At 40.8% G+C, this 72,089-nt stretch overlaps 2 protein-coding genes across 3 annotated transcripts in view; both read right to left on the bottom strand.

Annotated features, from left to right (window-relative positions):
* Positions 1-20,117, bottom strand: part of LOC118788567 (vesicular glutamate transporter 2.1) — a 24,452-nt gene extending 4,335 nt beyond the window's left edge. The window contains exons 1-10 of the mRNA XM_036544606.1: positions 19,277-20,117; positions 16,937-17,192; positions 15,781-15,899; positions 13,079-13,193; positions 9,601-9,688; positions 8,729-8,815; positions 6,497-6,639; positions 4,605-4,754; positions 2,369-2,501; positions 1,269-1,379 (exon numbers count right to left, since the gene is read on the bottom strand). Coding sequence (XP_036400499.1) covers positions 1,269-1,379; positions 2,369-2,501; positions 4,605-4,754; positions 6,497-6,639; positions 8,729-8,815; positions 9,601-9,688; positions 13,079-13,193; positions 15,781-15,899; positions 16,937-17,192; positions 19,277-19,362 — 1,288 coding nt within the window. The 5' untranslated portion in view covers positions 19,363-20,117. The remainder of the gene's footprint in view (positions 1-1,268; positions 1,380-2,368; positions 2,502-4,604; positions 4,755-6,496; positions 6,640-8,728; positions 8,816-9,600; positions 9,689-13,078; positions 13,194-15,780; positions 15,900-16,936; positions 17,193-19,276) is intronic.
* A 7,322-nt stretch (positions 20,118-27,439) lies between these two features.
* On the bottom strand, positions 27,440-70,191 carry LOC118788566 (anoctamin-5-like). Of its 2 annotated transcripts, XM_036544603.1 has the most exons (21): positions 69,987-70,191; positions 53,971-54,041; positions 50,724-50,771; positions 43,495-43,602; positions 40,274-40,342; positions 39,548-39,832; positions 39,026-39,145; positions 38,357-38,472; positions 38,082-38,216; positions 37,557-37,662; positions 36,487-36,547; positions 36,205-36,356; positions 35,165-35,239; positions 34,229-34,457; positions 33,419-33,588; positions 33,032-33,129; positions 32,614-32,744; positions 31,680-31,885; positions 30,845-31,041; positions 30,628-30,733; positions 27,440-29,969 (listed from the first exon to the last, which is right to left on the bottom strand). In XM_036544603.1, the coding sequence occupies exons 1-21, from the start codon at positions 70,054-70,056 to the stop codon at positions 29,736-29,738; spliced, it is 2,787 nt and encodes a 928-aa protein (XP_036400496.1). In that variant the 5' UTR covers positions 70,057-70,191; the 3' UTR covers positions 27,440-29,735. The 2 variants fall into 2 exon arrangements, with proteins under 2 accessions (XP_036400496.1, XP_036400497.1); XM_036544604.1 differs by lacking the exon at positions 50,724-50,771.
* Between the last annotated feature and the right edge of the window lie 1,898 nt (positions 70,192-72,089).

The following is a 72,089-nucleotide window of genomic DNA, read 5'->3' as shown; positions in this document are numbered from 1 at the left end:
GTTTTTTTCTTTTACAGAAATTTCAGATTTTATCATTTGGAATTTCTGTAAAGGAAAAACAAAAACACTATCTTGCCAAGCCAAATACATTTGCCTCAGCCATGTTGAAGGAGAAATCGCCCTACTCTCCCCCACAAAGCCCTTCTCAGCTGCTGTTCGCTCGGCCTCCTGGGAGTCTCACTAAATTATTAAAGACTCCGAGAGAGGACCGAGCAAAAAAAAAAAAAAGCCTCTTTCGCCCGTAGCCCAATGCGCTGACCGGAATGGAATCCTCTCTCAGGGGTGTGAAAGATCGAACAGGGCGCTCTGGCTGAAGAGCGCTGAAGGGCAGGGCTTGTTGTCAGAGAATACTGTAGTGCAGCACAGTGCCGGCTCTGGAGCTTCCCCAGGCTGGTCTGCTCCACAGCGGGCCTCTAATCGCTGAGAGGATGGAGATGCCAGGCGCTCGCCCAAATCCTCAGCCTTCATGTTGTGAGGGTACAGGGGGGCCTATTTGCCATTGTTTGGTAGGGGGAAACTCTCCCCTGTACCTGTATCTGAGCGGTGGTGTGTCCCTGTGTGTCCAACATAACACACACACAGGTTGCACATTGAATGGATTTGGTGTGGCTCACTTGAGCACAGTGAGTACTGCTCCGTCAATAAAACATTGACTTGTGAATTATAAAATTTTGATTATCGTCCAGACTCAGTTTCATTGCAATGTGCACAGCCCTTAAATCTGAGTATAGAACAGATTTTTTTAAAAATGTTCACACAACATAGGCATCAACACAACAAGTGAGAAGGCACATTACATTGAGCAGATGGCCACCTCTGCTCACACACACATCAAACTGATGTGATGACAGAATACTTCCAGCACATCATCATATTTCTCAATACCACTAAATGAAAGGCAGCCATTTTTGGCACATGAATCAATTATAAATAGTTCTTTAGCAGGAGACATAGAATATCACGTGAGTGTATCTCAAAATTCAGGTACAAATACAGTTTATTTGATTAAAATATCTATCCATGTCTTCCCACATTTGGATCATATAAAAAGTTGCTTTAATAAGCATATCCACATATACCTCTAACTGATCACTTCAATCATTCTCTGTTAACAGTTATTAGAGATAAGACCATATGTTTTGATTGAAATGTATGTCTCTGTCAAATCTGAGCCAGAACTATTTTCATCAGATCTCTTAAGCCAAACCAGGAAAGGAACGCAGTAAATCATCTTTGGAATGAACAGGCTCTGGCTCTGCAGAACTCACCTGATATGGCGAAGCCGCTGAAGCCCACCGCGAGGACTAAGAAGGATATGGCCACGCCTTTACTGTGGGAGTACCCCACCACCAAGAGCAGCGTGGCCTCCATCCCAAAACCTGCGAAGACAGGCACACACTGTCATGGCTCCACCATGGCAGTGTCACGTGACCAATCGCAAACCTTGTTTACAAGGTAATGCTCCATATACAGGAAGCCTCAGTGGAATGGGCTCCCAAAATGGTGTACTTGGGTAGCTTGGGTACCCCAGGGGAAGACATAAAGGCGGCTTCAGGAGTTCCTCAGCAAACATGTAGTTGTCTTTTTTATGTGCTATTGAAACAGTAGAATGTAAAAGTTAACAAATTCAGAAATCTTACAGTTAGCTCTCACTTGCTCAATATATAATTTTGCTACACTAGCGTAGAATAGTGTAGTATTTTTGCTAGCCTTTTTCTGCTAACCTATTTTTGCCAGTTAGTGAGCTAATAACCTTTCAGGCTAAATAAAGAGCAGTCTGAAATCGATCCATGACAATACAATGTTATGTCATTGATAGGGTGGGACGTACCCCCCCCCCCCCCCCAAACAGATGTTGTTAGCAATCTTGTTAGCATTTTTTTCACTGAAGAATGCACACAGTGTTGCTTATTGCTCTTCCACTAGATCCACTACATCTATCATTCCATCTCCTTGATTGACCTATCTCAGTAACCAATCAACTCCCCGCCACATAATCTGGGTAAAAGACATTGCTTATGACTTGACTCCACAATAACAGGGCTTGTACCTGTTCTTAAAAAGTTTGAAATCTTTCCCCCTTTTATATCCTGCCTCTGAAGTACTACAAAGAACTCATTAAATGAAAAGTATTAATAAAATGGATCATTATGATTGCCACGGTAGAAATATGTTATTTTAATGGATAATTAATCTTTTCCTGGTTTTTTTCTGCTGTGCTGACTCCATACTTTTATTTCCTTACTTCTCATTCACACTAGAAATTTATTAGCTGAAAAAGACCTTTTTCATTGGTTTCATTCATGATTCATTCGTTCATCGAGGTCCATTCGTGATGTGTCAGTTAAGTGCAGTAAAAGTCCCTCACCTCCACAGTTCATTATCTTCCTGACCGTGGTAGTGGACAGGATGTTCTTGCTGCGCAGGAAATCGGCGATCTGGCCTCCAATGGGGACAATAATGGTCATGACTAGATGGGGGAGGGCCGACAGCATGCCAACCTGGGGACAGGAAGTAAGTCAAGTGTCCATCATACCACTGGGGGAGAAAAACCCTACACCAAAGGCAAGTGCAACCATGCCGACATTTACAAATGTTTGCTCACCTTTTCCAACATTTTCCTGCAAGTGAATATTTGCTAACAGAGATATAAAAAGCTTGTGAAGATAGTATGCACCTAAAACCAATAGTGACACACTGTACAATTTATGGGAAAAAGACTCCTTCAGTGAGTATTGCTTCAAGATAATAAAGTTTGCTTTGACTATTTGTCGAGCTGAACACAGTACAGAAACAGTCATCATTTTTTCCCCTTGATTGGATCAGAAGTTACTGTGACTAGTTAAAATGTTCTTATTCAGGCAGGTATTCACTCTTGGATCAACAACAAGAAAGAAATGATGGATTCTGGCTCTCCTGAAACATAGTTTGGAAAACTGGATAATATGACAAATATTTTGCAGTTCGCACAGCTTCCGTTTATTACCAGAGGTCATTAATAGCATTATTCAATGTGTAAGAAGTAGGGATCATCTGGCATGATATGACAAAAAAAACTTCTCCTAAAATCATCTCCTTTTACTGTAAGTTCTAGAGGGGAAGATGTTTTCAAAGTTGAATCCTCTCCTCTGTGATAAATGGAGCTTGGTGACATAACAGACACTGCTGGAGCCTGGTATGAAAACCTTTCATTTTTCCCTGACCTTCACCATGCACACAGCAATCTTTACCTCAAGTTTCATATCCAGCCTGAAATTTGCTTCCAGTAATCACCTGCAGCAAAGAATCAATCCTGTTACCAAATAATACCAGTCAGCCAGGAAGACTCAGATTGCTTACTTTCCCAGTGCACCATATATCAACTGTTCTGCTGAGACTTATTTTTCTCTTCCTCTATGATGTCCCTAATGTAATCACAGTCAGTCAGGAGGGTCAATGCACAGGTTTACTCCAGTGATGACCCCACAGACACCTGAGGATCAATTCATTTGCACATTGATTTATCTGCATTGTCAGTGCATACAACAATATGGAGGATAAAATGGTAACGTTACAGCTGCTTGTTGGCAAAAATCTTTAACAGAAATCCACATGTGGATTTGAAAACAGCCACACATATGTAAATTCACTAAAAAATATGGGGCCCTGTTAAGAAAGAATATGTCATTAGGTGAATTAAAGGCATCAAATGATTTCTTTAAAATGGTCCTTAAAAGCTGACCAGCTTTCGGTACCGTGGAATGTGAATTAACGAATGGAAACTGATTTTCAGAATATGGTGGCGTGAAACCAAAATTAAATCATCACAATACCTCCTCTGTGCTCAATAGTACAGGGCTTAGTAATGAGACAGACAACACAGGATCCATACCCAACACAGGATCCATACCCTCGGTGGGAACTGTTGGCATTTCATACACTGACATGGAATGATCTGTCTAGGGGTCACCTTGCCTAGGGGCGAAAGTGCAGCACACTGCATGGGGTGTGACGTGTAGACAGGAGAGGGGTGGGGGGAAGAGAGCCACTCTGACCCGCAGATGTGACCCCCAGATTAACCCAGACGCGTAAATGTAATGCTCGTGCACTTTTATATGCTGTTTTATACAACAGTTTTATAAATACTTTTATACATTGGTTTACACAACCAGTAGTATTTAATGATATTATTAGTTCATATAGAAATTATATTTTAATAGATTTTTAAATAGTTGTCCAGCTAAGAAAGCAGGAAATAATGGTATATTAATGCCACTTTGACATTTAAAAGCTTGAGAATAGACTACAATGCAATTTTCTAAATGAAGTTAGTCCATCCTTGCTTTGTGAAAAAGTGCTTCCAGTATGGTAAACACATTTAATTTAAATTACACTTTAAACTACAAGGTACACGTGTTTTCTTCTTCACACTGTGACCTTAAGGTAATTTCCAGAGAGATCAGGAGCACAACATTGATGTAGCATCAATAAAGCTAACAAATCATCCATATAAATTTAGTTAGCCACCAAAATAATCACACAAATGAATTAAGAAGCCCAGAAACCTAGAGAGCTTGAATGTCTGAGTTGGGACATACAGGGATTGGGGGTGTGTGTTGTCTTACCTTACTGATCTCAAACCCAAACACCTCCTCAAAGTAGGCGGGTTGGCTGATTAGCAGCAGATAGAAGGTCCAGCTCCTGCAGAAGTTGGCCACGATGATTGCATAGACAGGCATGGAGGTGAAGAACTTCCTCCAGGGGGTCTTGTATTTCTGCAGAGCCAAAAGGACAGCTTATTTCAACAGGAGGCAAACACTCAAATGTGTTATATTTGGCACAGTGAAATTCATCCCAAAATTGTCTAGTATCCTGAGCTTAAAATGGTAGCCAGTCATCCCCAAAGACTTTCCAGCAGTCAAACGTAAAAAAATGGACCCTGCTGAGAACAATCACCTCAGTGTGTTCACATTTAATGTTACAATCATATATAACACCTTTTTGAAAAGGCAAGGAATATGGCCTCCAGAGAAAAAGACTACAAAATCTATTCATTTTTGCTGTTGAACCAGAATTATGTAAGATTTTTGTGTAACTTGATTCTTTTAATTGTGCACAGATAATAAAAAGTAAATATTGCTGCAGATAGCAATTAGCTAAGAATCATTTTGAACATGTCAGTTTCCATTGGCTCCTCTGGTTAACACTTCCTGAAATTTGTGGATCTGTCACCATATTCACCCTAAATTTACATGTGGGAAGAACTCTAAAACTTAAATACAGCACTTTCTGCAGAGGGGAAAGGACATGCTTAAACAGCTTAGTGAGGTCATGCATTATATTTCCAGGGTGGCCATATAACATTTAATAATTTAGAGAAGAATCATTCATAGTTCTAATTGTTTTAGCAATATTTGTTGTTTTTCAGCAATATTCAGGTTCAAAGGTAGTGTATAAAATATGCTCTCTTAGATTTGTCTGGTTCCATCCAAAATGTTATACATTTTTGAAATCCTATCCTTATGGTTCCAAAGAGTAACTTGGCTTTGTTTCAATAAATATGGAATTACCCATATCAGCTGTCATCATTGTGTGGAAAAACAATGCACCCACTAATTCTCACAATATCATACTGCCAGATCAGGCAGGGCCAAAGTGACACAAAGAGTTTCTGTTCTACATTTTCATTTTGTTACATAGCAGATGCTTTTATCCAGAGTGATGTACATAGCACATATATGTTCTATGGTCTGAGATGTGTAATACAATGGAAATGGTAATAGCAGTGAAATGTATATGTTATTCCTAACCTTCTCTTTTTATCAGTGCAACTTCAATCAACCTATTAACATCTATCTTTAATGCCGTCAGGATGGCTTTTACATCCTGGGGCTCAGACCATGCCATTGCTACTGCACCATTATTCCATTCCCTTACCGCCAGCAACAATGAAAAGACTGGAGATTAAATAAGAAATGAGGGCAATCCATCACATTCACTAAAATAACCTAGGAGGAAATAAGTCTTGCTCATACAAAGAAGAAGCAATTTTGCATTTGAATATTCAATTATGAGCAAAAGCTCTCCCGTCTGCATTTTACAGAGCAATACCGAACTGCAGGAGTGGGCGAAAGCTATCTAGCAGGTTTAAATTTCATTAGGCTGATCTGCATTAACACATAATACAATGCATGTGAAAAGTAAGCAAATAAAATACTACCAAGGATGACAGATTAAAGACTTCAGCCTGTGTCCATCAACTTCCGCTTAGTTAACCTTGGTTATACAGTGTTAGGAGTTTGTTTGGGTTGTGGGTTTTGATAAGGGAAATGAAAAAAGGCTGGCCATAGGCAGAAAAGGCCATAGCAGCAAGCAAGGGAACTGAATGTGGGAGGTAAGAGAAAAGTAGTTAGATGGAAACTGAGACAGGATGCATTGGGAAATGGGACCTGCATAGGATAGAGATGAGGGTAGAATGGGACCTGCATAGGATAGAGATGAGGGTGAGATCACTCACTTCGGCAGGGCCCAGTAGCTTGGCACTCTCTCCAATGCTCTCCTCGATGTAGCTGCGCTCCTCATCGGTAATGGTGGGGTGAACAGCCGGGCTTTCATACGAAACCAGGATCCAGAACATGTACCAGATCATCCCGAAGGATCCTGTGAGTTCAAATCAGGACTGGTGTTCATATACATTGCAAAAAGGAACGTAGGTGTGGAAAATTCTATGAATAAGACATAAGTGTGGGAAATTTAAGAAAAAGTAAACCTAGTGCTATGTGTAAGAATCTGTCAAAATGGCATTCATAAAGGCTTTTACATTTTAGGACTACTGGCAGTACACTGATTTGAGCATTGATAATGATTCCTAATAACTTCAGTTTCAGAAAGATTTCAGCAAGATTCAGAAAGATAAGAGTTAGAAAGAAATGAATGTAATTTTTGTCTGCCACATATGATCTTCAAGGTCTATGATGAAAATGTATTATTTTGAAGATACAAACTATATTACACAGAGACTTTGTTAATGACATTCAGCTGAAGTCAATCAAATCACAAATGTGAAGAAATAATGCCATTCCCAGCTTAAAAATGAGATAATGCTGTAAAACCTGACAAATACGTAGCTACATACATATATATATATATATATATATATATATATATATATATATATATGTAATATGCACACATAAAATGCATTGCATACTAAATACAAAATGCAACATCAGTATGCAGATTAGTGCACATCAAATGGCTGTCGTTGTAAGTGTTTCCCAGTTTTTTTTTTTTTGTTTTTTTTTTGCTTTAAGCCACATACAGCACCTTCATGATTACCATTAGATGCGTCTCTGAGGTAAAAATGAATTGCAAGGCTTAAACTTGTTCTCTGACACTGAATTTTTACACCCAAGCATCGACACACGACCAACAGGCATGAGCAAACAAAGACATGTGTCTACACAGATGGAAGAAGTGTAGCTCTGCCACTGCTACTTATAGAGCATGAGATGAGGCATGAAGGGGTATAAAATTTTGGATAACTGTTTACTTATTCTTACTCTATTGATAAAAATTTCAACTGAATTTCAAATAATGCAAATAAAATCTTTTCCTGATTTATCATAATCACTTAATATATCTGATAATTTATTTATCATTTAGAATCTTTTCTCTGGTTTTGAGCACATGTGATAAATATAGTTAAATAATATATATTATGGCACACATAAAATTTATGTTAATATTATCATACCTACAAAGCTGTTGGTGAGATGTAATCACAAACTATCAGGCACACATGCAGACATGCACAGATATGTCAGGAAGAGGATCAACAACATGCCTCTGATGATTCCAGATCAACCTTCAGCAAGGAAGAAGTGGTACATCAGAATTACACGTTAACAAATGGCTGATGGACACACACAAGATCAGATGGAAGTAGGCATTCTCAATGGCGTCAGTGCATGCAAAGAGGCAAATCCATAAGAATTTCGTGTAGGAATGTGACAGTCTCCCGCCCACATTCCATTCGATAAATTGACACACTTCAGAGCATCACTGGTGAAAACAGACAGATAAGAGGACGGGGTGAGAAATGCACAGATAAATCTGTCAGCCGGGGCGAGACAGACTGGGAAGTAAGAAGGGTGGCGTGGCCACCGCGTGCCTATTCATGTGCGCAGACTTGAGAGGCGAGACAAGTAGGCCATGCAGTGTGTGGTTCAGACACAACCTGGGGCAAACCAGTGTGCTATAACGTAGAGGAATGACTGGGGCCTTGTGCTTGCCAGTGTAGGGTTGTGCATTTAAATCCCAGGTAGAGTGCATACCCTGGTATACCCCTTAATCAGCTGTTTCATCTGAACAAAAATCTGATGTGAATCCCAGCTGTATGATGGGTTAGCAAACATAATGGTTTGCCAATTAACTCTGTGAGAAGGATATTGCTAGAGCATCCTGTTGCTTCAGAGAAGCACTGGTGTCAAACTCTGAAGCAGATGGAGGCCTGGCGTGCTATCAATACACTTAGGAGCGGTGATTTGGCATACACTGTCCGCTTAAATTCCCGTCCATTTTAGCCAAAGCAGTCAAATGTCCCATAACATAAAATGCTGCCATCTGCCAATAGCTTTGAACGGTGAAGAAAAAAAGGGATAAGGTTTTGGGCAATAAGGGTCACTACATGTAAGGATGTCTGCTATGTAACTGGGCTGTGCTAGGAATAATGGCTCTGCTGACGCACCATACAAGTAGAAGACAGAGGACCAGCCGGAGTATTGCACCAAGATCCCTGCCAGAGGCATGGCAATGACAGCACCAGCATAGGAACCTGCCAGAGAAAGAGACGATGTGAGGGAATGCTGAAACCAGGCAGTTTGTGTCCACAGTTTTGGTTTTTTTAATGGGAACAGTCATTAAGATGTGATGCTATCTTGGCAGGACTGCCACACATTGTTCCAGACACATACGAAAGTTTGTATTTTGTAATTAGCGCTCTACCATACTTATTCAAAATGTGAGACACATCTTTGTGTCTGTCTGTTCATAAAAGTGGAACTTTGGACAAGAATAACTACCAATCCGTTTCTGATGGATAACCAAATGACAGTCATTTTCAAATAAAATGAATCATTTATCTCATAGTTACTGCAGACAAATGATAATAACAGAATCAGACAGTACTATTCCATGTATTAATACACTATTCAGTACTATTCTATGAGCTCAAATCTAAAGAGATGAAGAGGATGAAAATTTTGCTTATCAATCTTTGTTATTACCAGGACTCTAATACTGGGTGGACTCTAATAATAGGGTGTCCTGGCTGTGACTAAATATGCCCATTGTTTTTCTGGATCACAAAATAATAAATTCATATTGAGGAAAGCAGTGAATTGTCAAATAATGTTTGAAGTGATCTTTTCCATTATTTGTCAAGCTAATTCCTACTCAAAGGCAAATCACTGTCTACCTCCAGTCACCATAACCGTATACATGTTCTTCAGTTTATATTAATCATTTTCAGAATTTTGATGCTATTTGAAATTATTTGAATTACAACAGAACTGGTATACAGTACTACTGATAATAATTAATTAAATAACTCATAATTACCACAGAAGGAGGTGGTGGCCAGGCGACTCCTCTCCAATGGTGGGGCCCATTTGCTCCATATTCCGTGGCAGGCTGGGTAGGTCACTCCCTGGGTACAAAGGCAAACATTAACACATGGTGCTCACAGTATGACATCATACAAGTCTTTAATAAAAGGCTGGTAACAACCTATAGGTTTACTCATTGGCAGAAAATACCATGTTACATAAACTAGTGATTATTCTTCATTAAACTGTGAACCATACTATGTTACAATTACCCAGTGGGAGTCAAGTGGGTTGATGGCCATTGGCTACCCAATCAGAGCTCATTAAATCAAAGTGTCCACCATTAACTTAGACAAAAAAAGCATTCAGTCCATTTCAAATGATGTAACCAGCATGTTTCCTAATTCAGTCCTTTTTTGATTCTATAAAAAGCACAGAGCAGTTTACTACCACGTTGGATTATGTAATTTTGCAACACTTAGCTGGTTGATCAAAATGTGTCCATTCTCTAAAATTCTAGCTAACTGTAAAGAATTTACAATTATAATGGCAATGTTGCTCTTCTGTAAATCATGAGAGTGGGGCAAATTATAACCCCACAGAGACAGAGAGGGGCCGTGAATTCAGTGCTACAATTGACCGTAAAGGAAGAACAATTCCCCAAACAGAACCGCCTGGCCACAGCGACAAATTGCATCTAACCACAAACAAAAACCAACATTCCTCTTTAATCAACTTTTTAATATAAATTAATGACGAATGCAATGCTCAGGGCAAATCCAAGCTGGTGAGCTACTTATTACACAGACAGATTTTTTTTCCATTAAATCTTCATTACCCATTAATTGGCAGACAATCAGCTACTGGTAGACGCAAATTGCTGGGGCTTGCTAGGGGAGAGATCTGAAATCTAATGTTTAATTTGTGGTAATCAGCCCATATACATGGAACACATGTGCCTGTGTCCCTACCTCTAGCATATGCTTCCATCCCTAATACATGAGCCCTCATGGAAAGAAAGGATAATGTAACCCTTGTCTTTTCCTGGATGGCTCATTGGTTCAGAGCACAGCTTGATGTACAAGTACGCCCCCTGGACTGGGCACCACCCTATCACAGTGCCATCACAACAGTCCATATCTGCAGTACCGAGCGCAGAGCAAAGGGGGGTGGTGCACACCCCCTTTTGTAGAGGTGACACCACATCCTTTCAGGATGAGCGAATGCATTAACCACAATGCCTACGAACCAGGTTGATGTTTATTTAACCAAGACCAGCTTGGCCGCGGCTTTTTTGTCTTGCGCCCTTTTTGCTTTTTTTTTTTTTTTGTGGTCACTCGTCAGGTGTCCGTTCTACTTTCACTTCACTTTAGAGTGAGGAACAACAAATGCAGATCCATTGTGCCTTGCCTGCTCCATCTACCCCAGCCGCGTTGACAGAGGTACAGGTTCCTGACAGGCATCAGACAAAACAGGCTTTTAGGGTGTTTACAGAGGACTTCAGAGCTGCATTAAAGCAATAACACTAATGCTTCAGTATTAGCCAAGCCGCTTTGCTGAATCCCAGGTGTGCTAGAGAGTTCTAATGCAGGAGAGTGGGGGGAAGGGAGGTGTTTTTCAAAGGAAAGAGGCACTGCAGTTTTTCAACATCTTTTAAGAGTCCAGCGGAGTAATGTCACAGGCCATTATTAGATTATGGAAAAGGGATTGATGAAGCAAGGTGTCACCAGTGTCAGCAGAGAAGCCCACCACTCGAAAGGAATCAGAACCAGGGTGCATGGCTGGGTGGAACCAGTGGAGCCATGGACCTTAACTGGAGCTAGCATTAACAAAACCCCTCACACACACAGACAGGACCTCTGAATGCTTAACCAGCCAGCATGCAGGATGATCCTGGGCAGACACAAGGGTGAAGGGACACCCAAAGATTCAAGATGGAAGGTTATATCAGCTCAATCCATATTTTCAATAATCAGCAAATCTGTCAGTTTCACTGCCTGGAGTTCTTTTAAGTGAACAAGAGGAAAATCGTCACAGCTGCACAGGAGTCCACCTTGGTTAGGACAATGCTGTAGGTTAATTCTGCTTTGATTTTGGCTCGTAAAAATGAAAGAAGGATATGTTTAAAATAACAATCAATGCCATATAGGTCAAACAACCCCACATTTTCCAATCCATTAATCATCGTACAATGATTACTGTATGATGAGCCACAACATCAAGAATTTACAGTCGATTGCACACTCTTGCATAATGGCAAAACTTGATGCGTACTGGTAGAGGAAACACAATCTGTTATTGGAGAGAAACTACCAAGAAGCAAGAAACCGCAGCAAATCTGAGAGTGAGCCTTTTGAAGTGGCTGGATTTCATTTCACTCTTGAACATGGAGGTGTAAACATGTAGTTATGTGAGAGTTACCGTCTCCTTCTGCCGTAAATAGCCATACAAGTGATCAATGAGGAGGCGGAACTGACAGAGCCATGGCAAAGGTGTTTGACATTCCCTCTGGGTATGCCAGGTTCTGGAGTTTTGGAGCTTTTGTTGTCCTCTGAGAGAATTCCTTTAAAGCATGCCATTGAGGTTCAGAGGAGACATGAAAAACCTTTCATGGTTTGTGTAAGAAGGGGCTGTCTAAAACAGTCCTTCCAACATCAGCCATTTTCCTACAGCTATGTTCCATATTGTAAAGAAGGTTTCATGTAGGCATCATCAATCCTACTCTTCTGAGCCTCCTGTCTGCATTTGAAAAGCTCATTAATATCAAAATATATTCAAATTTTCACTCAGTTTCAGTGTTAAGTGTATTTAGGGCCAGATTTAATCTTACCACAATGTTCTCAGTATGTAAATATCTGTAAATATAAGCAGGTCTCACTATTTTTGAATAGGCCCTACTTACAAAGTAGGCAACTGCCATTCACACTATATATTATGTATCGTGTAAAGACTTGCTGAAATTCGTTTCTGAATCTTAAAGAGAAATTGCACACCAGTTTGATCTGGCTTTCATTATTTTTTTTCTGGTGCAGAACATGGCACATGCTTCATATGCGACACCTTACTTCACCTATAACTTCTTCTTCTTCGACTAGCATTAGAAGCCCGAACGTATCGTTTCAACATATTCATAAGAATTTCACCATGTTTTATTCAAATATACCAAAGCGTATCAAAAGCCAGTAAAATCGTGATGTAAATTATATAATGTATTCCGGGTTTCCATTTCGACTTTTGAGGTAATGATCACGTGTGTGTCAGGTTCAACCCCTTAACCGCAATAAATTCTTAAAAAGAAGAAGAAGAAGCCTAAAACACACATTACAACAGCTAACATCTCCGTTGATCATCACGCGGGAACGGATTAAATAAAAAGCCTTCAATTTTCTATTACACTGTATATAGCAACATCAGATGCGTTGGCACGTTTTGAAATGTTTCGGGGTTTTTTCAAGCAGTGGCCGTTCAGCGTATTTTGCGCAAGCCCTTACCTCAACGAGACCTTGCAGTATCCTCACGAACATGACGCAGCCGTAGTGCACACGTGCGGCGGAGGGGATCAGCATATTGAGCGTTGAGGTGAGGAGAATAGCTGCGCCGAAAACCCTGCAATCCAAAGCAATACGTGTGCACATATGTAAACGTTATAACAGTAATAATGATAGCAATGTGCAATTCGTCGGATGCTGTCATCTGACGTCATTCTTGAGGGCACTTTATTGATGAACCAGTTACCCAAATAGCCAAAAGCTTAAGTTTAATAAAACTTGCTGACTTAATATGTTAACGATGACAAATGTCACATGCATCAGACTTAGGGCTCTTTTACTTAAACAGCTGTAAAATAATGTGTTGGTTAATCATCAGCTTTGGTTGTTATTGATCGTTCTTACCGTCACATGTGTAACGTCGGTTTATTACCCTTTACTAAAATTAAATCAAATAATCAGCAGAAACAAAGAACCTTTGGTACACACGAATATTAACACGATAAAGGTAGTTTACCGAATCTAGGCTTTGTTGGCGTCAGCACACAGCAAATACACTAAACTTACAGCTGCACTTAATTCATTTTTAATGTATTAGCGGTACATTTCGAGAAAATTAAATACGAAATTAAATATGAAACAAAGCATATAAATCTAGAGTATTTAAATAGGAAAAATATTCAACTCTTGTTAATATGGTAGCTTTAAGCTATAGATTTTTATTTATTTATTTATTTATTTATTTATTTATTCATAGCTCTGCAGGATTGCAACAGAGAATTGCATATGACAATTGCGCATTTGCACATAAACACCTTTTCGGCCTATGGCAGTAAAACGCAGAATATGATTTTTAGAATGTTAAATAGCATTGAAGAATTATATATAGTCTAGCATTATAATTCCAACACGAATTTTAAAATACTAGTCCCTTGAGCTGCAAGAAAATGCCATTTGAAATTATTAATTATTTAAGCTTTTCGGGTAGAGCCAGTAATAAGTAACTGCAAAAATCCATGTCATTTTCAATGAAAGTATATGAATAATTCAGGACCAATGAATTAATATCGTTGAAATTGGAAGCTATCGCATATGGCTCTAATATTATTTAGCTAAGAACAGTTTTTAAGAAGAAAAAAATACCTGCATCATATTACACAAATGCTCAATAATGAAAGATGACTTTTGTTATTTATGCATTATTATTGTTATTATTGTTATTTTTATTGTTATTATTATTATTATTATTATTATGTTATTGGTGTCTTTTTATTAAATATATTTCCTTAATGCTAACTATAATGTTAACTAATAAACAAATCGAAATATGAACAAAACATTTAAATGGGGGGCAATCGTTTCAAAATAATCCAATTCATCCAGTTCTAATGAGCAAATTGTCATAATAAAGGAGGAAAATCAACAGGGAGTTGAGGACAGCGGGTGTTGACGGCGGGCCGTATTGCTTTGTGTATTCAGCTGAGTGGGAGTTGAAGCAATCCCTAATGAATTACGTAGGCCTACGATACTCGCAGCAATTTATTTTTGCATGCATGTCGTGTCATTGTACACCCGGAACACCCTGGCAGCCCCTCCCCTCGGACACGCAGGGGAACAACTGTAATCCGATTGTGAAAGGTCTCGTACACGAGAACGGGTGATTCGATTAACTCTATATGGCGATTAAGACCGGAATATGAACTGACTCTTCCTTGTAAAATAATACAATGCGGGGGGAAAACAATCTTACAAAAACACAAATCGTTTTTAAACTTTAATTAAGATGTGCATTTACCTGAAATGAAATATCGGATAGAATGATCGAGCACATTGAATAATAAACTTAGACGATATCATCACTCTGTACTCCATATAATGCACAAATATGTTTGTGAATTTTTGAACTTACACTCCGAGTCCTTGCTTTATTTGTTTCAAGGTTATTTCGAAGATATATAAATAAATACCGTTGAATGTGTATATTCCAGTTTCCTAGTTTCTATTTTCTTTTATATAGATTAATTTCTGTTTATTTTTCTTTTTTTTTCAATCCCGACACTGTCGTTTCGTTTGCTGCATTGACGGAAGGTGAATGTGAATATTTAAGAATATGCTTTCTCTATAATACATGTGAGCCTATTCTGAGACACCTCTGACGTTAAGACTCAGTCTGAACTCCATGCCCCTAAACATAAAAGATTAGACACGGTTCTCCTTTGGGACCTCATTAACAGGTGGAGGAAACCCCAGCGGACAAATATTGCCAAACCTCCCCGTCACTGCAAGGGTCATCGGCTCAATCTGCATTTCCTTCCCCATTAGCACCACGCGGTCTGTCAGTCGCCGTGTCACCGTGTCTGGTGTGTTAGGCTCTGGCCTACATTTCAGTGATCGTGCACACATTTGGAAAGAAATTTAAATGCAAACGCAGATAGACTGTAAACTGTATTCTTTATCAAATAGAAGCCATGAAATGCAGCCTGCCACAGGACCGCAAAACAATAACGGAACAATGGAATCTTTTTACAAGAATATCACATTGTGTATTCATAGAATGCTTCAATATCTCGTATTATTTCTCTGAAATCTCCAAGTGGAAGCACCTTAACCCAGATTTCAATTACAGGCAACCTTCACCTTTCTTACACCTCTACTTTGGCCTTTTGACCACACATACAGCACACAGAATTGTGCAACGGATTTACCTGTTGGCTGCCAGTCTTGAGGATATATAACCTCCCGGGATCTGCGTGACAATGTAGCCCCAGAAAAACGAGCCATGGATCATTCCCACTGTTTCCGGGTCCCAGTTAAACTTTGCTTTCTTCGGAGGAAAAACAAAAATAATCAATTGGAATCCCTTTTGTATTTTCGTTTCATTAATATATTGACTTTTCCTCTGCGTGAAAAAAGAAACATTTTCAATAGGTTTTCGTATTGAAAACACACTTTATAATTTCTTTTTTTTTTTCAACGCTTGACACTAAATTTGAAAATAATGCATGCATTTTAGTAAGCAGCTTTGTTAGGAATAGAATGTCCTTCGATTAAAACTGTAGAGAAAAATGTAGTATTGGCAAGCACCGTGAGACCGAATGAAATATTATTTAAGCAAAGGCGATACATTAAATATGAGACAAGGGAATTGGGTGTTGTAATTCTTTTATATATGGATAGGGCGGAATTAATTTCATTTTACGGGTCACACATCAAAAGAGATCGTTCAAACAGCATCTGCAGTTCCCGTTTTAATCTACATCTATTTTCATTCCGTCATGGCATCTTGTAGCATTTTATTTAATGCTTAAAAATTTCTGGGAAAAAAAAATGATATAACAGCAAATTTTAATCGTCTGGCTTCTTTATTTATCAATGACATTAACGAAGTCATTGTAAAACACAACGATTATTTTATATATAATTGTCGATTATCTGTTTCTGTTTTAAAGGAATAATATTGCCTGAAACATTGTGCTGTGTTGGTGGCGTTTTGGTTTTCAACCACTAGGCACGAGAAACGTCCTGACTTTACACAGTCAATGTCACATAGTTTGTCACCAAGGTCACAGCTGAGCGCCATGAATTGCTCTTCACATTTGTGCCATTACCTCTCAACCCTCAATCCGTTGCGGATTCTAAGGACAGGACACAAAGCGACGAAAAACGGAACCCATACCACAGCGACTTGCGTTTGAAAATCAGTGTGTGTCGACGCGATATATGTGACGTGTTCATCTATAATCGAGTAACGCGCTTTGCTTTACAGTAATATGAGGTCGGCCATGACAAGGAAAAAGTCGGTGGGTGTGTCGTGGGGGCGGGGCATGTCTCCTGAGCACAACTGTATGCTGTATCCCGCACCTCTTTGATGATTATTTTGCCGCCTTGGTGGTACGTGCTGTTGTTGACCATGCCCACGATGGCCACGCCCAGGTTGCAGCGGATGCCGAAGGAGATGCAGAAGCCGAGGCCGCTCATGATTGCGATGATGTAGCGGCGGGGCAGCCCGAAGCAGGTGCAATCGCAGAGCGGGGGTTTTTTCTCTTTGGTCTCCGAAGGTCGCCCATCCTCCGTCAGCTCGATCACCTCGCTAGTTTTCTGCCTCTTCTCCAGCACCCTGCGCCAGCGGAGTTGAACGACCATGTTTCATCCGTTTCCCACACATTTGGTAGGAATAGTAGGGCTTAGTGTTGGTGTAAATTGTAGACACCCAATTAAAACACTGTTTTTGTGCTGTTGACAATTGTATTTTAAACATATTGCCATATATGTCAAGTTCAACGCTTTTCGGTAGAAAACTAATATTTTTCCTTGTTTCCCTCTTTCCTCTTCCCAACTTTCAGTTCATGCATCAAAAAGGTTGAAAATGGGTATAGCTCAAAAACATTTACTTATGTTTTCGGTCAGTGTATGACTTTTAAATCCGTTAATATTGCAATCAAATGCAACAGTGCGTATGACTTATGTTTCACATGTTAAATTACCATGCTTAATAGCTAGTATGTCTTGTATTTGGTATCGAGTTTACCTTTTGTTTCAATTTCTGATATGAAAAATAAGGGTAAACCCCGATCATAGGGGGGCGCTGTGTTAATATGGAATGGATATGCATAATAATAAATGCAGGCCAACATATGCGAAAGGGTGCAAAAACTAAGCCCCCTTTACAGCAGTAAATAATTATCGAGTGAGAATATACCTCACGATGATCCTGACCTGCATTCATGATATCTTTTGTAAAGCAAGCTAAATTTCAAACAGCATTCTTAGGAGCACCAAGCCAACAAAGATTAACTCCATACCGCATTGCAGTAAGATGCTCACCTTCATCTTAATTTACATTTACATGACCATACACTCACGATTTACCGTCCTACGTTGTTCTCAGAATCCAATCCCACCATTGCATTTCACACGCACAGGACTGAAATATTACAATGAATATTGTTTCCTTTTCGCCTTTTGTTTTCACAGTGTACATTCTATACATAAAATATGACTTCGTCTATTTTTCCCCAAACATAACAAAATCGAACATGATAGAAAAAAAACTGCACAGCGTTGTATTAAAGGTATTTATGATATATGTTGCATATAAATGCAAATATCCATCAACAGGAATTCAGTTTAAAATGGAAAGGAATCCTTAGAATGAATCAAACAAAATACACCAATAATAGTGTAAATATAAACTATAAATTGCATTCCATTTGAAAATATAAAAATAGGCAATGGAAACTGTAAGAAAGGGAGGATACGGTATTAAGTGATTATAATTGGAAAAGAATCTATTTACCCTTATTAAATGTATATTAATATGTGTATTACGTGCAACTGAATAGATATTACACTAATGGAGATAGCACCTAATATTATTGGAAAGTAATTGCATTTTAAAAAACTAAACGATGCAAACGAATAAAACAATTAAATTATTCTATCCAAATAAAAGAATGCATTGCACATCAGATCAGCATGCTGAGGTATGAAATTATTCTAGAGATAAAATATGTTTAAATTTAAAAAAAAAAAAACGGTGATGAGCACTAGAGACAAAAAGCCATGCAGATGTTCAGGAATTCGTCAATGGATACAAAACCTTTGTGGCCATTAATTTCACAGATTCCAATCAAGTCTTTCCCACCAAATAAAACATACTGTGACATTTAATAGTAAAATATATCGATCTGTGTTCATACAGGTGAATAAATAATGTAAGAGATATTCTCAGACCCGATATCAGAATCAGCTTTTTTTTACATTAATTATTTAAGTCCACGACTGTTTTCCAAAGGGGATTATACTCAAGGGAATGCTCTGATCGAACATTTAATATTCCATTGTAGCAACCCCGTTATGTAATTATCAGTTTGGGTTTTAAAAAAATGTCTACGTACTTCTTAAGTTTCATCTAGAGTTACATAATATTCTCTGTGTATTGTGCCTACGTGAAGCGTGACAAAGAGATGCAAGGTAACCATTTGCATAGATCGAAACGGGGATGCAAGAAACTGTCCACACTGTTATCTTAATAACTGATAATCGTGATAACTATCACATGTATCTCGACATAAATTGCTTAGATTTGATTTTAAGATGCATGGTGCCATGATGCGAGCTTTCCAAAGGAATTAGCCAAGCCAGTGTCACATACACGTTAATTGTTGCTTTAAATGTGTCAAATAATAAACGAACTCGTACCTGTACATATGCCCCAGCGCCTTCCCTGCAAAATTCTTCAACCCTTCCTTGCCGGGGGCAAAAACTCGCTCCTTCATGGTATCCATTTCCAAAGACGATGCTCCACTCAATTGTATTAATGTTAAAGTATCATATTACGGTGCAAGATTGACGAACATACTGCTGAAATAAAGATATATACAAGGTATCTCGTTCTTCGATGAGGAAAAAGCGATGCTCGATGAGTTATCCCAAGAATCTACGGAGCGAGCTGTAAAAACGCCTACATATGCGAGAAATCAGATGTGGTCTGACTCCACATTCAGAATTATAAAGTCTCCTCTCGCCTCGCGCGCAGTAAACGCGTACAGTGCCATCGCATTAAGACTGAGCTTATGATTTGCGAAGCAAAAAAAAATGAAAGAAAAAGGTCCCAAATTGTAAAACAATTCAATCCTTTGCCCCTTATTGATGCAAAAAAAAATAAGATTCGTTAAAAGGAAACAACTGGATGCCCAAACAGAAGACGGACAGTAAGCAAGTTTGTTCACTTAAGCAAAGGCTAAGCTTTAACGACTCCGAGGAGCGTCCAGGTTTATCTGACGTCAGGAACACCTTTGGTTCAACGACGATAGCAGCAGACCATTCAGCACCAAGGACAGCGAAAGCCCGAGACCCAGCCCAGCTGTGAGTGGTGTCCGCCGTCAGCCCTTTTCCACGGTACACATTCAATATGCAGACGGCTCCTCTCGTCTCTCTGTCACCATCTGACTCGCTTTTTTAGGGAGGGGTGAGGGGGCACGTATGAGATGTGAATGATATTTTGTGGTATTCATTTTTCTCAGTTAATCACCAATACCTGTTTGACTGCACAACCCGGCCGCAGCCCAGTGAACTCCCCCACTGTGTATTGAAATATAGAGATTGCTCCAGCTTCTCAACTTTTTCCAATCTTTTTTTTTCCTTTGGTGGATATCAGTGTTACATTAAAGGCCTCTTACAAGCCTCTCGGGGGCGGTACTATGGAAACCGAATGAAGGATGGGACCAAGTCTCTCCAGGCTCTCAAATCTGAAGCAGCCGGGTGCGAGAGCAGGAGTTTATTTTTAGTAATTTGTTTCTCTCAATCTTTCAGGCATCCACACATGTACTGAAGCATTCTTTTTTTTACCATTATACAAAAAATAAAATAGCGCCATTATTTTGCGTAATTCTTCTGCGTGAGAAACATACATATTACTATCTCTTTAAAAGATAGACCAGATAAAATTTTAAATATACTTGTTCTTAGTGTTTATACACTAGCCGCAGATAAACGACTGAGGAGATGTATTTCTGTGAAGATCAGTCATACGAAGGTCTCAAGAATCAAGTCGAATCTTTAAGGATTCAGGCAATGTCGCCACCTAGTGACCATAATTAATGTTGCACAAAATTGAAATAATCATGGACACGCATTCGAGAAATCAAGTACAATTTATAGCTTGTGAATCAGTTTTAAACACCCAAACGGTTTTAAAGCATAACCTCTTTCTAATAACAGAGTTAAATTTTGATGTCAAACTTAATTCGTGTAGAAGAAATTCTATGCTTTGCATCTATATCCTTGCTGATAAGCATGTGGCTTTGTAACCACTGACACGGAACAGTTCCATGACTTTATGCATATGCAGCAGTGTGGTGTAACAGTAAGGAGTACAGCTTGGAACTGAAAGGTTGCTGGTTCCCGGTTCGCACCGGGGCACTGCTGCTGTACCCTTGGGCACAGTGCTTAACTCACAATTGCTTCAGTATAATATCCAGCTGTGTAAATGGATAACATTGTAAAAACGTGTAATTGATGTAAGTTGCTCTGAATAAGAGCGTCTGCTAAAATTCCAATAGTATATAGAGGTTTAGCAGAAACCCCAAAGGATTCATGCAAAACATGCTTATACACATTACATCTTAATGACTCTGACAATGGTGAATAATGAAAATGGGATTGAATCCTCTTTCACTCCATTAAAATCCCGTTTAAGGTAGTTTTGTGGGTAGAACACTGGAAAATTGAATGTGAACTTCACTGAATATTCTGAACATGCGGAATATTCCTTCAAGACTTTCCTGAAAGGGTTTTAAAGGTCACGTTGGTGTAATACTGCAAACACGGCGGCCTTCCCATGAATAAAACACTCTTTCATACTGGCACGCCACAGAAAAACAACAATAGGGTTGATGCTGCCAGGATGTCTCATTGTTCAACAGCTTTTGTGGAAATTCTAAGGAGGTAGGACTTCTTGTCCAGGTGACCTTCTTCACACTGCCTGAACATAACATGAATGATATCTGATGAGGTGAATGGATTTCACAAGGGGTGGAAGGGGCATTTCTTTTGTCCAATGCCTGGTTGTTTTGATTATATCAGGAAAAAGGGTTGGATAAAGAAAAACAAATGAAGATAATGGAAAACAAATGAAGAGTGATATATTTACAAAACCTGCACATGAGCACACATGCATACACACTCATACACATTCATGCATGTACACATATGTATGCAGACACACATGCAAGCATATACATACACAGGAATGCAAAACATGCATGCACATACACATACACATGCATGCATTCATACATACACACAAACACATACACACAAATGGATAAAAAGTACTGCATTGAGCCTCTCCATGCTTTTGTGGTGGTGGGATAGAGTTAAATAAACTAGGATTAGAGTAGTGTCTTTACACTGTGACCTCAACATGACCAGGTCTACAGTTCAGAACTGCTTATTTTGGCAACTGTGGCTCATTCAGCACATTCCTTCTTCCCTCCTGTCAATAAAAAACAAAGCCCCCTTCTCAGAATAGGGTGTTACTGACTGATGTGCAAAACTTTGCTGCTGGCCTTCTTCTTCAGATTTACTTCTGGGCTCTGGAAGATGACATACAGTACATCAAAACAAAACAACACAGTGGAGGTTGAAAAGTTGCCTGAGGCTTGATGCAAAGAGAACTTTTTTCCATACTGCCAAGCTGAGGTTGTACATGTATGAAGTTTGCAATATAAGAATAATTCCATAATGTTTTAAACGAGTTGAAATTAATGTGATTGACAATGATGTCCTCATGTATTCAGATATATTGGAATAAATTTATTTGAGAAATAATTGCGCTCAGGGGATGAATCAGCATGTACAGAGTGCAATCCATACATCCACAACAGCATGCTAATACTGCTAGTAGTGTTGCAGGTGCGCTGTTTATGTATGGGTGGCAGTGTAGTGGTTAAGGAGCAGGACTGGTAACCGCTGGGACGCTGCTGTACCCTTGGGCAAGGTACTTAACCCACAATTGCCTCAGTAAATATCCAGCTGTATAAATGGATAACATTGCAACGGTAACCTATGTAAGTCGCTTTGGATAAAAGCGTCTGCCAAGTGATTAAATGTAAATGTAAAAGCAATAGGTTTCATGTTAACATACACAGTGTAAAAATCCTGGACCATTTGGACTATTAAAAGTGGAGTACCAAATGGTACCAAACTAAATGAACATTCATGTTTTGTATAATGTTTTTAATCTGAGATGTGTCCTTTCCAAATTCTTCAAACATGGAATGTGAAAATGTCATCTCCTCCATGGACATTTTCCTTCCTGTTTTTAGTGTATGCATATGTATTTGTGTGTTTTCAGGGCCCCAAATGTAAAGTATACAAACCTTGTAGTAAATAAGCTTTTTTGTCATCAGTTTCACCTTTGTCAGTTTGGAAGCATGAGAATGTGTGGTGAGTGAAAAGCTGTGCCGGCATTGGATAATTTGTTAAATGCTTAATTGATTAGCCACTCCCACCAGGTGCTATAAACAAGGTGGATTGTAAAACCAGGAGAGAGAATATGGTCAGGGGTGGGGGAGGTTTGTAGGTTATGTCTAGCTTTAAAAATACTTTTTAAAAACTGTTTTGCTTCTTTTCAAGCACATAGTTCTGCTGCATTAGCTTTCTAGGTATTTTACCTGCCAGGAGCTTCAGTGATTAATGCCTGGTATGAGAATCACATTCAAATCTAAACTCACTCTAGATAAATGAGACATAAAATAGCTGAACTATGGATCAGTCAGTTGCCAGTAGGAAAGGCAAATGATTCCTGAAACTGGAATGCAATTATTACAAATGGGGAGGTAGATGATAAAATAAGAATAAGTGAAGGAGGAGGTGCAAGGAAATGGGTGAAAGATAAGCATTCAGTGAGAACAGAGACACCAAAGCCTACTGTAACAATACATGGAGAGCATGTGAAAGAGAGAGAGACATTTCATCAGGGGGACTAGTGATATCACCAGCACCAGAGGGAAGCAATGCAGTACCTTGTGAAAGTATTCGGATTCTTGATCAATTCACATTTTACAGCTTTACGGAAGATACATTGAGATTTTGTTCTGTGTGGTATTTTATTTAAAAACACGAACTCAAGATGAGTAATTTTAAGGTGATATTGGCTTTGTTAGACTATATTAAGAAAAATTAAACTGAAATATGCTGTTTGCATAGGTATTCAACCTCTATGTTCTGGATGCTCCAAGTTTAGACAGGAAAAAAATGAGGACAATTGACCATTGGCCTCTACATGTGAACCTTTAAAGTAACTGGCACATTTTCTGGATAAAAACTCCACTCCATTTAAGGATCATTAGTCAGGCTGTGAATCTGAACAAAAGGTGTAAAAGGAAGACTAAAGAGCATTCTACAGAAGTTGGAGGTAAAGTAACACAAATGCATGAATTAGAAAAAGGGTACAAAGGGTCAAGGGTCTAAATACTTTTGCAAGGTGCTGCATTTGGAGAAAAAAAGATGACCCCTTGATATACAGATTACAGACATGCCCTTAAACAAGTCTGTTGGAAAAGGAAATAGAAATGATGCTTAACAAACCTAGAGATATTCTTTCTGGCATGGAAGGATAGTCTTTTGCACTATAATGTGCACTTTTTCAGCCCAGTCAAACTTTGTCTTGCGGACATAAAGCTCTGCATGTTCAAATGCAAACTTTCTGCATTTACTGTCAAGAAAAACTGAAATGATAGTCCTGGGCCCAAAAAACTCTTGAAATACTACTACTATGGCAAATTTTGCCCTCAAATTTGACAGTCACTTAGCCAACCCTAACCTTAAGGTCCTTTTAAGTTAATGACCTTGGGGCTACAATTAAGTCCCCCACAAGAAAAAAGTCTACAAAATATGCCAAAATTAGGCCTTTATTGTAGATGTGGAAAAATTAGTTCACACATTTATTACCTCTTGGTTAGACCACTGTGGTGCCCTTTTTCTAGATGCTCAAATGCCTCCTTAAACCTCTTGCAGCTCATTCAAAATGCTGTAATAACCCTAACAAGACCAAAAAAAAGTGCTCATATTACCCTAGTTTTAGCATCAATTTGTGGGTTACCAGCTAAATATCTGATTAGGGAGTACCGCTCCTTACTTACTTAAAAAATAAATCTGGTTGTACAGCCTTTTCACACAGAGCTCTACTATTATGGAACAGCCTACCTAATTATGTTCAAGAATAAGGCACAATCTCAGTTTTTAGCAGTAGACTGAAACCTTACCTCTACAGTACATCTTATAGTCATTTGGGTACTGAGGAGGAGGGTGGCCCATGGCTATAGAAAACATGATGTGCTATGAACTTGTCTTTGCTGTCACCTCATTTCCAGTTGAATTGTACTTATTTGCTTCTTTCTCAAAATGGGTCTCAGGTCTTTGTCAGTCTCAGATCACCTTCATCGCAATGGGTCCCAACATTTCTGCCCACCTGCATCCTGCCATAATTTATGTCTGCTGAGGCAACCTAATGTTAAGCTGCTTCCTAACCTACTCCACCCAAATTGAATGGTCATCCCATTCTAACCACTGCATTCTCTCCTCTTCTCTCTTCCCTCTAGCCAGACACCTCTCTGTCTCTGGCTAGCAGCTATTTTGACTGGCCACAATAAATATAACACCTGGATCATTGTTGCTGGCAGGGTTTTGGCTGCTGCTGCTTCCTGGAATGACCAACAGGTGGCCTCATAGCTGCCTGTCAGGGTTCCTAGCTGCTGCTTCCTGGGATTACCACTGGATGACCCCACTTCCTGTTTGTCCCCTGTCTCATTTCGTTAATGTGTTAAGTTATTGTTGTCACCATTGTTGTCAGTAATTTTAGCCCTGCCCTTTGCCTTCCTTGTTGCTCAGTCTTGAGTTGCTATGCTTTGTGTATGCACTCCTGTACCAAGTCTGCTTTTCCTTATTGAGTCTTCAGTAAAGAGAACTTTGTGTCCTGAGTCATCTCTTTGTTTGGATTCACCCTGCTCCTTCTCACAGCTACAGCATCCACTGTCAGGATAGGATGGGACACCACTCATAACTTCCCCGAGGCCAACATTTCCTTCCCCTGTCAACCTTACTGGCTATAGATTGAAACTATTCTGATGAAGTGTTGAAATGAACTGATGCCCGATATTATTTTCCAGCAGTCTCTGGATTGCCTTTTTGCAATGGGTCGGAATAATTTTCCAGTTTATTCCTAATTAGTCTTTTTTTTTACTCCCTATGGCAAATCTTGATTGTAGAAATGTGCTAGAATAAAAATTGATTAACCAAAGACAATTTTGGCAGAAGAATGAGTAGCAAGTAGTTAAAATTAGAATGTGTTTTGACACCACAATCTTAAGGTAATCACACAAAATATAAAGGTTAAGAAAATAATATTAGGGGTATATACAGTAAATGATAGTGAAACCAAGTAAAGCTGCAAGTGGCATACAGGGGAATCATGAATATGTGGAAGGGCAAACTGCATACCTGCTCTGGAGGCCTCTCAACATGCAAACAGTATCGATGGAAATGTTTTGAAATACAAGCATTTATATCTGAAGTGTGCTGATACACAACGTAGTTACTATATGAACAGGACAGCATCAACAATTCAATTTCTAACTTTTCATTGTTATCATTTATTCACTTTACACATTTGGTGCATCCATACATGAGTGAACATGGTTTTAGATACATACAGTGTCTTTAAAAAAAAAACTGTTTTTGCTGTTCAACTTCAATAATGTTATATCAGCCTTTTCAGGACACAATACACAAAAAACTAAACTGCTTTAGAATCATTAAAAAAATCCTTCATTATAAAGTAATTAACCACACTGCCACGAACATGACAACATAAAACAGTAAAAATAAAAGAACAGGAAACAATTATTTTGATATATATATTGGTATAAATATAGCAAACAAAGACTTCAAAGCATATAAAAAGCATTAATCCTGTGTACAACTGCAACATAGGTTTTGGTTAGTGTATAAAAGTCAAGTCTCTTGTGTATGATGGCATTGTAAACGCATTTAAGTTTGTGTATTTCACTACTGTGATACCATCATCATGACTTTGTTACACAAAAAGACCCTGGCTATCTTATTATAATTCTGCATTCTGAAATGAGGTTGATGCAATGGGCTTCACTGCCTCTTTAAAAACAAAACTGATAAGTCTTTCTACTATTAAAATCACAATAATTCTTACATTTTTTAAACCAAGGATAAAATAATTGTGGACACATCCCGCACAAACAAAGCTATACAAATAAATAAATTTATAACACACCAGTTCAAAAGCTGTATGTAAATTTAGAGCCGAATTTTTAGAAACATACATATTTAAACTAGTAGCTAACTACATGTTTAAACTATCAGCTAACTTGTTGGTGGAGAGTAAGAACAGAAATCATGTTAAACATTTCAGAACTAAATGCTTGTCAATTTAAGGTCTGCTTTCAAACACTGATCAGGTAGCATAATTACACCAATTACTTTACTTGAATAGTGCAAGTTCCATTACGGAACTATTTGATTAAGTGCGGTGTGCAAAAAAGAAAAAGAAAAGTCATCCTTATTCCTTCCTCCCACAAATATCAGACAAATAGACAAAACAAAAAGGAACATGGTTCTTCATGTGGACTGAAATGGCTTTTATGATATAGGAGAGCCTTCATTAACTCTAACACTTACTTAAACACAGGCATGTTAAAAAGCATTTAGTCACTGCATCCAGACAGTGACTACAATTCAGAGAGTCAAAACATAACAGCAATTGGCCAGAATTGCACAAATTGTCCAATCACTGGCTCCCTCGAATGTTCTTTTCTGCTTGGGGGGGGGGGACTGCATTTACCAAATCTAATAAACACCCGAAAACATGGAACCTGGAGTGAAAAATGGGGACGAACTCAGCACCCTTAATTCTCAGACATAACATTAAGCAAATCTGAATGTGTTGAATTTATTACGATTATATCGTATTTCAAACTAGAATGAAGCTGATGGACGAGAAATGTCAATGTCAGAGTGAGAAATTCTGTCGCACTCTGATCCAACTGTTCGACTGAAGCTGTGTGGACTCTTCATAACATCCTTCAGGTTTGAAAAGACTTTCATTGAGGATTGTACAAAAATGCTTTTACATGCAGCTTAACATAAAATGGGACTTTCACATTAATATGCATTCCTAAAAGAGAAAATGTAGTGGCTTAAACATCTGGCCTGTGGCTTTTAAAATGAACGAACGCCAACATTTTATAACAAATGACCATATGAAAAACTAAAATAAAACCATATTCTTGGTAGGCCAAGAACAGAAACTGGCACATAACCTACACCCCCCCCCCCCCCCCTTTTACTTTCTACATCCTAATAGGCCCATCACTGTCCCAACACTCAAGACTCAGTCAGGAAAGGTTTATTTAAACGTTAAATGAGTTATGTGGCCCCTGCTGTCTGTTCTCTGCTGTGCACCAAACATGGTGGTCAAGGCACAATGGAAGACTGTTTGTTTGTTTTGTTTTTATAGTGATACTTATGAACTATTGCAGAAGTATGGGTATGTAAAGTTATTATATGAACATGAGTTAATATGTTTATACCATCCCTGCTGCAATAACTGGAGTTATATATAGAAATGACTGGATTCATTAGCGAGTACTCCATTGAAGGATTATGGCTTAAATTTGCTGTCATTTTTTCAGACAAAAACGGGTTAATTCCTTGAAGGGCAGCTGTTAAGGCTATCTGCATACGTTTTAATTTTTTATTGATGCCTTTCATGCTTTCTATGTGAAAATCCAACTGCCAATTTAGATATAATATCTAACAAATATGTTTAGAAGAGATACAATTTGGAGCATGCGATCTTGTCACATATGGCCTAATTTGTATGTCCTGATATGGCAGAAGGCATTACAAATGTCGACACAGAAACACCCATCAACACATGGAGATCTACCCCTTTCTAATTACAATAGCTACAGTGTCTTGATTACTTCCCTGCCGAGTTCCTTGGCTCTGACACTCATGTTCTCACACTATTTGACATCTTGTGTCCACCAAATCAATATACAACAGCAAAAGACATGTTCTACAAGAACCTTCTGACGAACAAGCAGATCATAACTGACAACATAAATTACCCTTACCTCTTCTCAATACATTTCTATGTAGTATACTCTGCTCTCTCCCTGTGTGGCACAAATCCATGCCATTAGCAAAAGGCCATATACATACTGTATATACACAACATATCCGGGAGCATTTCAATATGACAGACTAAGCATGCGTGTTTCTTCTTTACAGGAGTAAATACAGAGTGCTTGGCATAGTGGCTCTTTCATTTCTGTTGCTGCTCAATAAAGGGAGACTATGCAGGAGAAACAGTCTGTAGGCTGGTGCAACACCTTGGATACAGTAAGCGCTGAATCTTCATTTAAAGCTGCCGGCCCTCAGTCTCTTACAGAACTGCAAATTACCATGGCAACAGGAGAGCAAGGGAGCGGGGAGCTAGCACCGAAACCAAAGCGCTCACTGATTGATTGAGTTCCATCTATCTGCGAGATCCGTGTTGTTCTGACACAGAGTAACCGAGGGGAGGAGGACTTGAAATGTAGTTGAAATGAAATGAATGTAATACCTTGAAATGAAGCCCTGAAAACTTTGGTGTAGCTGTTTGCAAAGCCGAGCTGTCCGCAGCTGAGCATAGGGGAGGCTGTGCTGCGGTCTTGGACGTAGTTCTTCAATAGAACATGATCCACAGCCACCTATACCATTCCCAGCTGAGATGGAGATGCCTGTCCTGCTATAAGAAGCAAGCAGGTATGCATGTGTGTATATAAGTGTGTATGTGTCTGCTGAGGAAGAGGGCATAGTAAAAGGACAGCCGTGACAATGAAAAGTCAAACATCTATGAAGGCATCTGTTTGAGCTGCATATTAGAAACTGAGAAGCTAAACGCATTTGCATGGTCCCCTTTAAAACCCCCGCCGATGGACGCCTGCAAACACGGCCTTTCGAGCGTTTACAGAGACATGGCGTGAACTTGAACATGAGCTTATCCGGCATCCAATCAAACACGGCGGGGAGGGCGAGGCCGTGGCAGGGCCAGGAGCTGGGGGCAAGGGCGGGGCTACAGGCACTCGGGTAAAATCTCTGGCGTGTTCTGGATGGCGCAGACTGCATTATCCTGCTCTGCGCTGTGGTAGCCATTATGCTGGCTCAGCTGGACTTTCAGCTTCTCCACCTCGTAGTTGTGCAGATACTCCTGGACCAGGTAGCGCTCTCGCTTGATCCGGGCCTTCACCTCCGAGGGCACGTCGGGGATCATCCAGGCCACAAAGACCTTCACCCCGAACACCACGTGCTGTGGAGAGACACAAGCCCAACACTGGCTCTAGCACATGCTGCAGGTAGATTGCTTGAATTTTTCATAAAGAGTAAACACAGGTAGGCTACATAATGGCAAGTACAGCTCAAGAGTTTGCCTTTCATTTACTGTTAAAATACTGCTCATCTGTCACTGTTAATATGGTTGAAGCAATACTGTGTCCTGTGGTTTGTGTTATCTTAAGTACCATCAAATCTGAGGTAGTATTATATAGAAATCAAACAGTTCATTACCACTTGCAACATATCTTTGTTATTCCTGATTGGAAAAATTACTGAATTTAAACAACCATGTTGTATGCCAATATGTGAATGGACATTTAGAAAGGCCTGGATGCACTAAAGTCTCACTCCAAAACTTCTCCACTCCATCTCAAAATTAGCCAACAAATGGCACCTAGCTTATACACATTCAGCTTACAGTTAATAAACACAAGATATGAAATTAACAGAAACTAAAAAAAAAACTGCTAGGCCAGTCTATTTATTTCACTGAAAATGCCAATGAACTGACAACATTACTTCTACAACTAAAGCACTGTAACCAGTGACAAGAGCACGAGCGTCCAGGAGTGCTCCCGGTGTGTGCCACTGGCCCTGCGTGGTGCGTAGTGTAGGAGAATGGTGTGCGGTACCTCCATGATGATGATGAAGGCCAGCTTAGCTGCCAGGATGTGCCAGAACTGCATCGTGTGCATGTACTCCTTTTCATGGCCCGAAGGGTAGCGGTAGTCGCGGTACCTGAGGTGACACGCAACACAGTGTCAGTCTTTAGCATTTCGCTGATATTAAGAGGGTCAGACTGAGAAGGTCATGCACACATTAATGCCTCCCTGGTTCCACGGCCCTCACCTGCAGGTGGTCATGGTCGTCCTGTTGAACCAGGGAGGGTCCTCCTCGTTTTCGGGCTGGTGAACGAGCACGGAAATGTTGACCACCGACAGGCTGTTGTTGATGTAGCCCTCCATTGTGGCGGTCTTGTTAGGCTGGTAGACATACAGGTACACCAGCCGGGGGATCATGTCGGAGGTAAAGGCCACGATGAAAGCCTGTGAAAGAGTATGTTTAGGGGGGGACAGTCAGACAGCCATCGATGCAAGAATATACTGTAATAGTTCATTGGGATAGTTTGGTGACGACAGATTTACAGTACCAGTCAAAAGTTTGGATACCACTACTCATAGAAAGGGTTTTCTTTATAATCTTTCCCACATTTTAGAATAATAGCAAAGACATCATGCAGTGACTAAAGTGTTAAATAAAAACAAATCAAAACTATACTTTAGATACTTCAAAATAGCCAAAAATATTTGTTTAAAATAAAATATTTTTTGGAAAGAAATTCATACATAGGCATCAACTTCATGAATTTGTCTACGAAACAAATTTCAAGCATTAAAGCAGAAGTCTTTAGATCAAAATGTTCTTTAATGCACGCTTCCCATTATTTTAATCAGGTGTGTCCAAACTTGACTGGTGGTTTACTTCCTCAAATCACCTCTTTGTGTTTTCCATCTGGGTACAGGTTATGATGGTAAAATTGGCTTGCCCACAGCCAGTTTCTATTTCACAGTATGAGAAACAGAAGGTGTATAAACCATACGTGCGCAGTCACACACTTGCACAGTTTCACGCCTGCAGTGGCACACGTTCAGTGACGCGCGCGCGTGCACGCAGGCAGACTCACGTTGGTGATGACGGACAGCACGGCCATGCCGTTGAGGATCTCCAGCCAGGCGCCGATGCTGCGCGCCTTGGCGGCCACGGGCCGGCGGAACTGCGTCGTCAGCTTCCAGGCGTCCACGCGCACCTCCAGGATGTTGTTGAAGAGCGCCAGCAGGGGAGCCAGTGGGAAGGAGGCCACAAAGAGGGTGATGAAGCCGAACTGGATCACTGCGGGCAGGGGAGAGGGGGATTGTGGGTGACTGCCGGGACGGTGCAGAGCAACACAGCCGCCCGTCTGCTGCACCGTGCCCCAGATGGAGGGCGTGGCAAGAAGAATAATCCCACTTTCCATTGAAAGAGCTCCACCTGAGTAAAGCTGGTGCGCTTTTACACTGCCCAGGGAAAAGCTGGGACACTGTGCGTCTCAGCAGTCTCTCCGTTAGGGAGACACTTGTGAGGATGCATGGCCGTGTCTCTTCATCTTAAGTCTAAGATCTGTCTTCACTTTACAATACCAGTAATGGGCGGAAGTGATGACGTGGAAGAAATGCCTACAGAGACCATGACCCACCTGCTCCAGTAGTGTGGACACATACTGTACACTGGAGCAAAATAAACTGGTTAAGGGACTGGTGCTGGAAGCTGGGAATTAGCTTTGGCTACTAACACAGGTACACTACATCGGATACTGCATTTGTGCTTGTATCAATGCATTTGGTACTTTTCCCTTACACAACTGCCTTGCTGATAAGCACGTGGCTCTGTAACCACTGACATGGAACAGCTCCATGACTTTATGCATATGCAGCAGTGTGGTGTAGCAGTAAGGAGCAGGGCTTGTAACTGAAAGGTTGCTGGCTCAATTCCCTGCTGGGGCACCGCTGTTCTACCCTTGGGCAAGGTACTTAACCCACAATTGTGTCTGTATAAACGGATAACATATCTGTTCCACTCACCCATCTCCAGGTACTCGTAGAAGAGGCCCAGCTGGCTGAAGTTCTGCAGGTCGTGGTCCTGCTCCCAGCGGCTGTAGACGATGTCACTGTTGCTGCGTGCCTTCCGGCTGCCCCACCAGTTACACAGCCACCTGGGGGGGCCAGATGCAGAGTATTGAGGCAGACACCCTACAACACTACTATGGCTTTTGCATTAATTTCACCCCCCCCCCCCCCCCCCCCAATTTAGAGGCTACTGCTACATGCCTTCACAGGCAATTTAAAACAACATACTCAAATTGCAAAAATTTGTCAGCATTGTTATAAAGCCTGTAGTTTATTATTAACTAATTTCAGTCCTAGCAGTACTTGGTATTATCTGGCTTTGATCCGGTTTAACATGTTACAGTATCGATATGGCAGTTGCTGTGACACTTACGGCACCAGCGCCTCCTGGATGTTCCCCCAGACCTGCTTGCCAGCCATCACAATCACCAGCTGGGTGGTCAGCTCAATGAGGCAGCCACCAGGGTCACACTGTATTGTGAACAGGGGGACAAGGAATAGGGAATTGGTTGGGTTGATAAGATGGATGGGAGAGGCAGGGGTTTATAAGGGTCACCCTCACCTCAGGAACCAAATCTTTATGCTCAAGGCACTCATCCCAAAGGCAAATGTGAAACATAGCAGAGACATTGTTACTTGTAATTGTATTTCTGGGACTCTGCTACTAATAACTGCAGCCCATAACTGCTTCTTTAACACTGACAGCCATCTTTGCATGGAGGGGGGCAGAGAAGGGCCCCCCCGCAGCAGGTAACGTTACCTCTTCGTTCCTCAGCTTGCCAAACATGTAATGGTAGTCCCCGGGGCGGCCCACGAACTTGCCCTTGAAGAAGGCCACATAGAAACAGGAGGAGTAGTAGTTCACAAACTGAAAGAGGAACATCTTCATGGTCAGTTTGTTTTCATACTCCAGGTGAGTCTTTGGAATTTCTGTGGGAACAGAACAAACATATTAATATTCACTAGACAGACCTGAGAATTGCCAGTATAATTAAAAACTTAACATCCACATCACTGAGGACATACACATATAGTATATATAATATAATATAATATAATATAATATAATATAATATAATAATATAATTCTGGTACCACTTGCAATCCATTGCATCCTGTTCGGCTTTTCTGATTCAGTAAAACTGAACAGTTCACACAAAGCTAACAGCCATTGGAGTAGGAGTACAGCAGTGGTTTGGTCACACTTTAGATTGAGTGAAGTCCCTGATTCTTCAGCACTTTACTACACTCCATTTGAGGAGTGTTCTCACATCCAAGGTTAACTTCGAGTCAGGGCTCAACTGCAAACAGCTTAAAAATGGATGATACTATGACCTAGTATAGGTTAACTGAAAATAATGTAAATTGCCCTCTGTCCAGCAAACAGATAACAATGGTAAGAAGCACTGCCCCTCAAAAACAACATCCATCTTTCCCAAGACGATGCACGACTGAATGAATGTCCATCACTCTTGGACATGCGGGCACACCTCTAGTTGTTGGCCTTCCCCTTCCTTGAAGCCTTAGGGTTGGGAGTGAAACAGAGACCAGTGAAGCCAGGAGCCCTCACCCATGTCGGTGACCCAGATGGCCACGCGCTCATACAGGAAGTTGAGGATCATGATGATGACGAAGTTGATGCAGGAGGCAGTGACGGAGGTGGCCAGCTGCGGGGTGATGAGGGACCCCACCAGCTGCAGCTTGCTCGTCGAGCTGTCCTTCATGATGCTCGCGAAGGCAGCGTACACCGCCAGCCGGTACGCTATCACGCCAGTGATGCAGGCGCAAATCAGCGCCATCTGGTGGGGGAGATTTGCATATTAGTGGGCACAGACTCATGTATGCGCACACACCTATGTCAGGTACACAAAAGTTCTCTACCTCAACATTTGCTCATAGATTCGCTACTGACTTGGTCTCGCATGTCTACTTCACAGACACATGTGACCACAAAAGACTGACATACAAGTATTATAATGAAGAGAAAAGGCCATTCAACGCATCTTAGCTCATCCTCTTGCCCATACCTATGTGGATCATAATATAAAGACACTGGTGTCCATGTTTAATACACACACACACACACACACACACACACACACACACACACACACACACACACAGACTCCAATACAAACACACCAGCTCCATGTCTCACTGAAGCGGCGCTCCCACTTACGCAATCACACCCAGTCAGTAACTGTTAAATCAAACACTTAAACCCTAGGTGATAATAGTATGACACACCAACATTCCTAAAATCATTTAAAACAAGCAACAGAATCAAAAAACATTCTCCACATTGGTCCATGTATGTACTTCTAGTGAACGTCTGAGTGATACTTTTCAAGAGAGTACTCAAGGAAACTATATACAATTATTCCATTACTGTGCTATTTAATGCATGCTTTTAGAGGCCTGTAATTCATCTCGGTAAAAGCAAATAACAAGACTTGATTTCCCACACTTAAATGTAAACCATATGGATGAAGACAGTGTGCCTTACCCAGAATATGACAGTTGCTCCAGACAGGCAGAAGCGAGCACATTTACTTGTTAGGGATAAGTAAGGCTCCATTTCCTGCAACGCAAGTGAACACAGAAAGAAGTCCAATGGTTAAACATATGTAACCCGGGATGGTAATCGACGGTAACTCTGCAATTGACAGAGAGCTGGATGTCAATCAGAATCCAGAAATGGTGGCTTGTGGGAAAGGACTGTACTGGACACACCACCAGACACCACACCAATGCACTAAATATTACAAGAAGTGAGTTATCTTCTTGACACACCTGAATGAGTTAGTGACACAGAACTCTGCTGTTGACAAAGACTGCACAAGAAACGGACAGTATACTGTCAGCGTAAGGGCTCCGAAAAGAAGCCAACCCATTTTTCACATATTCCCTGCTCTGTGAAGGACCGCATCTACATCCTCAAGCAGTAACATCACACTGACAAGGAACCCTGATTAAGAGAAGACAATAAAGACTATTTATAAATGCCAGATTAGGACAAGCTCTCTTTGAAGGGTTAATAAAGGACTCTCAAAGGAAGACACTTAATAAGGAAGGACTTTACTTGGCACAAATATGTGTAACCACCAGATGGTGAGTTTGACTTTCTAGACTAGAATTTTGCTGAGTGGCTCTTTGCTGTCCGTTGATGCAAATCAGAATAGAAATCACTAACATATCTGGGCTGTATACTGAAAATGGCACTTAACAAGCAGACTCTGCATAAAAGGCTGCTCAATATTGTCTTGGTAAAATATATCCAGCAACACTGATCTGCAAAACGTTATCTGATTCATAAATGTGTCTCTGACCTTTATAAAACATTAAATTCATTTCTGGGGCCATATGAGAAGATAAGGAATTACAGTTGGTATGTTTTTCTGACAAAAATCAGGAAAGACCTATTGAGGTGAACTTTAAGCTTCTTTTGATTGATTTGTGAGTCCTCAGTGTGCAATTGCGGTGCATGGGCCAAAAATGGCAACTGTGTATCCGCCCCTTTCCCGACGATGGCGTGGGATACAGTACCTGGGTGATGCGGTTGAGCCGACGGCCAGTGCACTTGGTCTCGTACTCGGGCCGGAGCTGGAGCTGCTGCTGCTCCTCCTCGAAATCCACCAGGTCCCACTCGTACTCAAGACGGGCCTGCCGCCGCTTCCAGAACTCCAGGAACAGGGTGACTGTGCGGGTGTGGAAGTGGGACACATGTTAAGCCCAACACTGGAAAAACCACGCAGTGCTGTCTTCTGCCACCAGGTGGAGCACAGGAGGAAAATAAACATACTTTGTAATTCTTTGGTAATAACTTACCCCAAATCCCCATGAATATGGCAAAGAACACTGTTCCCACATTGTCAAACAGATGTGATTGCTGAAAGAAAAGACGTTAGTTTTTAACATAAAATGCCTCACAGTAAAGATGTATTAGCACAATTTGTTGCATTACTGTTCATATACAATATAAACAAACATGCAAGTTCACATAAACAATGCCTAATTCTTCATTCTCATCATTTCTTCTATTTCTATTTTTCTTATGTTTTTATTGTGGAAAAGCACTACCAAAATAAAGCACTTTTTGAATAGCAGAATTCTGAGAAAGTATACACAGTCAACTTCTGATTTTAAAGTTTGTGGTCAATTTATTCCTCTGATTGGAAATTTATGAATACACAATTTACACTCATAAAAATGTCTTTCCTTCTCTCTCCAAGTTTATGGTAGGGGGAAGGGTTAGTTTAACATTCACCAGGCATTCAAATCAACACATTATCAAAGCTGAAGGTAGAAACAAACATACTATTAAAACATTCAGTATAGCCAAATACTAATGGTAAAATATTTTATATACACTTGATTGTTTCACAAATATTCGTCCATGCTAGTTAGGCAACTACCTACAATTAAATAATAATATATAGCTGCTGCTAGTTACCAATACTTCTATCATATATCATGGTAATGTCAACAGCAAACACAGTTCTGTAAATACTGCGTACATCGGCTGTAAGCTGTCCAGCAAGCAGTATTTCACTTTGTTAAATAGTTTCACTTTAAAAGATAAACAAACACTTAAAATGACATCTCACTGATTATTTATGCCATGACTCCCCTCTCTAAGCCCAGATAATTGCAACTTGGCTGTATGTTAAATATAAGATTGGGAAATCAGAGTTGTGTAATCGTGTAAATGAAATGACCAGAATTTACTCAAAACTAATGACAGAATATGCACAGGAGGCCATACTGAGCCTGACTAAATCAGAACCTTTTTCCAAATGAATATTGAACTGTTCATCTACAAAAACAGCTGCTATTGATGAATGTCATGTGGTTTCTCCTGTGTGTCTCTCTCATGATTTGCACTGCATTCTCCTTACCCACGATGCTGTGCATGTGGAGTTGAGCTTCCAGAAATGGCACTTTTTATCACACAGTGGACACATCAGAATGTTGCCCCCAATGTTAGGGTCACAGATTTCTTTACTGCAAGAAACAGAAGCAAGACATAATTTTTAATATGTTATACCCCAGGAATTATTTCACTATTTTATTTTAGCTAAAATGTCAACCAGAAATTGTAAAGATTCAGTCACAACTGGTATAATGAATCCGAACTTCACGTGCACCAAGGGCCAGCTCTCGTTCCAGAAAATCATGATCATTTTTCAAATTCATCCACTCTTTAAAAAGGTTTACTATTCCAACAAAGGACTGCATCAACAACTACACCATTAATAGCATTAATAATTGATTTTCTACAGCGGTAACTTCACATGTCTCATTTTCATACACACTGTTTTCAGACATCGTAAACCATTTCAATCATACTTATGAAAAATCATACTACTTGCCAGAGAATTACCCTTTGCATACTTTAAGAGCTCACCCTGTAGAGCCCCTACCTCCAGATATTGTCATTATAGGTGAGGACACCAGAAATGAAGCAGATCAGTCCCACCACAGCAGCAAAGAAGAGCATCTCTGTGTAGAAGCCGAGCCAAGCGAAGTAGACCCCGATCTTCTCCCCATAGTATTTCCTGTCCGAGGGCAAACATCAGGCAGAAAGAGTTAACACCCTCAGCGGGCTGAGCTATACAGTCTGCTCCAAGATTGAATTTGTGAGGCCAGAGCTGTCCTGTATAAGACCGGTAATGAACGTCACACGGACGCTCCTCACCGGATGCGGTTGAGAGGCTGTTCCTTGTAGAAGCAGAAGAAGTGGGCCCAGTGTTTGTACAGAGTGTACCTCTCGCTCTCACATTTGGCATTCCTGGATTTCTTCCAGTAGCGACTCTGCAAGCATAGAGAAGGGCACGGTTCAGCATTAAACTGCCATATGATCTGTTAAGATTTATGATCTGCTGTATGATGTAATCACCATATTTATTAATATTTTATAATGTGCTTCACACTTTGCAATCTTCTATACTGTTTAGACAAACAGACTCTCTAGAAGAGCCGCAGAGAGAACCCAAGTGTGTCCTGGGGTCAGCATTTGGGGCAATTAAACAGTCTGGGCCAAAACCAGACAATGTTATCATCAGTTCTAAAAGTGTGTACAATACCAAAACGCTAACATAAAAATACTGGCACAAGCCATGGAATTAACAGAAAGTAAGCAAAACTTTTTTAAATGCAATGCATCCCAGATAATTTCAAACTTCATTTGATCATCATCTAACTTGCTCAACAAGGCAACTCCAACTGAGTGAAAGTCTAGACAACTAAAACTAAAGGATGTGGGCGGCAGTGTAGCATAGTGGTTAAGGCGCAGGACACTGCTGCTGTACCCTTGGGCAAGTGAGTCAGTGCACTGAAAGAGAGACCGTGTGATGGAGGCTCTTACATCATGCAGCGGGAAAGCTGAGAGGTAAGTGCTGTTGTTCAGCAACCGCTTGATGCCCTTCTTGTCCTTGTCCCTATGTTCCTCCTTGTAGTAGGGACAGCGTGAAAGGATGTAGTACACCTGCGGTGGATGGAGAAGCAGTCAGTCCTCAGCCACAGAGCTGTGAAGCCCAGCAATCTAGACAGTTCTTAATAATCAGTTTAAAGAGTCTTAGCACTAAGTGAGGCTCCTTTGTATAAAATAAAATGACACCTGCAAACATCACTGTTCTAACATGCAACTCTGGGAAAATCTGCAGGTTGAAAGGAGTAGTCTTTCAGTTAACAATGCCACATTCTTATACAGACACCACTAATAATTATAGATCTATGATACAGATATACTATTGAGTTCAAAAACTCAGTGCTAAGATTTAACTTCAATTATATGTTCACAGATCACGGCACTGTATGGTTTGGATATCTTTTTGAAACAATATATGGGGTGTCAGAAAATGGGGGCACAAGGACTGGGCGAACTTACAATCCTGTTGCGTGTGGAGGGTGGGAAGAGGGTCTCCTTGTCATTGATGAGGAAGAAGTCGATCTTCCCCTTGTTGAAGTGGGACGTGAAGTAGTCGGGCTCGGGGTTCATGATGTGCTCGGGCAGGCGGAAGGGTGTGAACAGCCACGCCATCGGGATCTCCTGGGTGCTGGGGATGTCGTTGACCTTAAACGGCACCTTGATCTTCAGCACATCCGCGTAGGTGGCCAGCACCTCCCAGGGGGCGTGGATCTTCAGGAAGTACGTCTTCTGATCTTCGGATTGCTGAGGGCAAAATGACAGCGGACCTTGAGCTTGCAAAAGTGTGTGATGGTGCCCATTCACTTTCCCATTCTGAAAATGATCTTAGGGCAGTACATTGCAAGAGCGCCTTGTCAGCTTTGCATGTATGAGTTTAACTGGCCAGTGTAATGAGCCTATTTCAGGCGGTTGAGTCCCATTCTACTCCTGGAATGAATCAGCCCAGTACAAGCCTAAAGGTTAAATTCCTTGTTGTAAAAACTGCCCCTATATCTTGTGCAGCCAAATACACTACACTAATTGAAGACTGAGTGTCTGATACAGCAGCTCTGAGCTGAGCTGTGAGAGACCACATTTACACTCTGACCCATGATGATGATAGGAGGCATGACTTGACAGGCACCGCAGCAATGAAACGGCCACTAGAGGGAGTCCCAGCTGCATGCACTCAATAGCATCTCTCACCGACTTGTCCTCCGTCTCCAGCTCCAGCCCCACTTTCATCAAGTTGGCCTCAAATTCTCTCCTCCGCTCCTGTAGCCAAACACAACACACACACACACACACACACACAAAAAGTGGATCAGGATACAGCACACATCTCTTCAGTGTGCCAGCACAACTTTATCCCATAATAACATAGTCAAATAAAGTAAATCCGGTGCCATCATCCAGGAGACTTTCATTTTGTGGCTCCACATCATCTCCAAACAGTAGTTATCACTGCATCAGAGAAAACATGACACAAATTTAGTGAGATTGTTCTACAGCACAAGGGCATATTTTTCACTGATTTTTGGGTCACCCATAGTAGTGAAATCTGTGATTATGCACACAATAAAAAAGAGAGACGAGAAGATTAACAGTGTTCTCATTCCACCTCTCATTACAGTAAATCCATGTTCATATCTATAAATGACATCCTGAAAAGAGACACACAGAGAACCTGAAAGCCCATATTAAATCAATGCAGCCTCCATCTTAAAAAAAGCAACAACAAAAATTCTAAAATATATGGCTGCCCAGACCAACTACTAAAGGTCGCTGGAACATCCATTTCAGTAATTACGTATCAGTGATTTATTAGTCTAAAGCGGTGTACTGCTGTACAGCTAAGTTACAGCAGTTATTTGCCTCATCACCAACAGCAAAACTACACATACTCATAAACCAGGCCATGAAATCCTGGAATCCCCTTCCCAGAAATGACCAACACTCCCTTAGGGAAGGTTTTGCTAGAACATCACTGAGTGTGCTGGTTTGATACCCATTTCTAAATCTAGTGAGGGCTTAAAGCTTCATAAAAATGTCTTAATTTTTATTTTTTAATTTGAGTGTACTTTCTGTAGAGACTATTCCTTTGGACATCCCCCAGACATAAAGTAATTGCCAGAGTGAGAGCTGGAATAAAGCAGATGTCTATGTAGCTGTTCAGTGCTTTTTTTCCCCCTTCTGCTAGGTAAAGGCGAGAATCAAGCATTTTCACAACAAATTTTTATTTTCAGATGAAAAGCAGAGGCTGACATTGCAGAACCATGCGAGAAACTCGCCCACACAGATGTGAGGCCACAAAATCTCTGCCTTTCTTTCACAGCAGCTGGAAAGACGGTGGCGCAAGCCTGAAAATCTAAGCAACCTCGAGCCACTTCCTCTAGCCATTTTCCACATGGCAGGGTGTCTGTGGCATGAAGCCACCTCCCTCCCAACCAGATGCGCTGTCTCCGCCTGGCATCAGAGCTGCTGCATTGCACAACGCTGACCGCGGGTGGATCATTTCGTAACACAGCACATAACTCTGGATAACAATGACTGATATCCGTTTCTGCCACAAGGACTAGAGTTCAAATTCAGCAGTGTTAAAAGAAATTATGAACTCATTTTAACTGTGTTGTTTTTCTACAAAGGCTGTTATGTCTGGAATGTATTTCAGAGGTATGAAATAAAAAAAGATGACAGAAAAGTTAAGATTACACTTGTATACTATAAATGTCAACTAATACAGTTTAATTGTAGAATAACCTTCCCCAGCGTCCCACTGTGGTTTTGCCTTTCCCATGCTATGGTTCTATTGCTGTTCTAAGAGTCACCACATGGGGGGCCTGGTGAACTACATCTCCGCAGGAAGGAAATGAGTGAGGCAGCCAGTGAGTGGGTGTGTGCTCAGGGGAAGGAATTTGTCAGGGTTGTACAAGGGTCAGCACAAACAGGGTTCACAACCATGGATGAGCTGGACTACATATGGATGTGAAGGGCAGTGGGCCAGTCAAGGACACTAGCCCAAGCAGCTCAGACGCCAGGCAGATTTACAACATGCCGATGGATGCCACATATGGAGTGTGTAGTGTAACACACTGGCAGTTGAAAAGACAAACTCGCCACATATGAAAAATGCATAACTATACAGACAAAATGCTTTTGGACCTGAAGTACATGACCGATTTGAAGTTTTTTCTGAGATTGGTGTAGGGAGGATATTTCTGAGATGGAGAACGGTGTTAATTGTCACTGTGCTTGCTGTGTGAAGGTGTGGTTTGTGAATGAGGGCATTGACATTATGAGCTATAATAAACCTTACTCAGGCTTTCAGTCCACTCAGAACCTTCGCGAACAAACTGCAAACATTTACATTGACATTTATTCATTTGGCACACACTTTTCTCCAAAGCGACTTACAAGTGAGGTACAGTACAACACAGGCGAAACCATGGGATCTTGGGAAAGCTCAGAAATGCCAAAAACCTCCACAATATCAAGGAGGTGTGAAGCCACCATTAGGCTGATGGGAGAATACCAACATATTAAGCTAATGATTTGCTCCGGATATGCTACAGTTAAACTTAACCCTGTCATTCAGGGACTCATGCTTGGACTGCATGAGATTGTTCAGGTGTTTTGAAATACTTGTCTTTAAGTACCATTATGATTATGTAATCATTATTGCACAAATAAGTGCTAACACCTTAAAAAGAGTACTGTAAACATTTATGGTGAGCTCTCCTATCTAGTGTTCCCATCAAACTTCCACTTAACCTACAGGTCTCTGCTACAATGGGTTTTCCTATGTTTAGTATACCAGACCAAGGCAGCATGAAAATTCAGGTCAAATTCAGTCAGTACAGTACTCTTTCGTTTGTTCAGCATGATTTCATTCGTATAGAAGTGCATTTGTGGGTTTTCATTAATTTACAAAAGCAATGGATCTTCAGAGCAAGCACTGGGTAAAAGCACTTAATCTGCTGTAAAATCAGTGTTTCAAAATGGAAACACCAGGAAGTCTTGATAAAGTGTAGGCTTCCAATGAGAGCCGCAGTGAGAGAGCAACACTTCCCCTGAGAGGCCCCACAGAGTGTGCTCAAACTTTTGATGAGGCTTTTTTCAACAGAGGAGGACTACAAACTGACAAATGGCACCAGACCCAATTACAGACAAAAGGCTGGTCTCCATGGAAATAGATTTTTATGTGCTTGCCCCGTGTGAACAAGCTGTGTACTTGGGAGCGCAGCTAAATTTATGGACAGTGTTCACAATGCATTACTGTGTTAAATGACCATGTTCACTGCGATTCACCATGTTAACACACTCTGTGGACAGTGTGTGGCTGTTTGAATGAACTGTTCATTGTCCGTTGCTGATTTAATGACCTGCTCTCCTGGGAATTACTGTGTGCTGGAAGGGGGTCTCTTTACCTGCTTCTTCTCATCATTCTTGTCATCCACGTATGACAGGACAAAGTCGATCCTGCGCACTCCATCCCTGAAGAAGACTGAGTCTTTGTTCGCGCTCTGTGATTGGCCCTGCAGGAGGAGAGCCAAAGGGTGTGAAACACACACACAAACACACACACACATACACGTCCACTAGGAAGTGCGCAACTGTACAATTGCTATATACACACAAATGCTTACCTGTTTCAACACGTAAGCAAAACACAATATACCAACATATAAAGCGTCCTGGCTAAGCAGCAGACACCGCAGCACATGGAAAAAATGTCCATCACACTTACTGGCACATACAGTAAATACCTTGCAACTGCTTTTCCACACTAATTGCTGGTATGTGGTATGGTCAGGAGCCATATGCTCAGCAGACATGTAGAGTAAAACCTGCGCATTACGCCCACTCTCCATGCTACCAGTGAGGAGAACAGTGTGGAGACAGTGTGCCACACACTTTTCTTATCAGCTCCAGCGTCCTTGGCAGGTTAAAGGAACAGCAGCTCCAGGTGCATTGTATGAAGTAGCAACTGGATCAGTTTTAAAACAACATTATGTATGCTGGAGACTCTAAATAATCTTGTTAATTGTACTGTGTTATTTTACTACGTTACATTCCATACGGCATTACCTTGATGTCACACATACTACGGAACAGTGATTCTAGAGCATGGCGTTTCTCCTTGAATTGGCCTAAAACAAACAGTAACCGGACTGACTTATCACCTGAAAATTTGTGAAGGCTCTCCTTCACTGGCTCTCCTTCACCACCTCTCCCTTGACCCTAAATGTTAATTGTCACTCATTGTCAGTTGTGTTCACCTGTGTTGTTGATGTGTAAGGGAACTGGCCTATTGGCTAACAAGCCACACCCTACTAATTGAAGCCTGAAATACAGGTGAGGCTGGAGCAGAGGAGAAGGTTCATTGTGTCCCTGCTGTTGGTGTGCATAGGCTGGTTTCTTTTGTTTTGTTGTATTTTAATGAATCATTTTTAACCTCTTTTAACCCTTAACAATCTTTTAACCTTTTGTTCTTTTGACTCATTTATGGGAGAAGTGTCAGCCAGCTTCTCTACAAAGTTTAAACTTGATTTTTAAAATGCAAGTCTCAATGTCAGACATGTCATAGCCTAGTGGGTACATGACTGTGCATGACATCTGTTGCTAACAGTAGCTTACAATGTGCAAATTTCACATACAGAACAATACAAAGTACACGACAGCCTGTTCTCCATATACAAATAACATACAGCAAAAAGTGAGGAAAATTACTACATTGCAGCCTAGTTTTTGCCCAGTGATTCGTTCTGTACGAGGAATACAGACATGATTCACTGATTCTTGAAAAACGTCTGAACACTACATGACAAAATAAGCATAATATTGCTGCAACAACTGCAGCTGAAGTTTAGCTTGTAGGAACGTAACCAATTTAAACCTGGAAAAAAAATGTTTTGGTTTCAAAATTACTGCTGTGAGGCAGCTGTATTGAGGACCTTAGGGCCTCATCAAGAACTGGTTGTATTTCCACCATTTTGGCACTCAGTATAGCCACACAGGGCTGAAATGCACACAGAGAGAACCAGTAAGCCAGCACCGCCTAATCAGCTGTCACTGATTTATCAGTCATTAAAGTGCATAAATGCACCAGGGAATTACAATGTAAATCACTTGTGGCAGGGTGCTGAGTTTCTACTAGCAGTTGCGGTTAAATGTTTTAGCATAATAAATTCTGGTACTGTAGTACTGTATGTCATTACAACCCAATAAGCCACATTTGGAATGAAAAGAATTAGAAACATCAATGCTCCAGCATATGCTATACTGTGGACACACATGGATTTAAATACATATTTTATGTTACAAAGCAGACCTGTAGATCTAATTATAATTCTGCGGGCTCATTCAGCCCATATAAGAAATGTTTGGTTAAATAAAAAAGACAGAACTGTGGACTGTTTGTGAGTTTAAATTTGATTACTACAAAATACACAAATTGTGACAACTGGATTTTGGGGACATAGGAGCATTATGAAGTTTTTAAAAACAAAAATGATGCCAGGTTCATTTTTGTTGACGACAAATTTAAATGATAGACAGCTGACATCCTTAGGTTTTATTAATCACCTTGTTAAAGGATACAGCAGTGGCATTCCATCTGGGACCATCACTGTACCATCACCGGTATGTTTGCAGGCATGCCTGCAATGATTTTTAGGTCAGCATTATTATGTGGCTGTATCAAGAATTAAACCGTATTGCAGGTTTCTTTTGATGTCAGACAATAATTGAGAAACTAACTACAGTTTCTTCAGGTAACATGTATTATACAACATCTAACTTCAATCAAGTAATGCCTCACTGTTTACTATTATTTCTTTGAACTGGCTAATGTGGAGGAAACAGATAGAACATAATGTCCAACACCAGGCGGAACCAAGAGGCCAAGCGGCTCTGAAGGAAACATGTAAACCTCATTTTCCGTGTTCTCAGAGGTGATGAAAACAAACAAACAATTAAAAGATGACTCCCGTAGACTGTTTAAGATGCCTCTTAAGGTGCCTCACTCCCACTGATCTCTGGTCAGTTCCCAATATATCCTGAACAGACCTCAACCGCCGATTGCTGTTCCAGGTGCGGCAAGGACAGAGGAAGCGGGTGGAAAAACAATCTTTGGCCACCCGGTTCTCTCTGTCTCAGTTTGTGTTTCTCTGTAAACTGCTGAACCTGAGGTTTCCAAATAGGACCTCTCCACGGGACAGGGTGAGAGAGGCCCGGCGCTTCCTATTTAAACAGCATTTTGCTCAGAAAAACAGCAAACTGACCTCACAGTTATTGCTCCTGCTGCCTTGTGTGGCTGCTGGAAAGGCTAAAAATAACCCCAGCACCGTGTTCTGGTGCAGCCTGCTTCTCACCGCTGGAAGCAGGCGTATCCCTGGCAACAGCATTAAAAAAGAAAATAAATGAAAGGAAAAGGAGAAGCGATTCACCTCCACGTCAACCTCCTGCCCCGGTGACCCGTCAGCCGACATCAGCGCGCTGAGTGTGCTGGATTTTTACGAAGAGGCACTGATGCTCCCTTGGGCCCTGTTACCGACCCCCTGATCCACTTGCTTGCTTGCCCCACACCGTCTTGTCCCGTAACAGGCTACCGGCTGCTCAGATGCACAACAGAGACGGGTCCACTGGAGATGATGTCATCACACTAGCACCACAGCCCCTGACAGCGGTCGATAATACAACCAGACACTGCAGGACATAAGCTGCTTGTCTGAGGCATCCACTCATTGTGCGCGCCAGTGTTTAAATATTTTAACCATTCTGTGAAACACAGCTTGCTGTGGGGATAAAAGGGGGGAGTGGCTAATGTAGCAGTATGCTTATGTGCTTCTGTGGGCATTTCCTGATTGGCTCATCTCAAACAGGGAGGTACGTACAACTTATACTCATGTTCTGCTGCAAATAAAGCTACCCTGATGACATTTGATCTAAATGACCCTTAAAGAAAACATATACCGACCCTTCTGGAAATGGCACACACTTGGTTATCGTGGTAAACCTATATGTATGTGTGCACATATATGTGTGTATGTGCATTACCCACATCAATTACCAAAGTCCTATTACACAGAAGGGAGGAGGACTTCTCTTTCAAATGCAGCCTTCTCATTTCCTGAAATTACAGATTGCATATATATATAGAACCATAAAAATAACTGTCTTATATATAGCGATCTTTAATCCCCCTTCAATGTACCTTCTCCATATATTAAAGTAAGTGCCACCACACCCTAAACCCTGCCCGCAGGGCGTGAACGTTACAGCTTTCTGGGCCCTGGAGGATAAGCAGAGGACACGTGGAATGCATATCTCCCCAGCCTACCCCCCCCTCTTGTGTTATCTTCTGCACAGATTTCCTTAGCTGCTGTGTCACACAGGAAACGGGCTTGCAAACTCAAGTGCGAAAAGCTGATAGAGCAGCCTTCTGAGAGACGGCCGAGATCACGTGACATCAGGGGCGTGTGGGAACAAGCTGGGTAGGCGTGGCCTGAGGGAATGTGCCCATTACAGGGGACACATCGATACGCCACTGTCTTAATCTCAGTTGCTTTTGGGGTTGAGGAAAGGAGGCCTGCAGTTCGTCAGCTTATTGAACGCTGAAGAGTCGAGACACGCGCAACACTGCAAAGTGTAAACGTCACATAACACCAATGAGCCATGTTAACATCCACACAGCTGTGCAGGCAAAGTAGGGGATTGAGAAGGTTGAGATGGTAAACTGACAAGGAAACTGTTGATCATGGAAACAAATGGCATGAAATAATCAAAAGAACACAGTACAGTGCTGGCTACTGTACAAGTCGGATATTAAATGTGAATGTTCATAAATCAATGTTTTCATCAGACAGTGTTGCTGCTCAAAACACTAACATTATCCAGTGACGTTCAAAATGTTCTGAACTAGGAACAGTCACGGATGTGTTCAAACCCTTTTAAGCAGGTAGCTTGGTATCCTTAAGTATTTGCTTATGCACTTTATTAGTATTTTCTCAATGTTTCTTTTTGAAATCCCCCAAAATCCCCCAGAAAATTAAAACAGAGACCCATGCACCGTTATACACTGCCTTCGAAGGATCTTGAGCGAGCAGAAACTTTAGAGGAAGACAACACCTCCGGAGGGGGAAACCTCAGCTACACCCACTCCTCCTTTGCACCTGCAAACACATCACCATGACAACTGTCCCCGTGGTTGCTAACTTTCTGAGAACTCCAACATTTGCAGAAAGACCATGCTTAATTTTCAATTAAATTAAATGCATTGGTTGTTTATGGGTTCATTCAAACAAGTAAATACAGCCACTACCACAGACCAAATCTTAAGGGCCAACAAACCGGAGGGAGTCATACCTGAAAAAAACTACAATGTTTGTTCAAATCATAGGCAAAACACTGCTGTTGTATCCTAGAGCAAGGTATTTACCTTGACTCATATTACACAGCTTTCCAAATGGAAAATATGCACATATGAAACTAAACTGCCCTGGATATGCACGTCAAAGCAAATAAGTTGCCTGCAATGTTTGCCTAAGGAAATTTACCTTGAATGAAATTTACCTTGTCCTCTGAGCTCTCAAAGCGTGTAACTGCAACTACATTTTTCTTAGTCATACTAGGTTTAGTCAGACCTGTCTGAGTTATGCAGCCTTTTACATTAATGTGGCTATAATGGCTTGATTAACCTTTTGAAAAGCAGTTTGTGGCTTAAATACTGTATGACACGTGGTAAACAAATACACAGGAAACCCACTTCCTGTTATATCAGATCTTCTTTACTTGTTTCTCGGCGGCTGATGGCACACGAAATACATAATGTGCAAATGGCACCCACAGTTATAGTTATATTAATGTGGTCCTGAGTTAGCTTTGCATCTGTCTGCATACCATACGTGTGCCTGCGTGTGTCAGCTGAAAACTAGCTCTGAGGCATAGACAAAAACGTAAATTAACACCTGAGAAAGTGTTTGTCATTCATATGCAGGGTTTTTTGTGTTTTCACAGAGCTCCCCTACTTCAGAGACAAACCTGTTGCAATTTTAACAATTACACCATTCATAGGACTTTAGTATAGAACTGTTTAATTCTTGTTAAATTTTTTAGAAAGTAGTCAAAATGCATTTTGAAAATTTTGCCTAAATCCCCTGGCCAAAACACATTAAACACTTTGTTTAAATGTTTAAATTGTTTCCAGTGGGAAGATAGAAACAGTTGACCACTATAATGAAAATGCTAGCAGTGATTCTGAATTCTAAATTTTAGCTCTCGTGTGTCAGGTTTCAACAGTGTGCTTCTGGAAGGAATCCCTGATAGAAGATAAATATCTCAGTAATGCTATGGACAGGGAGGCTCTTGAGTTGAACTGCCTCATAGTATTTTTTCTTTATCCAACTATAAACAAACATCAGGAACGGGTTCATCCCTATGTGTGAACATTTTGGGAGGTTGGAAGTCAAATCATTTTATAGTGGTTTCCTTTTTCCATGTGTAAACCACCTACACATCACTACCACGGTCCACTCTTGCTGTACTTTCTTCTATTTTCAGAGTGAGCACTAGTACAACAGTGCCGCCGTTTCTGCACATGGTTCACTAGTATACAAGGCAATTGTGCAATACATTGTGCATGCATGCCCATTAGCACATACAGCATCTGTTCTACTCTCTACTTTTTATCCATAATGTGGACAGACAGGATCAGCAAACAACACAGATGTAAGCAGACTGTGATCATGCCGGTGCAGCGTGAAATTATGTCCCTTTAAATAACCCTGAACCAAAAATCATGCGGGTTCAAATTAAAGAGCTGCGTGGCGCAGTGACCCTGCAATTATCTTCAACCAGAGGGAGTGGGGATACTTAAAAAGCAATCCAGGAAAGGAACACCCTTTTCCATGTTAGGGACACACAGATTGGTGTCCTCCTTGACTTTCCAGGAATAGGAACTGAGTATTCTCTGGACTGTGATGCCAATGCAGCAGAACAACAGAAAACTTACCTTAATCTGTACCACCCTTACCACAACACTGCCACTGGTTTGAGGTGATGAATATTTGTTACTTTGTCATGTAACAGCCAACAGCCTGCTTTTAAGTGTCTTACACACATATGGCTGTGTAGTGCTGGCCTACAGCGAGGCTTGAGATAAGCATAATACAGTATGGATGAGATCACAGCTGAATCATTAACATAATTATAACCATAACCCTGTCCTGACCAAGAGGGCGAAGAGAGTGTTGTTTCTGTAACATTGGTCAACTTGTATTTACATAAGGTTTGCAATGCTGCAGCTGTGAAATCTCACTCACCAAAGCACCAACCTCCTACCCAACTTCTACTCTGAACAGGCTTAAGAGAGCCTCATGTGCCTGTTTACACTGCATCCATCCCCATTTCATGACCTTGTCTGTGACACACCGAGTTTCCACCCGCAGCCTCATTTAGCTCCCAACAAAGGACAAAATCACCCACTGGAACACACGAAATGACTCCGCCCCTCCCCTCCCTGTGAGGACGCAGGAGGGCGATGACAGACACAGGGACGGGCAGACAGTGGTTATGCATCCTGCGTCTGGCTGATAGCAGGCCGACAGACAGACACGTAGGCACACGGATGTACAGAGAGGGTCTGGTCACCTCTTACCCCTGAGAGGCTGGGGACGAAGGGCACGGTCTCCACGACATGCTCGCTCTGCGGTCCAGGTGTGGAGTCGGGGGGAGAGAGAGGCAGGTTAGAACAGGGATCGAGCAGTGGGGAGCAGCTTGGTGAGGGCACAGGGGACTCTGTGTGAAATGTGGTGTGACGCAGAGGGAGAATACAGTGCATGCAAGTGAGGCAATCAAAGCTTACTCGGGCTGCTACTTTCCACTGCTCCGTGCAACACAGCTATATTTACAGTTTTACTAAGAGCGGCCGTTACGGCTGAGTTAGCACTGAGAGGTGCCTGCACCTGCGCTCCCAGTAACACAGAACCCACCTTGTTATCATACAGGCTTGCTTATCCAATACTAATGACGGGGCTTGCTTTTCTGTGTCACTGTTGTGCAGATGCTGTGCAGGTCCACTGATCACTACATTAGATAGATAGATAGAACTTTATTGATCCCACAGCGGGGAAATTACCTGGAATGCTCTAGATATCCACTGAGCCAACTGTAACAGTTGATCTACATATCATAAGGATCACTGAATCTACAGATTCTGAACAAGTTCACTCCACACACTAGGGCAGACTCCCACAAAGGAGTAGCAGACCCACTCAAGAAACTCTCCACAAAAAAATCACCCTGGGTGCTGTCACCACCAAAGCCCTTACTGAAGCAAGGAAACACTAAGGGTACACTACAAGTGTCAATAAGGACATGGAATACCTTAACCAGAGTCTGAAGTCATGACTGTTGGCTTTTCTATGAATGTGTTCTACATTACTCTACTGGAGATAGAACCCAGCTCAGCCATGATTTTTGAAATGGTATCAATTCATATAGTATTGATTATACCAGGAAACATTCTGACTGGACCATTTCCAATCTGTAAGAGCAACAGAATTTTAAGTTGGTTATCAGATCACACACTGTGAAGAATGATGAATCAAACAGCAACCGTAAGCCCACACTCCCTTAGGATGTGTTCCTTTGCATTTCTTGTGTTGCAGAATTCTGCCAAAAATAAAAATGAACCTGCAAACTGGTGCAATTCGACCTCTGTAACGCACATACTGTATGTATACTGCATGTACGTGCTTGCACATGGCTGCAGTCCCCTGACCAATATTGCATGTGCACAGGTGTGTACCTGGGTCGTGTCCTTACGCACTCCGAGAGAGGAAAAGAGTGGCAAAGAGTGGTTGTAGAGATATGTCACTCGCCACTGTGCATCCATGTCTCCTCAGGACCTCATTTACTTCCTGTCCTACTACACATATCAAAGACCGACTAGCTAAAGCAGGGCAGTATGTGCAAACAGTTGCTTGTTGAGTTCTCGTTAGAAAACCACGGCTATTGAGCCATGTACTTTAGCTGAATGCCTTGCATTAGCATCTCATATCCTGACAAAGGCTAGCAAAACCAAAAACGCTGTTTTTACAGCATGTTACTGGGACTATTGTAGTTACCCCCCCCCCCCCCTTTGCCCCCCAGTCTGGCCCTCTTAATTTGAGTGTCTTGCTGCCTTTCTCCACTGAACTGTCAAGGGCACCCTGGTCTCTTTTTCTTTGGATTCAATAAAGAAAAAAGTTCTTTCCAGGATGTGGAGCCCATTACATCACACCATTGTCTGACTTTATCAAGGTTTAGATTTTCTGTCAGCCAACTGTGACTCACAGGCTGCCATAAAAAGGTCAGAATTACACGGTGTAGAACTATTAAAGTGCACATTCCATGTTTGCGTGTTGTAGTTAATACAGCTTAATGAAAAAAAAAATCAGTGATTCACACTCACACTAATCCTTCACTATTAATAAAAAGGTCTGATTAGTTTCACAGCTACAAATTTAAACCAAGTAACACAAGGCATTTTATGTTAGGAAACGTGTGACATAGTGTCATAATGAAAAAAAGGGACATATATGAAAATGTTCAGGTTAACTGGGAAAGTATTGATGAGGCTTATGAAGAAATTACCACACAACCACGTGACCAAATTTTGGAACCCCTAACCCAAAGGGATTGTCTTACCCTTATGAAAACACTCAGCCAATCACTATAGCCAAAGTGTGGAGACCAATCAGTTGAAGAGAGGGCAGCGCCTCTACGGCTCGGTGCATTGAGGACCCTTCCCCTTTGTTAAGGTCCCCACAGTCCGAGCACAGGGCACTGCTGTGGTTTGTGCTATGACTCACCACTGCGCTGTTCTTTTTGACTCATATAGCAGCCAACCCTCCACATGCACTTATCTTATTATCCAGGAGATTCTTTGGCAATGACTGCCTTGACAGTCCCTTCAATTAATTGCTACAGAGGCTAAAACATCAATTTTCTTTCCTCAGAAATGTAGTGTGTGCTTTATGGAATGTTCCAGATGTCTATTGGGATATATCTGAGAGGACTCATACTGTCATCATCATGGGACATAGGGGGGAAGGAAAGGGTGGGAAAGAGGAACTTGAGATAAAATGGAATAGGAAGTGAGCTGAAAATGCCAATAAGTAGATACAGGCTATGCGGCCTGTGTCAAAATTCAGGGGCAATGCAAGGAAGTGACACGGACAGAAAAAAGATACAGTCACTAGTACCACCCTGCGAAACTACGTTACACAGGAAATACATCTTACAACTAAAGGGGCTTGGCCCTCTACTGCACATGACTTGTGTATTTTCTGTCTAAGCCACACTGGAACATTAAAAATCACACCCTAAGCAACATTATAAATCACATAATGTGTCGAAGCAAAGCCTATCACAGGGCACAGTACATAGTCCATGTAAATATGAGCCCATACATAATAATTCAACCTTTTAACAATTTATAGGGTGTGTGATACGTATGATCAGCAAAGCACTTTCCATGGGTTTCACTTAATAACACATAGGCTACTAAATTTGAACTAGGAAATTTAAAAGTAATACCCTCCAACTTACAGTATATATAAAATAGAAATAATAAAATATGTAATAAATACATTTTTCATACACACTAACCATTCATTAAGTTCTCCATAAGTAGTGTGTGTTATTCTTTAGTTACTCTACCTTGGTTACTGTATAAGTGGGAGAATAAGGAGGTCAATAAACAACTGAAAAAAGTGTCAGACAACTGTTGTGATTTAGTCTGTAACTTGATAGCCCTGAATGTTTAAATGAGTTCCTTTCAATTTATGATAAGACTGACTCATACACACAATTAAAAGATGCTGTCAGAAAACAATGCTGTTGCATGTGTTTTTTTTTACCTCTGAATGCCCTGGCAGCTGAGACTCTCTGAGGGATACGGAGTTTGGGATATGGTCAATGGTGTCTTCTCCTGGGCAGAAAAAGAAAAGAGGTCAGCAATTCTGTTCACAGCTTGGCAAAACCGGTGCTTTCATTTTGACAGGTGCTCAAGTGATTAATTATAACAGCAGACTTACCAGCATTCTAGTACCTTTCTGAGCAAACAATAAACTACTGTAGCAAGCTAACTGACCAGTCAGCTGGCAACCCGGAGTCATAGACAGTGAATTTTATCTAGAATTTTATCAATGGTAGCAAGTGAGGAAACCATGTTGTCACCATGCACCTCCTGAACTTAAAGGCAGTATGCCTTGAGCCACTGATCCTGGATCTCCATGTAACTTATCCTTAGTAACCAAATGACTCTAGGGTGGACAAACTGATCCTCAACCTCTCCAAAATGGCAGGAATCACTGCTTTGGCATTCATGCTCATATATTTTCTCTTTTATTACAGCAAGGAAATTTCAATGGAGAAAGTACAAACATTTGAGTACAAAAATGTGAACATAATGTAGCTAAACCATTCTTTTTTAAGATATGCTGTGCTTTTGCATATTTTCTCATGCTTTTGTGTATATTTTCACCTAAAAATGTGTGGTACAGTAAATATTCACAATATATTTGAGTTAAATGTGTAAATACATGAAACAATTTAAGAATATTTCCACTTACTGACACATCACATGTAAACCCATTATAGGAACAAATTTGTGTATGTATAAATGAGGGCTTTGGATTCTGGGTTAGAGGCACTTGGTCATGGTACACACTGCCATGTGTACTGAGGCTACACCACTTTCCTGGTTCTCTGGGCTGGGTACTGAGTCAGTGCCAAAGAGCCTTCCGCGAACACGATGACCTAAACGTGGCATTCCCAAGCCCTGCTCCCCATTTTGTTCTGCCTGTTGGCTCGCCACCAGGGTCTACTCCTGCCGCACTGCATTCTGGCAGCTACAAGTTAGAAAAGTACACACTTCTTCTTAGGGGAACTTTACCACAGGAAGCCAGTTTCAAACCTGGGGGTTTGTTTATATGGCCAGGAAGGTATGAAAGCAGCAATGGTGTGACCGAGCTCACTCAGACTATGACACACTTTGTTTCACTATGATTCACCTTGCTCAGACTACGATCCACTCAGTTTATATACATTATGTTCAAATGTCCTTCTCTTCTCAGGTTGCAGTGGTGAGTTGGGTGTGCAGATTCTTTTTGTATACATCCAAAGGATCCGCTGCTACCTCATTATGTTTTCTACGCAGCTCCTAGTTCAGTAAACAAACAGTGTAATTGTTAAATGTAAACGAGCATGTGGTTTTCTTATCAGCAAGAAAACAGCATTACCACATACTGTATAATACACAATTTTTCTCACTATCAACACAATTCTCCTTCTCACAATCGACAGCTACTACCTATGTCTGTGTGATGCAAGAGTCAGCATTTAACAATGAGAACGTTAAGCCCAACATTTCATGCTCATGGCCCACTCCTAGTGTGAATGGAACAGCACCGAAAAAAAGAGCCTAAGCCTGCTTCCTTCACACTGTCTCACTTACGTAGAACCGCCGCGGGATCAAAAAGCAAAGGAAACCTTCTCTAGAAGGCACGCGTGCCAACAGGTGTCAGACTGTGTAAACAGCGGTGGAGGAAACAGCCAATACATTTCCATAAACAAACAAGTTGACCAGAGGGAAATGCGCATCTCAGACTTATGGGATAGAATTCAGCAGGCATCGCTCACACCATGAGCTACGGGCAACAGCCCCTCCCCTCCAAAAGCTTTCACACATGCACTTTGCTACGTGCTAGGTCAAATGCAAAGCAGATTGTCTTTATTGGGTGACGTTAATGACGTTTCCCCTCCAAAGAGAGCCTATGTTGTCCCTCCCTCTGACCTTACACAGAGCATGACAGAGAATTGCTTGCTTGTGAATCTGCATTTTTTTGTGTCTGCCTATTACTCTGCTGGTTAAATATGTGGAAGCTGGCTCGAAAGCCTAAGACTCGCGGGAAGCGAAGAAGCCAAAATGATAATGCTTCTACTTTTGTCTTTATTAATTTCTGTTCCCACTGCAGGCGAATCAAATTCAAAGGAACTCTATTTAAGTTGACTGCAATGTCAGATAATTAGCACTTAGCATGGTTTGACAATAATGCTTCCAGATAAGCTGAACAAAGTGCTCATTTGAGGATATCAAGGGTTTACAATTAGCAAACGCATTACTTTAATGACCATTTTCCAACTGTTTGAGTAGAAACACTGCCAGTATCTCAGTTTTCCATATGCCAACAAAGGAGCACATTCTAAGACAAATCAATTTAATTGACACATATACTGAACTGAAGTAGATGCCTACCTCAAATTGACCACTTTAAGTATCACATCTGAAAATGAGACACAGAGAGCACTCCCTGCCCACCCCCAGCTACACCTTGGAAGTAATGTAAACGCAAGATAATCCAAGGTGAGGCTGAATTCAGGCTGCTTGTAAACATGTTAATGTACTGATACAGGCAAGACAAACAACAGAACTCTAGGTACCGAGGCATGCACGCGCACACACACACACACACACACACACACACACACACACACACACACGCGCGCGCACGCGCACACACACGCGCGCGCACGCGCACACACACACGCGCGCACACACACGCACACACACGGGCATACACACACTTAAAATCATTTAAAGTCCACCACTTTGTGCTAAACACAGTACTGTGTACGCCCACAGATGAGCTGCTCAGGAGTTACTTTTGTCTTCCACAAATACAAGAGCTTACAGACTTGAATATGAACTTCAGCAATAGCACTTGCTACTACAACTGACTCTGTTTGGCTTCTGTTTGTAGGGCTCACTCACTCAAATACTAGTAGCAATGGCACCAGTAATAGTGCTGTGCAACAGAGCCTATTCCTCAGTCACAGGAATATCATAGTCAAAGAAATTTAACTATGAAAAAGGCCATTCGGTCCACCCAGGTTTGTTGTTCTGCCTATAGCCCACATTGTATCAAGCCTCGTCTCTCAACATTGTCATATGAAAAAGGGAGCCCATCTGCAGGAGTGTGCTGAAGGAGACCATCTGGGGAGGCTCAGTCACATCACTAGCTATTGTACAGTTAACATAATCAACTCTGCCCTTTCCTCCACATATTCTCCCTGCCTGCCCTCTCACACATCTCTTTTCTATACTTCCATTGTCCCACCACTCTCTCCTGTTATGTAAACATTCAATGTAGTAAACACCTGTAATGTAATTAGTAATGATGAGTCACTCTGGATAAGCATGTCCGCTAAATGACAAAAACATAAAAAGTTTGTTGGTAACCTCTTTATTGTATTTTAAACTCTTAAATGGAGGATCCCCTGTCTAAATGACAAAAATGTTAAAAAAAAAAAAAAAAAAACCCTTCCAAATATCAGTGTGGATTTTACCGTTAAAAGTTACCCATCGCCAGGCAGCGAATGGCTTCTCCTCTGACACATGGAAACCGGCTAGTCACTACACCAGAGGGGACAAGCAGATGGAGTGCTACAAGGATGCTGAATCATGACATGGAGAAAAAGCAAGAGGGTCAAATAAAGACAAGGCAATTTCAGGACACTGCCTTACACAGCACTTGAAATATTGGAATGGATGTAATAAATGTAACCTCTTGGACAGATAAGCATTACAATACTAAATAGATAAGAGTATACACAGTGAACAAAGGTGATTCTATGGTAAGAATACAAGGCTTTCAACACAGTGTGTTTACCTGGTCAACAATTTATTTGCTTATCTATTTGATATCTGACTGTACTTTACCGTTAGATACACATTAAACACACCATAAAATAACTATGGAATTGGAAGTACAGACTATACAAATCTATACAAAATTAAGATTTTATACTCCATAATAAAGTTATGGCACTGACTATTTACTTACCCTCACTAAGGTGATTATATTCTAGGAAGAACATGAGTCCCAGCTTTCAGGGAATGCAAATTTTCCCTGTGCCTACACAAGACACAAGCTCACCGAAATACCTGAATATAGGCATCAGCAGCTAGGGTTCAGATATCTGTACTGGCCATAAAACTGGTACTACCCACCAATACATTTCATATATGAATGCATAACATACAAATGAATGGACTGTGCACTGTTTTTCAGGACAAACACACATGTCACAGCAACTTTGTTTTCCATCAGACAGGCGTCATGTTTGAATGGCCTAAATAGTGCATAATTTATGTGTGGCATGAAAAGGGCTAAGTCGTCCTCCATGCGGAGACCATGTGCTGACAGAGTGGCGTATGCTGCCTGACAGAGAGGATCTGCATTAATGACGTTGCTCACAGCAGAACACAGTGGTGCAGCACTTCACTGTCCCCCGGCCCCTGTGAGAGCCTCTTTGTGCCGGGGCGGCTGAGACGACAGCCCGTACAAGCTTGCCTTTGTTCCCTATGAAGAACAGCTGACCCCGTGGAAAGACTATAGAGGAACCTTTCCTCCATTTCTCCCTTCACACACACCCAACAGACAGAGATATTTAAGTACTATTTACAGTATTCATATAAACTGTATTTCAACATGAGTAATAAATATTAACACCCATGATAAAATAAAATGTGTCCTTGAAGGCCCAGTATCAGGAGATGTTCTGATATTAATGTTGATGAGCCATATTCTAATTCTAATTTAAAAGTAAGGAAACTGCAATTAATCACAAGTGTTAATTAGCTGAAACCCTGAAATCTCGTTTTTGACTTAATGGTGTGTCTCTGAGTTGTGTTAATTTACTACAGTCCACATTTTCGAGTTGACAGATGTCTGCCCTTTAATTCAACTGCATAAATACAGGGGAGTACTCCTACTCAAGAAAATCTGAGCCGATCATGACAACAACCGCTTGATCTCACACGCCAGGCCTACAGTTATGTTGTTTTAATCAAATGCAGGAATTACTTTCCCACAAACATTTCTCGTTTTACAGTATTAAGAACTCAACGTATCATAGAACAGGGATGACTGTTTTAGGCCAGCCTTCATAGACTAAATACTGCCAGAGTGCAGAGGAATGACTCATCATAAAGGCCTCTCTAAAATCCTGCCCTAGCGCCACCTTAACATTTTCCATTTCCAGGAATGGCCCCTCATCAGATCTGAGAGAACTCTCCCCCAGCTTTTTTTTCTTGGCAGTGAATCCCAGCGTCAAGTTGAGAAAGAAAGGGCTGTTTTAGCTTCTCCATGCAGGGCTGAGATCTAACTGAATACAAATGACTTCTGGCCCCACTGCAAAAGGCACCTAATGTCACTGAGAGTCAGAGCACCTCATCCTGTTAATTATCAGCAAGATTCCTAGACATTTATCTGAGTATACTTAGATGGGCAATAAGACTTCTTTATTACTGGTAAATTTATACAGTTATTATGTTATACCACAGCAGATATGAACAGATATGAGCTTTATAGGAAGATAGAAGATGAAGTACTGGATATTTAGAGCTTTGACACTTTGACACAGTGTTTTTTTAGGGTCACTGACATCTGGAACACTGAAGCTTCAAGAAAGAACAGGAATGACTCCTAAATGTAACAGGACCACAGGTTTATAGTTTATAATTTGGTCCTGATCCCTCCAATACCCACAATTATGCAGTATCTGGCTTGTGTAATTGAGTTTATGCCTATCCTTTCATTTACTTAACAGTTACTGTACTTCCCAAGACAGCAATATTTACGATTTCAAACAAAAAGCTATGTTTTTGGAAAGCACTGCCCTGGTAAAGAGTAGGACTAGTAACTCAAAGGCTGCCATTTCAATTGCCACAGGGAGAGCCTTCACCTGCCCACAAAACTGCTGATTAACAATTTGTTGGTAACCTCTTTATTGTATTTTAAACTGTTAAATGTTTGTGTTTAATGGAGGATCCCCTATCTAACCACCCAAATTTATCAATAACAGATCTGCGTTCCATCAACTTCATTTGAAGCAGGTTAATCGCCGTTGTCTATGTGATTGTAATTGCCTGTTTTATAGCCATTGGCTAATGAGCTCACCTACCTGACTGAAGGCTGATTAAATACATGTGTGTGGCGTCACTATTTCAGCAGAGTATTAGATGTGGCTTTAGCAATGGTGGATTCCTGTGTTTTGCATTGTTTTATAATCAATTACTTGGTTTTTGTACTTTTCCTCCTTATTGCATTATTTATGTTTGGTGTATCAACCAGCACTGTTACAAGGCCACTACAGTTCTATCCATGGGTAGGGTACTTAATTAGACTTCCCTCAGTAATATCCAGCTGCATAAATGGATAACATGCTAAAACAGTGAGCTATGTAAACTGCTCTGGAATAGACACTTCGACAAATTATAAAAAATTCTGTTTTAAAAATATTGTTTTGCATAACAGCAAGAGGAGAAAAGGGCAAAAAAGTATGTATACACGAACAGGAGTGCCACAGCAAATACTTTATCTATGTTATGACAGTGCTTGTCAGTACCCTCTGCTTTTCTAAATGGCACTCTAGTATATGTGACTACACTTGATCGCCATTCATGAGGTCAGTTGAGTGGGTTGCTATGGATTCAAACAATACAAAGCAACAGGGTGGGTGTTCAGTCAACTTATATTTATTTATTTATTTTTTTTTACTTTTTTAATCATATCAACCTTACAATTCCCTTTGTTTTAAAATCACATGCAAAGTTCAATTAAATTACAGCTCTGTACTGATAAGGGTCTGGCTACACTGCAATGTCTCCAGAACTGCAATGTATGTAGCTCTTCTGTAATGCCACAGAGCGTATCCGAGGTACATCTCAATATTAGACAGACATTACTTCAGAAAGCTAAACATTTCTATCTATTCTGGGGCCAGCTATATACAGTACATGCAGTCACACATGAGCTAGCCATGGGGGCTGGCACCTCAATGACAACCAGGGCACAACACTAACCAGGCAACTGTCTGAGAGAATGATGCAATCCAATTTGCTTTCAGCTGAGAGAAATCATACTGCACTTAGCTAATTACCCCACTCTATTAAGACTGTGCTGCTGTAAATAAGGGAAAAGACATGTTACACACAGAAGAACTAATACGGGGAGTGGGTCACAAACCTGTCTGAAAGGGGAAATGATTCCTTAGTGTCCATAAATGCTGTTTAACCTAAAAATACAACAGATTTTACATTACATTCCTTTAGCAAATGCTCTTAACCAGAGTGACTTCCAGCACAATAGAATATAAGTGTATCTATTCTAACTGAATGAGCAACAGTGTCAGATGTCAGACCAGATTTGAGCTTCTTAAGATGAAGCATCTCTCCAGCATCATATCTGGACCTCTCACTGCTGAGGTCTGAGAATGGAGTACTGGGGCTTAGACAGTGGGCCCACACCCCAAGGGTGATGGGCTCTGTCATGGGAGAAGACAATGCTATTGAGAATGGGACTTCATCTGAACTGTTACATTAAAGGTCTAACTGCACCACCGCATTTCACATATTACAAGCTGCACTGGATATTATTGTCTGTTAAGCAGCTAAACAGAATTAGATGATACCACCCAAATCCCTAGATACATGTAACAATAGCAGCTTAAAAACCATCTACAGAAAAGGAAGCTGCGTGGTTTGCTTTCAGCTGAAGGCCAGTACACACAAGGCCATGCACAGGCAACCAGCCAGTTAGCCCTGAAAATCCAACTGTTCTGCTACACAAGTTCAGTGTTTCTGGCAGAGTGTTTTTGTTAAGGTGGTGTGTCAATGCTACTTTAACAACCCTTCATATTTATTAACAAAATTTGCAAAAGAACATCCAACAGTGACTCCAATTCATCTCAAACTCTGGGAGTCTCAATATAAATGCACCTCTGTGTGCAACAATGCCTCAGACAGATGCACGTTATAATGCGTCCTTGCTTTCAGACTTTGAAATATTTCATTTATTTCAAACTAAATTTAATTTTTAAACAAACTGACCTTAGATTATATGAAGGAGTAAACCATGCTACAGGGCTCAAATTAAAACAAGCTCAAAAGCTTAGGTTCCTATTTTAAATCAGAGGGTGTAACAGACCTCTGAACATGATAAGAACTGCCATGCAACTTTGAATTTGTTGTTTGCACATTTACAAGGTGTGGATAAAGTTTGATCTAAACCAAGTATTCATCCTCAGACTGGTATCAGGAAAGAATGTGCTGGTCCTCTCTGTCCTGGGATGTCAAGAATGGCAATTACTCCCCAAGAATCACCAGTTCTGACATGTTCAGGGTCATCAGATTGGTGTGTAGAGTGCTTTGCACTACCCTGAATCAAAGGAATGACCCCTCAACCACTGTGTTCCTAACACAAATATAGCAGCGGAATGGCAGAAGCAGAGCCTTTCTCCTGATAGTTTCCTGTTTTGTATTGGTTGTAGCACTGTTCACAATATTTGAAAACAGGAACTGAAATTCCCACCTGACTTAAATTCCAAACTTAGCTGTGATTGTATTGTTTGCTGCCTTGGGAAGTACATCTGCCTGACAATACACTCCTTTCCCATGGCTGTAAAACTGCCCTACCCCAGAAGGAAGAGAGTTGAAAAAACAAAAAAAAACAAAAAAAAAAAAAACAGGCACTGAGACAGTGGGGTTGTAGACAGGGGACTGCATTCATGGCTAATTTTCTTGTGTCAGTCCAGCTGGGTCATTACAGACAGAAGGGCCCATTCCAGAAGATTTATGAAGGTTAGAAAAAGTGTTTATGCAGTAGAACATCACACTACACATCCCTGGAGCCACAGATTCCAAAAAGCACTGAATATCATCACAGAATGGCAGTCAAGATCCAGCTTTTTTTCTCTACAGTTTGTGTAGCTTACATCTCACTGTGGGATATATGTAAGCATATTCTCACTTCTATCCACACCGAATCTTCAATACAAATAATGGAGTCAATCTATACCCAATACCCATAAACAAATTTCTAAGTGAAGCCCTTCACTCTTTTCTTCCTTTCTTTTTCTCCAATTTTCATCACGTCCAATCTTTCAAATAATACTTCAGGCACATTTCAGGAGCATTACCAATAACTTATTTTCCTGTTTTCTGTTCAACTTAAAGGTCAGATATCAAATCAGACTTACTTACTTTGTGAGCACCTGATGAACTGGACAAAGATTGGACAGCCTTGTCTCCGCCACGACATTACAGCACAAAATGCTTTCATAAACATACGCCTATTTACCTTTTGGATAAGCGTAAACAGACCATCAATATTACTATACCTTCCAAACTGCTTTCATTTAAGCAGCATTGTGCTGAGCTGGTTACTGATCCTGTTTCTGTGAGAGTCCTTTTTTTAAGAAAGAGCTCTCTAACCTGCTCTTTCAGCAATGCCTTCTGGTACAATGAGGGAAACACTGACAGTGCAGCTTGATTATTGACAGTGAAGGGTCTACCGACTCGACTTTGTTAAAATGACCTTTCACACGGAGGAGGTTAATAAGAACCCCATTTAATTTTTTGCCATCCCTGTTTGCTACAGTATACAAAGTATACTCAGTGACCAGAGTTAAAATTCTGGCCCGCAATCAACTATGATCGGCATTGGTAATCCCACAGTGTTAGCTAAACATTGTGTCTTGAGCCGCTGAAAGTTCATACGGCACTTTGTACAAAGTATCTGGTGAGGAAGCAAACTGACTAGACACCTCAAAAGTAGGGAAAAGACAGGACACCACATATATGCTGATCACGTCCAGTACTCTGTGTGAAATATCTTGACTTTTTAAACCGTTCATAGCCCTGCATTTTACTTCACAGCTACCAAGCAGTACTCAATCTTGTAGAAACCCAGACTTGGCTTCAATTAGAAATGCAAAGATTGAGGCAACTGAACTCTGATCCTGAATGACCTTTGCTCTTCTTACCTTCTGTGTATCAGGCCAGACAACACATGCAGTGACAGCTCTGCTCCAAAACGAGACAATGTAATGTACAGTATGCACAAAGGCCAAGCAAACAAAAGCTGCAGGCTACTCATCCACTCAGTCAACATGTGGCATTTCTCATTATATAGTGGAAAAGTGGGTGGCAATCCACACACTTGCCTATAGCTTGGGATGGCCCATGTACACTTGTCTCAGTTTTGGATGACACCAAACATATGCATTTCTGTCTGTACGGGACAGGGCTAAGTCACACAGCTGGTTAACAGATTCAGCAAACTGATATGGAAGGCAACGCTTTTTGAAGTGCAGAGGCTGCAGTAAAATTAACAGACAGCCGGGCTAATCAGACTGCAGATTTGTTTGGGGATGATAGGTTATCAAGGGGAAGAGTTGGCAGTGTTGACGAGAGGGCTCATATTGTGCACTTGAATCAATATAGTAGGTAGAGCAAACCTCAATATAGCTTTTATTGCACATGCTGCTCTTCCTGAGGTCAGTTTCCATAACAACGATTCCACAAGGAGAAATACAGCAGCACATACAGGCCTACACGACAGGATTAAAAAATACTATTCTGCCGCTCTAAACAATTTGAGCACCCAAAAAGAGAGAGGTGACAGCTGCATTTTGAAGAACATCATTCTGTACGGTTTCTGTTCATGCAAGAAACATTGGAAAACTTCAGTACAGCTGCCCAGTTTTAGCATCTTGTTGAAAACTACTCCGACAGATTCTTTAAGGCTGCTTTCTGTTTTGAAGGCCGATTGTTTCGTTTTGAGGGCAAATCCTCCAGCACACTATCTGACTATCAAAGGGAAATGAAATTATTCTGCCTCTGCCTGTTTCCATAGCAACCCCGGCCCTCGTCTCTGCAGTGCACTACAGTGTGAGACTGACTTCAGAGACAGCAGACTATTACCAACATAACAGCACAAAACACCATAAATGGACTTTATGATAAGGCACACAACGCAAACGTGTTACATGTCCTTTTAAACCGTGAAGTTTAGCTTTATTATCGATGAATTCCTAGAAGGACACACAACATCTCCAGCATTACACAGACGGTTCCTTAATCCGTGCCTATTTAAAGGCCTGACTGTAGTCAAACAGGAATGCATTCCCAGAGAAGGCAAAGTCTTCTAATGTTTATTCATGACTCAGGATGGCGGCAGTACAGGCAGTCTGTGCTGGCCTACTCCCCATCGATACATTCAATGCAGGCACATTCAGTCATATGCTACAGGCAGCCAGACAGAGCCAATCAGAATCATTTAAACTTTTTACTATCCTACATGAGCAAATTGTTGAAGCAGTGATCTTTCTGAGCAAGACGGAGTGGGATAAAATTATAGAAGAACAAATGAAATGCTAAGTAATCTGCTAATTGTGAGGACACCTGATGTTACTTATATCAGTCTGTGGAATACACAATGAATTTGGTCAATACTTTACATTTGAAGTGACTACCTTGTCTTGCCTAACCAACCTACCTACCTTAAAAACGGCAGATCTTCAGAAACGTTGGATATATTTCGCTTGTTTGGTAAAATGTAGGCTAACATTTAGCTAGTATACTTATACGGAACAGTACATTTATTTTCTTTATTCAGGCATTTGGTAAGAAAAAATGTATTAGCACTATTCAGTATAACTTCCATTTATTCATCTATGGTCTATTCATACTAAACGATCCCAAATATTTCAACAACAAAACCATCACAGATTGATCACATTACCTGAATCAGTCTTCATTTACTTCTTAGGTAGGCTAAAATGCTTTTTTTTCATATTAATGAGATTTTGAAAACCCTGTGAAAAATATTACCATTCTTTGACATTTTTCATTTTCCTTCTGATGGGTGTGACAGAGTACATCAAGAGTACAGCAAGTCACTAATTACACCAAAGAAGAGCAGCTTCACAGAATGATGAAGAAAGAAGTGTGATGTAAGATTGTGTGTGTTGATCTTGAGAGCTGGTACAATAAATAATTCACAATGCACACCACTAAAACAAACTGGTGGAAATGTACTTGTGTCTCCTACTCCCAATGCCCTGTACATAACATCAGAAGAGGTCTGTTAAACAGCCCCTGAGTTCATTTTAATTCTGCTCGCTATCTCCCTGAACACGACGTAAGGTCCCCTCTGATAAGGGACCAGCACAGCAATAAACAGAGGAGTCCACTATTTTAATGATAAAAATTAACACTGACATATACTGGCACAGGTGTGTATGCCAAGAGCTCAAGTGATTCATTAAGTCCTAATGTTAACAGAAAGTCCTAATGTTAACAGAGGTTTTTCTGTTTTCTATTTTTCATATTTTCCTCTTCTCCCTTTATGTGATATACGCTTGTGTATTATCAGCAGATACATGGGGCAAAGGTACAATTCAGTATCTGTTGTGCATGCCTTTATGGTTTATACAAGGTACACGTTAGGTGTGAAACATTAGTACATTGTGATGTAAGATTATTTGCATTGATCTTGGAAGCTGGTACAATAGAAAATTCACAATGCACACAACTAAAACAAATGATGGTATAAATTTACTTGTGTCTCCTACTGCTGATGCCCCGTACATAAGATCAGAAGAGCTTAACTCCATAACTCTGAAGATAAAGATTAAATATTTAAAATATGAATAGCTACGTATGACATCCATAAAAAAAACTAAGTTTTTGTGTGAGTAAAACTACAACAGCTTTGAACTGAACTTTAAAAATCAACTTTAAACTGCATCACATGTCTCTATCACAAATTGTTTCTTTGAATGTCATACGATCTGTGGTAGATTTCTTCACCATGGGCATGGAATTTTCTAATCTAAACTGAAAGAAATCCATATATATTCCTAGGATGGCAAAGGACTGCTTTGTGTGTTGTACGTGATGTTCTGGCCGTGATTTGGGTAGTCAAACACAGTTGCAACAAGTTGAATGTCACAGTCTGTTACAGTCCAGCTGAACATGCCACATTCTTTGAAGTAATATGAGTGTTTCATAGACTAGCATTGTTCCAGCTGAATGAAAGCAACCTGACTGCAACACCATGGTCCCCTCTCTCACCTTTCCAGACTTGGCCACTGACTGCTGTGTTTGTGGCACAAGGGCTACAGACAAAGGCCTAAATAGAAGTAGATGGGAGAGTGAGGCTTCATGAATCTCAAAATGAGCACAGCTATCACCTGTCTTCAGCGTCTGATGTGAACTGATCACACCATTTTGCTGTGGAGAGCAGTTCTTTTGGTTCAAACTAGCTGCACTCCACTTACGTTACTTTTCAGCTTTCCACATCTTTGCTGCTGTCACAGCAGTGTCTTTATCTTGTATGGCCCATTTCCTCAAGCTGCTTTTCACCACTAACTGGTCCAGAGATAGTTCTGAAAGACCTAAGTAGCGCCAGTTATTTTAAGTCAAAATCGGACAGTTTGCAGTTACAAGAGTACCAAATTTCCCCAATGCATAAACAGAGAGGTTAGCTGCAGCAACACAGCCTGCGGCCCAAACAGTTCCTGGAAGTATTGGTATCTAATGATGGCAAGAGCTCATTAGTTATGACAGCCTGCACCTGGGAATTGTGGGAACACAATAATGAGACGCTAAGCGGAAAATCCTACCCGCATTAAGAGTGTTACATAACGACAGACAAAATTTTTGCTGAAGACCATTAACTGAAGACACCAACAGTGTGTGCTCTTGAACCGCACCATAACACCAGATGGAAAAAAAACAAATTGTAATGCACGTTATGCACAAAACACAAACTGGTAAATGCCATAAACTCATTACATGTTTTAAAGTTTTTGTTACAGCATGGGCCACCACACTAACTCAACCCAGTTTCAAGTATATGGGGTTTCAAAGGATGTCACCTATCTTACACTGCTTTCAGCTACTAGTGTATTAATGAAATGAATCTAAAACAAAATATTACATGTATGAGGCAAACATAACAGGCAGCCACTCCATGTTTTATCTTCATGTGCAGGGAATAGCTTACTCATTAATGCTAGCTAGCTGGGTGTTCCTCACGCCTTTTGAATGGTCATCAAATATCTTGGCCAATACCTCCGTTTGGCTAATGCAGCAGTTATGCGATATCATCTCTCTAAATGTTTAAGATAGATTAGATGGGGACCCTATTCTCCAGGGTGTAAAAAGTGGTTAGATTGAAAGAAGCATACTGCTTTGCTTGTGGATATCAAAAAAGCATATACTTTGCTGTTCTGCTCACCTGTATATGTCTGCTATCAGCACATCTAGCTAATATACAGTTCACTAAATCAGAATACACACAAATCACTAGCTCACTGTGTAGTCTCCCCTTATTACACATATGTCTGTTCAGTTGAGAATTCCTACACATGCACACACAGAAAGAGCTCATTTTGTTCATTTCGACAGAGAGCTAATTGTCTTTGCGGGAGACTCTACAGTACATGTATGGGAATCAGTACTAATTCTGAGTGAATTACAGGAACAAACCATCGAAAATCCACGTAAAATATAAGAATAAAATTGCACTACTGTAACTATTTACCAACGAAGCGAGTTCACTGCACTTCTGAAGAAAAATCACAGAAAAGAGCCCCAACCCGACGAGCATGTCAATAACATATCCATTACATTGTGCGACAGAAAGGAGGAGGACAGTGAGATGGGCCGAATTTTCATGTTCAGCTGGAGCAATACAGCCCATGTGCAAGCACCTCGGTTTAAAGCGCCTACCGAAAGCAACAAAGTGTCTAGCCATTTGCTGTGTTCTTGGTCAGTGGTGAGAGACTGTTTGCAAACAGATGGCCAGTTTTTTTCCCCCTCTGCATAGAGGGAGAGAAAATAAACTTTCACGAAGCTGGCGTCAGGCTTTCCTACTCATGAAATGCAATGAAACATAAGTTCTCCCATTGCTTTTATGGCAAAGAACTTTTCGGGTTAAGTTTGCTAGCCAATACTCTTGCCTGAATCCGTTACAAGTGGGATAAATATTTGCTAAAATTACTAAATCATTTTTGTTTTACTCACATGCATATAAAGGCTATTCTAGGCTACTAAAGATGTCAGTTTAACAAAGACTGTTTTTTTTTTGTTTCCGTTCCAAGGTAATACAAAATTTTGAATTTTCATCCGCACTTGCCTTATTTAGTAATGACGGTCTAATGACGAGCTAGAATAATATATAGCTTGCTTACTAAGATATAACTTAGAAGATATAACTCAGCTAATAAACAAGTTATTTTATATACTAATTACTACAATATGCTGACTGAGCTAAACACACACACACATTTTGTCTACAGAACCCTCGATAAGAGTTTCAATGCCATCTTATCTAAGCTTAGTAGACTTTGTCAAGCTGCTGTCTTCATGCGACTGTCGACCATTCTTAAGTGCCCGATTACTGAAATAGCGACAGAGGGCCTCCATGTCTCTTGGTCCGTTTCTCGTTATTAGCTACTAATACATATAAAGCTAGATATGTTGCTAACCCGCTTCACGCTAGTAGCGTCCTGTAGATGGAGGACCGTTACTAATGCTTCGTTTTACTTGAGTTCACCATAAGAATGTGTAACGTTAACGTCACCGATGCCTACAGCTAACATTAGACAGATTGACAGCAAAAAAACTGTTTTCACAGTCTTCTGTTATTTGTTATTAGCATCATATAGCTGAGGTCAGCTTTTCAAAAATTAACTTCTAAGGTAAGTTTTGAATTTCTCTATGAAATCACGACTCTAGGTAAGTAGCTAACGAGCTAGCTAGCTAATCTTCACTAGAATCATTCTAGTTTCATTCGACTTAAAGGTCTAGCATGACATTTTCCTTGGCCTCTGGCGTGGTTTTTGAGATTTATATTTAAAGCTGAGAAACTGGTGACTCGCCAGACTTTAATTCAGACAAGTAAACACTGATCCAAGCTAACGTTAACTTGCCTTGATTTAACAGTAGCTAGCTTCAACATCCCAGAGGGCTCAACGGCTAATTAAAGGATAACAGCGCATTGAATATTCGAAGTCTTACCCCCAGAGTCAGCCGTGTTTTGCATCTCTATTAAAGTTTCATCTTTCGTCTTTCCCGTTATCCGGTTCATCGTGGCAATGAAGCTGTCGCCTTTTTCTCACTGGAAAAAAACGGGAAAGGATGCAGCCCAGAGAGCTGTTTCCGCCCCTTTCCCTTAGCAGTGGCTGAACCCGTCCCTTTACACGCGTCCGACTGCCTCCTTAGTTCACTGATGACAAAAACAGTGTATCTTCGACTTAAGACATTAGCTAAGACTACTCACAGCGCATGTACTGCCTCTAACCTTTACCAGTTAAAGGGGGGAGGGGGGTGGCTCCACTAGTATGGTTTCTAGTCGTCTGTAAGCAGTTGGTGGAGCCAAACCGTTTTTACGTTCGTTATTAACATAGATAGAAAGGTAGTACGGTTGAAGCGCTTGCACAGCGATTGTAACGTTAACGCTGTTTCTTTAGATTCTTGCTGAAGCTTGGAGAATTCACCAGTTTTTTTGTTTTGTTTTTCCACGTAACATGTTTAAAGAATTGAGACACCTTTAAGATTTCTAGTAAAATCGATACACTCATGTGTTGTACGACAGAAGGCATGAGTGAGTGCATATTTTGCTAGAGGGACCCAGTTACAGCTGTTGCTAACACTCAAATGCATGTATACAGTGGGTCAGTGACAACATAAGCCCACACCACACATCCATAAATAATATTCATTTCATAATCATGGCTAATTTTGATTGATTCATGTGATTTTGTAAATATTTATGTTTCAGTCAAGCCTGATACTGTTCTAGGATACAGGTCCAGATGGGCTGTGTCTGAAGACCCTAAGGGAGGCGATGTCCTAGTTCTAGGATCAAGTCTAGGACCAGTTCCTAGTTCTGTGATTTGTCTAATTGATGCTCTTGCATGAGCACCCCATTCTCTGCCATACAGTAGCTGGTGGAGTTATTCCAAGATTAGCCTTCGGTTCAGCTCTATGGAGGCTTCCCTTCACTACAGACATCTGTTAGCCTCGCCCTGTTTTCATTCCAAACCACGTCTGTGATCACAGAGCTGCTGTCTGGCCAAATTTAGTAGTTCTTGGCCCCCTGTGCCTTGCAAGTGGTTTGCAAAGTCCCCTGCTCACGTAATTACGCTGCCCCTCCTCTCTGGGTGTGGCAACAAGCAGAACTACGGCTGGTTATTTTCAAAGCCTTGACCCTGCCAAAATCACTCAGTTCATGACAGAGGGCATGTTGGAGATACAAGAGCCCATGGTTTGTGGCAACTTGATAGCTGATCTACAAATAGTGGGTTTAGAAATCAACGATGTGGGCAAGGTCTGGCCTAAAGACAGGGCTGAGGGTGGTCCCAGCACAGTCTATGTACTTCATGATTACAGAGGATACATCATCTTATATCACAGAGCTGCATACTGTATAACTCACCCAGTAATTTTGTTTCAGTCTAAAGGAGACACTGCTACAAAATCAAATTCACATATATATATATATATATATATATATATATATATACATATATATATATATATATATATATACATATATACACATAAGTCAAAGCTTGACATCAACATGAAATCTTATATTTCATTAATCAGATGTTGCCTTCCTTATCTGGTCTGCATATCCCTGGTCTGCATATATGTTTATGCTACAGCTAAACATAATACATAATTTTCTATCATAAAGATGCATGTGACATGAAGAGGCAGAAAACCTGTCCTCTTTCAGTAAACTCAAATATTACTGTAAACATACAAATATTATTTTAACATTTATAACATTCATTTCATAAAAGAATATTTAATTTAATGTCTGGGGAAAATGCTGACCAATCCATCAGTGTACAACTGTTTCACATAGTTGCTAAAATCCTAAAGCAAATAAAAATGGGTATGTACCATATCTTTATATAGAGACATTTCATGGAAATCTCTTTCACTTTCATGAAATAATCTGTACACCATTGGATGTAATCCAGATTTATTTTTAATTAAATAATAATAGATGATGAATAATCGGTAAACTAACCTTCAAAATAATACATATATTTTAACTGATTTTTAAAAATTTGACAGTCAGTATACTGCAATGGACAGAATTTGCAA

The sequence above is a fragment of the Megalops cyprinoides genome, chromosome 13 (assembly GCF_013368585.1).
Source record: "Megalops cyprinoides isolate fMegCyp1 chromosome 13, fMegCyp1.pri, whole genome shotgun sequence".
In the NCBI taxonomy this organism is placed as follows: domain Eukaryota; kingdom Metazoa; phylum Chordata; class Actinopteri; order Elopiformes; family Megalopidae; genus Megalops; species Megalops cyprinoides.
This window is presented reverse-complemented; position numbering and strand designations above follow the sequence as displayed.

Coding starts and splice junctions, on each gene's coding strand:
- LOC118788566 (XM_036544603.1), bottom strand. CDS start 70,056: ATGAACCGGATAACGGGAAAGACGAAAGATGAAACTTTAATAGAGATG. Junction 40,343..43,494: donor AGAATGATGAGAAGAAGCAG/GTAAAGAGACCC, acceptor GTTTGGCTACAG/GAGCGGAGGAGAGAATTTGA. Junction 33,130..33,418: donor GCAAGCTGAGGAACGAAGAG/GTAACGTTACCT, acceptor TTCACAATACAG/TGTGACCCTGGTGGCTGCCT.